Source organism: Odocoileus virginianus, chromosome 13, assembly GCF_023699985.2.
Source record: "Odocoileus virginianus isolate 20LAN1187 ecotype Illinois chromosome 13, Ovbor_1.2, whole genome shotgun sequence".
Taxonomy (NCBI): Eukaryota; Metazoa; Chordata; class Mammalia; order Artiodactyla; family Cervidae; genus Odocoileus; species Odocoileus virginianus.
In genome coordinates this window covers 40,009,407-40,081,495 of record NC_069686.1, presented here as the reverse complement: position 1 = coordinate 40,081,495, position 72,089 = coordinate 40,009,407, and the positions used below count along the sequence as shown (strand labels likewise).

General features: G+C 37.0%; 1 long non-coding RNA gene across 1 annotated transcript; it reads right to left on the bottom strand.

The window, feature by feature from the left end:
• Positions 1-12,492: 12,492 nt before the first annotated feature.
• On the bottom strand, positions 12,493-69,888 carry LOC139038003 (uncharacterized). Its single transcript, XR_011490903.1, has 3 exons — positions 69,736-69,888; positions 13,332-13,370; positions 12,493-12,587 (listed from the first exon to the last, which is right to left on the bottom strand). It is a non-coding gene; the product is annotated as an uncharacterized lncRNA (long non-coding RNA).
• Positions 69,889-72,089: the final 2,201 nt, after the last annotated feature.

The window sequence follows — 72,089 nt, the reverse complement described above, 5'->3', positions numbered from 1 at the left end:
ATAGACATGTGATCTGAATAAGAGAACCAATTTTAAATAGAGTATAATTACCTATGGAACAAAGTCAAAACAGTCTGACATTGTAAGCAGTTCAAGTTCTCAAAAAAATAAGAAAGAAAATGACAGAAAAATTCTTGAAGAAATAAAGGTGCAATACTCTCCAAACTTGGTAAGAAAGCAAAAGTTATAAATTCCAAATTCAAACTCAATAAATTTGAAGTAAGTCTCCCTGCTGCTGCTGCCGCCGTCGCTTCAGTCGTGTCCGACTCTGTGCGACCCCACAGACCGCAGCCCACCAGGCTCCTTCATCCATGGGATTTTCCAGGCTAGAGTACTGGAGTGGGGTGCCATTGCCTTCTCCAAAGTCTCCCTAGGCACATAATAATATAATTTCTGAAATCTAACAATAAATGAATGAGTTAATATAAGTATTATACATATGTGTATATTTTAAAGCTGCCAGATAGAAATGACTTATTGTGTACAGAAGAACAATGATTAAACTTCCCAAAAGAGTTGGACTATAATTAAGGCAAGAGCTAGAAAGTACCCTTTGAAACTGGTAACATGAGATTCAAGAGAGGCCTCATTGAAAAAAATTTCATGTCACAGTAGCACTAAGAAGTTAGAGTATAGTTAATTAAACATTGCCTTGTTTCTTAAAAGACATACATACAGTAATTGAAAACAGAATTATGTGAACACCATAATTTGAAACTTGAAAGAAACTGAAGAAAGGCTCCTATTCAAAGCCTTTCAACATTTTCAACACTTATTCACTTTAAACACTCTTCTATCTCTTCCATGTAAACAATTATATTACTGAAATTCAATAGCCACAACTACCACATAAATGTGACTTCATTACCTAGACTCTAACAAAGATAAAACTACTAATCTTACTTGTCAGTTGCTAAAAAGTGACCACTTGGACTAAGTAATTCAGTGTGATGTATTACCCCAAAACTACATTAGAAAAAGCAGATAAAGTACTTCTGGTATGGTGAGAGAACGTGAAGAAATCAGCAGTGAAGAGGAAACTCTCATCCCTTATTATTGTTGAAATGGCTTTAGATTTTTCCTATCCAACAATTGTCAATGAATTCACACTTATTTACCTAACCTTTATATTAATGAAAATGTTTTATAGGAGGGTGATAAAGGGAGATCAAATAGCTAGAGATCTAAGTTTTATATTTCTTTAGCTGGCATTTTCACTTGTGCTGTAATGGAAATCCTATTTGGAGGTTTAAACAGAAGTAGAGATCCGCCATTTCCTTTTTATTGTTTTATACCAAAAGATTAAATATTAAATTAATTACGCATTAAATATATTTTGAGAGAACAAAGATTTACTAAAAAAAAAACCTTATTACACAAGATTAAGCTAATTATTTAGCTATAGAATGTAATACTATGGAAGATAGTGATAGGCATAGGATAGTTAATATTTCAATAAATGTGTAGCATATATTATGTGTATTGTGTTTAATCATCTTTAATGATGAAACAATTAAAATAAATGCCAATACCAAAGATATATTGAAGATGTTAAATTGTCAAAACTTCCATTGGCTCAGTTACTTCATTGTGTACATCAGTTATAAAGTTGTAAGTTTTAGAAGAGCTGATTGTTTTGTTACTATTTATAGCATCTCAGATATACTACTATTTACTGCTTTCCTTGGCCATTTAAAGATTTTTCACTTCCAAATATTCTTCATAGGATGACCATATATTTTTAAGCTAACAAACTATTGTTTATGTTTCAAAATGAGAAAAACTGAAATATAACAAAGTTGAAGAAATTATTCTTCATCAGAAAGAAAATACACAAACAAATAGCAAAGATGAAATAGAAAGCAAATTTAAAAGTGATAAAATGTAGCCACCATATTATAGAACTACATATTGGTAAACTAAAGTCACTTTATTAAAAGCATGAATTGAGCATGGATATTAGTTTTTTTTTGCTTTTTAGAAAAGTAGGATGGGGAATAGTATTTCATATTTTTAATTAGAGCTCTTTCATGACATTTTATTTACTAAACAACTCATACTTTTGGGATCACATAAAACAAAATCAAATTTTAATCCATAAAACCATTTTCTAAATGTTAATGGCAATTTGTGCTTGTGGATAAACATCAACCCATAAAATTACAAAAGATATGTTCGTTGATTGGTCCTAATGCATTCAAATTAGGTCTGTTTAGCAATAGAAAAATAATCTTAATAAGTATGATACTTTTTAAAATATAGATGGCCATATTGAAATAGTATCCAAATTAGTTCTCAATTATTTTAATAGTCATTAGTAATTTTTTAAATTTTTGTTATTTTTTAATAGAATTTTTGTTTTATATTGGGGCATAGTTGATTTACAATGTTGTACTAGTTTGAGGAGTACAGAAAAGTGATTCAATGTGTACTCTCCAAGAGTCGAGTCTCTTATTTCCCCTAGTCCTGTTCAGTTCAGTTCAGTTCAGTGGCTGAGTCATGTCCAACTCTTTGTGACCCCATGAACCGCAGCACGCCAGGCCTCTCTGTCCATCACCAACTCCTGGAGTTTACCCAAACTCATCCATAGAGTCAGTGATGCCATCCAACCATCTCATCTCTGTCATCCCCTTCTCCTGCCCTCAATCTTTCCCAGCATAAGGGTCTTTTCAAGTGAGTCAGCTTTTCGCATCAGGTGGCCAAAGTATAGGAGTTTCAGCTTCAACATCAGTTCTTCCAATGAATACCCAGGACTAATCCCCCCCTAGGATGGACTGGTTGGATCTCCTTGCAGTCCAAGGGACTCTCAAGAGTCTTCTCCAACACCACAGTTCAAAAGCATCAATTCTTCAGCGCTCAGCTTTCTTTATAATCCAACTCTCACATCCATACATGACTACTGGAAAAACCATAGCATTGACTAGATGAACCTTTGTGCACAAACTAATGTCTCTGCTTTTTAATATGCTGTTTGGGTTGCACATAACTTTCCTTCCAAGGAGTAAGTGTCTTTTAATTTCATGGCTGCAATCACCATCTGCAGTTAGTTTGGAGACCCCAACAATAAAGTCAGCCACTGTTTCCACTGTTTCCCCATCTATTTGCCATGAAGTGATGGGACCAGATGCCATGATCTTAGTTTTCTGAATGTTGAGCTTTAAGCCAACTTTCTCAATCTTCTCTTTCACTTTCATCAAGATGCTCTTTAGTGTTTCACTTTCTGCCATAAGGGTGGTATCTGCATATCTGAGGTTACTGATATTTCTCCCAGCAATCCTGATTACAGCTTGTGCTTCATCCAGCCAGCCCAGCGTTTCTCATGATATACTCTGCATGTAAGTTAAATAAGCAGGGTGACAATATACAACCTTGACGTACTCCTTTTCCTATTTGGAACCAATCTGTTGTTCCATGTCCAGTTCTAACTGTTGCTTCCTGACCTGCATACAGGTTTCTTGGGAGGCAGGTCAGGTGGTCTGGTATTCCCATCTCTTGAAGAATTTTCCACAGTTTATTGTGATCCACACAGTCAAAAGCTTTGGCATAGTAAATAAAGCAGATATAGATATTTCTCTGGAACTCTCTTGCTTTTTTAGTGATCCAGCGGATGTTGTCAATTTGATCTCTGATTCCTCTGCCTTTTCCAAATCCAGCTTGAACATCTGGAAGTTCATGGTTCATGTATTGCTGAAGCCTGGCTTGGAGAATTTTGAGCATTACTTTACTAGCATGTGAGATGAGTGCAATTGTGTGATAGTTTGAGCATTATTTGGCATTGCCTTTCTTTGGGATTGGAATGAAAACAGACCTTTACCAGTCCTCTGGCCACTGCTGAGTTTTCCAAATTTGCTGACATATTGAGTGCAGCACTTTCATAGCAGTGAAAGTTGGGCTCCTGTAATCAAACCTGTCTGACCTTCAAAGTCAAATGCTCTGGGGTGCCTCCACCCAGTGCCAGGCTCCCAGGCTTGGGAGCCTGACTTGGAGCTCAGAACTCTTAATTTTGTGGGAGAACCTCTGCAATATAACTATTTTCTAGCTTGTGGGTCATCCGCCCAGTGGATATGGGATTTGACTTATGTTGTGAGAGTGCCCTCCTATCCCCTAGTTATGCCCTCTTTGTCACTGGGTGTAGGATATATTTATTGGTAGGTTTCCGTCTTTTTTGTCAATGATAGTTCAGCAGTTAGCTGTGATTCTAGTGTTTTCATGTCAAGTCTTTCTATTCTTCCATCTTTTCCCTTCCAAGTATATTTAAATTACCTTTTAACAGAGATGTAACTGATCATAAATTCATGTGCCTGATGCACAGCAAGGCCAACAATTTCAAAACATCTGTGTTTGGAGCAGAGAAATAGATTATCAGCAAATTAAAAAATACTTAAATTTGTTGGGATTCTTATTTATATTTACCTATCCTTGTAAGATTTCAGAAGGCCTATTGATACCCAATAATGGTTTAAATCAGAGATAAGGCAAAGTAAAAAGTTTATTATACCTGATCCAATGCCACTACCCTTAGTCCTAGGGCTGAGCTAGAATGACCAAGTGGCTCCTGTCTGAGTGACTCCATGTCTGCCTGACTAGAGATGAGGTCAAGACCTTTCTGGAATGGGCATGGTTGGGGCCTTGCTGGTGGATCTTGCAGGAAACCTGCCATCTAAATGGGAGAGGAAGTCATCCTCAGGGTGGTACTGTGTTTCAGAACTCAATGTGAAGTTACGTAAGAGTTAATCAGTGAAGGGACAACTTTATTAACAACGCTGTGATGATTTAAATGACAAAAGAAAATAAATGTGAATGTCAGTAAGCACAATTAAAAGTGTGCTATATTTACTAAGCATTAGTGTGACTGGCATGTCTACCATGTAGTAATTGACCTAATTCATCATCTCATTTTTACTTGACACTCAGGTTCTAACCTCTGCAAATTTTCACTCTAAGCAGGAGAGGCAGAACCAGACTGGTGAAGAGTGATGTCAGAGTTCACTCTCTAAGGCCTCTTAGCCTTGTTCAATCAGTGTTTACCCATGGATCCAGCCTGACACCTCTCAAATCATCTTATAAGGTTATATTCCATCAGTGCCCCCATAATTCCAGGGCAAGAGAGGCCCCTATTAAAATTAGGGACAAATGCTTGGTGTATTTGAGCTAACAAGGTACTGACTTTTAGCCTATGACAATTGACCATCGTAATGTACCTATTGGAATGCCCTGAGCACAACATTTTAGAGGAAGCCAGGGTAAATTGGATTCTTAATGGTGCATTTAACAAAAGTCGGTCAATAGAGGTTAACATAATTCTGTGTGCACTTTTAAATTGCAAACAGTTTTAGAGTGACCATTTCTATAACAGACTGGACTGACATGCCACAAAATGAGCTTTTGGCCTTCCTAGCAGATGGGCCTCCTTTGGTTTTGATCCTGAATACAGCATTAGTTGAAAATGCATTCAGTACAGAATAGAATGGCAGTTTTTTTTTTTTTTTTTTTTTGTGGAAGAGTTGGCTTATTGTTTGATTCAAACAAAGAAGCTTTTATCTGGTGAGTGACTTGTCATCTTATGTCGATGTAAGCTATGTAAAGAATGACTTTTCATTAAAGCAAGTTTAGCATATTTGCAATTGTCTTGGTCAGATGGGAAAGTTTCTGGCTGAAATAGTGGAATTATATCCTGCGGTTTATGCAATCCACAAATTGATTCTATGTGGGAAAGCAAAAATAATAATAATAACAAAAGGAGCTTTTTTTCCACTTGGCTCCACAGAAAAACCGCCAAGCAGCAATTTTTGAGCACACCGAAGAAAATCCATTCCCTGTACAAGTGGCAGAATTTGCCAAGTTATATGGAAACTGTATACATATATAGTCTCAAATTCCTGAATCTGGCTCACTCTGGATTAAAAATATAATTGTTAAGTCATCCAGCCTTTTGTACTTTCTTATATAGTATTATATATATATAATCCTCATTAAATCTTCCAGTGCTGCTTCCATCACCCCACCCTGAAGTTACTCCTTGCAAAGAAACTTTACACCATTTTCCCAAGCTCCAAACCATCTTGTATGGTCAGTTGGTATGGTGCCTAACTCTCCTGTTCATGTGCAAGTGTGTTCAGTCACTCAGTCATGTCTGACTCTTTGTGACCCTATAGACTATAGCTCACCACACCAAGCTCCTCTGTCCATGGAATTCTCCAGGGGAAGAATACTGGAATGGGTTGCCATTTCCTACACCAACTCTCCTGCTTATCACTAACAATATGTCCTTCTTCTGGCCAAGAACTTCTAAGCTGAACAAATAAATTGGAGAAGGTCTGACACAGCAGTAATACCCTTCCTTGATCATCTGAAAACTCTACAAAATTCTCAGTGTTTCTTGTCCTGTATGTACTTCTTCACCATCAATGACAGTGAGGAATGAGGGAAGCTGTTACAAAGATCACTCCAACTTGACCCGTGTTACCATTTTGTATTGTTCTAACTTGCCAAACAGTTCTCCTAAGGGCCATGGGGACACGGAGAGGACCCATCAGAACCATCCAAAAACCATGCATCTCCTTTATTGTTAGCCTCTGGGAACTAAGGGCCCAGAGATGACCTGATTCTTGCCTGGGACCTCAAGAACCTCCATCCTCTCAAGCAGCTCAATCAGGCAAGATATATGTCTATTGGGTGCTACACATTTCACTTAGGCTTGATTTTGAACAGCAGAACACCAGAAGTCATGAGGTGAAAAACAGAAAGATGGTTGGAGGAATATGGTCAGCTATGATGTGGTTTTTCCATGAATTTATCTTCAAGATCTGAGCCTCTCTTAGCAAATATATACTTTTTACACTGTTATAGAACACCAGAATGTTGTACCCATTATATAATTTTTTTCTTTTATATTTCCTATTTTATATTATTTCAGTTCCTATTTTTTCCTTCCTCAGATCTTTAACACTATATTTGGAATTTATGATGAGAGACACATATTTTCATTTCCCTGATGCCAGGAAAGATCAAGGGCAGGAGAAGAGGGCGTCAGAGGATGGAATGTCTGGATGGAATCACTGATGCAATGAGCATGAACTCCGGCAAACTGGGAGATGGTGAGGGACAGGGAGGCCTGGTGCACTGCAGTCCATGGGATCACAAAGAATCCGACATGACTGGGCAACTAAACAACAACGTATTATACAACAAATTATACAACATATTACACAACAAATTATACAAGAACAACAAATTATAATATGGGATGATCACATTTACCTTGCATCTTTCTTTTCCTTGGGTTAAGCTACTAGCCTGAATAGATGTCTTGTCCCAGAAATAGAAAGATTCTCTGAAGGAGACAAGTTCTAGACATTTTCCTCTACTCCTTTTAAAATTTATCTGTAATCATGTCTCATTCTCACATTGTGATCATAAACTCAGTATACTAGTTCATTCCCTCAAACATATTTTTCTCACCTAAAGTGCTTTAATGTAATTAAAACATACTTAGATTCATAATATTCCTCAAAGAAGTAGATCTTTGAGGTGAACATCAACAGCTGTTAACAGTTGGAAACTGAGGAGAGTTGAAGTAAAGAGAGTTTTTTTAGACTTAAAACACTGGATTATACAACATACTACAAATCTACTAACACCTGCACTGCTGCATAACTAATGCACATTCATTTTTATCTTTCATAAATGACTTCCACCTCTATGGTAAGAATATCTTTTTCTTGGATAGATCCACAAAAATCAGACGAAGTCCTTTAACCAGGGCAGAGTGAATCACTACACATATTTTAAACTCTGTTTCTTCTAGTTCAATGGTTCTCATATTTAGGATTCATCAGAATCACTAAGACAGCTTGTTAAAACACAGATTTCTGGATTCTATTCCTAGAGTTTCTAATTAAGTAGATCTGGGATAGAACCTCAGAATTTACAGTTCTAACTAGTTCCCAGATGATGATCATGCTGGTTTAAGGTTCAAAATTTGAAAACTACTCATCTTGTATGTAAGCCAAAAACAAAAGGGATGACAAGCAAACATTTAATGATATTACATTTGGTATGTCCAAATTCTAATGACTGTGATAAAATTTTTCATAGTTTAGTGATTTGTGTCCTTGAATGACAAACAAACATAACCACATAGTAGATTCAAATTTCATTGTTAACTAAAATCATAAATTGTCCTGGGTAGTCTTAGATCTCTGCACACAATTTCCCAGGAAAATCATCAGAGATTTCTCCATATTTTTCTTCAGAGTACTCTTTATAAGGTGATTATTTTATTAAATATTTTCTAATGCCTCGTGTTTTGTTTGAATTTGCCAACATAAGCCTTTTTTATTAGAAAGAATCCTGGTTACATGAGTGATTGTGAAATCATTTGTAAATGATGACCTGTTTTTATGCTAGCTGTCAGCTATAATACTCTTAAGATAACACAGGCCTCTAAAAGGGAAAGAGATTGGAGGCAACTGGGCAATCAGTTACTCATCCCTGCACACCCTCGTCCCACTCTGAAATTGTACATCTGAGACATGTTCCTCTCACACAGATCTCAAATGGCAGGTCTCTTACTTATCAATTCAATGCCTTCTTGAGGTTTTATAAAATTCTTATCCCAATCTTTGTAATCATGCCTCCCAAATGTGAGCCTTAGAACTCATAAGGTAATTGCTACAGAGTTCCCCCTTGTTCAATCAAAGGAGAGTAGAATTAAAGGTTTCAAATATTTTACTCTTTTGTGAGAGCAGTCTCAAAATTTGCAAGGGGAAATTTCAACCAGAATGATTTTCATTCTACTATAAAATTGAGGAAAAATAAATCTCATCCCATTTTCCAATTACTAATTATAATACTTTTAAAATCTATCATTGATCAAATAACATGCCACATTAGGATCATATTAAAACATTTTAAAAAGCATGACATAATACATATGATTATGTCAGATGAATAGGTAAAGTTATCACATATCTTATAGTGAGGAACTGCTAATATCTGCTTTTGTGCAAGTGAATGTAAAATATACAGCACTCATGTTAATTAATCTTTATTTGGGGGATATTTAAAGATATTTATTTGAGGAAAACTTGAAAAATGTAGAAAAGCATAGGGAGGAAAAACAAATTGTCCACCAGTTCCTTTTAGAGTTGAATATGCACTTTTTACAAAGATATAAAAAGAACTAGGTTAAAGAGTCCAGAAGAGAATATTTTATTGGAGAAAGTTGCTGAGTTCTATGTTAGCTTCCTCATAAAGGAAAGGAAAAGAGGTGCCCCTTCTATCACAGTAAGTGAGAGGGCTTTGAAAGGACCTTGGAGCATTTGATACATATTTCCTGAAATGTGAATGAGCACAGGGACTGTTGTTTGAACCTCACCTAAGAAGAATAAATGCAGAAGTTTGTGTCCAGCGGTAAAAAAGTAACAGTGGGAGGAACAACATTCTACACGCTATGGTAAGGATACACGATGGCCCTTCTGCAGGAAGGAACTGGGCTAGAGATCTCTTGGAATCTCCACAATAAGAAGCTATGAGCGGTACCATTGGGGTAGGAGCTGGGAGGATACTACTGTGAACATATCTGAGAACTACACTACCCAGGGATCCCCAGGGTCAACATCCAATGAACATCAAACAAGTTACAAGAGAGAGACTGCTTTGAACATCAACTAATCTCAAAGTATGTCAATGCCAAATCATAAAAATACATATTGAGTAAATTCTGCTCCTTACTTCTCTATTCCCCACATCCTGGATGGATTTGAGAAGTCTTAGCTTAGGAGAAGGCGGGGGAATGTTGAAGAAGACGAGAGCAGACCACACTGTTTCCCACCAGAAATCTCTAGAGTCAGCATGTCAGAAGAGAAGCATCTTTAAATGTAGTTCAGAGTTTTGACTGTGGAAATGGTTATTTCAATTATTAAAATTAGATTGCATCTAAAAAGTGAATAAATGATATTTTATTATCAGAATGTGACCATAAAAGTTATGAACTACTCCTGGATTTCATCCAAGGGATAGGGGAAAACTAGCTTACATAGAGAAAAAGGAAAATGTTGCTTTCTCTTAATCCCTTTGGAGTCTTGCTCTTTTAGTATAATGATAACATACTATATTCCAGTATACAGTTGTACAAAAATATACTTAACTAATCTCCTAATTTGTTTCTATTGCATCATCCTTTCTTGAAAATTACTATAACTTAGACCCTATTTCCTTTCTCTTTTAATTTCAATGTCTTATCACATTGATAGCCAATAAATTCTTTCTTGTTTAAAAAAAAGACTAAAAATCTTATTCAAATAGTGCCTGAAACATAAATGTAATAGATAATCAGTAAAGATATATGTGAGTAAATGAATGGACAAGAGCCCATTTCTTCATGCTTTCTCATCATAGGATAAAACTAACAAAGAGAAACAAAATCTTTTCATTATTACCTACTTTTAAAATTATCACTCAGTTATTCTTCTTCATTTTAGAACCCTTTCACTCAAATATATTAAAAAATTAAAGCATGAGCTATTTTCTAGGGATTCTAGAAGTATAATCAGTATTCTGCCATAGCTATGTGATGAGATAGCACAGGAAGAAGCTTTCATTACTAAAAGAAAACTTTAAAAAATCTAAAACAGGAGTGGAGTAGGGGGGTTAAACTTAAAAAAAGTAAGCACAGGTTAACAGTACTAGTTTCTAGACTAAAACAGATGAGGGGTCATGGCCACAGTGAGACACTTAGGTTGCTGCCATGAAAAGGCACAGCTGAACAAAGAAAGTACTTAAAGTCTTAGGTTATCCTAGAATCAAAGAGCCAATAAGTACGAAGGGAGGGATGAAGCACGGGAACTAGAGTGAATACGAGTTATGTTCAGGTGTATGTGTGTGGATGCAGTCATGTCTGACTCTTCGCGACCCCCTGGACTGTAGCCCGCCAGACTCCTCTGTTGTGGGACTTTTCAGGCAAGAATACTGTTATGGGGTGGGTTGCTACTTCCTCCTCCAGGAGGTCTTCCTAGCCCAGGGACCAAACCCAACTCTCTTGGGTCTCTCGCACTGGCAGGCAGACTCTTTAGCACTGCCGCACCTGGGAAGCCCATGACTAGGGGCATCATGAATCAATTCTCTTTGAGGATCCAGGACTGTACTCTCACGACAGTGACATTGGCAATCTCAAATTTTAGAAGAATGGTTGTCTGACACCCCAGCCTTTTCTGAGGATGCCAAGAAGCAAGCACATAAGTTATGTGGGGATTCGGTCCTCCCTTTGTCACTATGCATTTGCAAAATGTGTTTAAAAATAAGTTCAGCCATAGACAGCAAGTAGGGACTGAAGTAGAGGGAGATGACAGCCCCAAGTGTGAAAGGGTAATGGCAAGAGCAGGGAGGAGATAAATAGTCACGCACCAAGAACAAACTGCCTTGGCAGACCTTTTCCTTATCCTTCCAGGCCAGAACACCCTTATGTCCCACCACTCTTCTACACACAGAGCCAGATATTCCCAAACTGAAGAATTTGCCTAATTTTCCAGTCCAGGTGATCAATTTACATTCCCTAAGGGAAAACTGTTGCTACCAAATCATGCCAATCTGGAAAGAGTCACTGATAACCCTTTAGGATGTTTGAATAGAAAGTTATTGCAGCCAAATCTGAATCATTTCCAACAGTTTGACTTTGTTTCTTGAATTACAAAGGGAATTTTATGATACTGGCAGGCACAGAGCTTTCTCTAGCATTCTAAGCATCTTCCTGTCTGTCTTGTTCCCACACGTTAAATCAGCAGTGCATGACTTACAATTTGACTTGCTTCCTTTTTTGCAAAGTCGTCAGAACTTGACTCCATTCATCAGTGACCTTTCTCCTTCCTCTCAGATGCTGATTTGAGCAACATTCAGATCAGTTTTTTTTCATCTTGAGAGATAAAAATTTGGTTGCCTCAGGAGTGGGAGAATTTAATGACTATTTCAGTAAAGCATTTACCAAATCAGTATTCAAAGTCATCTGAAATAGTTGGCACAGTTTAAAAATGAGTGGCATTACTTTAATAAATTGGGAGAGAATAAGACTTTCCCATTGTGCCTAGCAACTGTTCAACATTATATTCTCTTAGACTCTAACAATATAATGTTTGTTTTATTCAGCATTATGTATTGTTTCTTAAAAACAGATCTTGAGTTGAATTGTATGAGTAAATTGAGAACATCTCTATATATATATTTATGAACACACACTTACATATAAATTTACATGAAAAATTATATTTAAAAAATAGATGCTGCTTTTTAGATTTAATCAGCAGGCCAACCTGCAAATAGATAACCATGCCTCAAAACAATCAGGTTTCATATGTCTGAGAGGGCTTTCCTGGTGGTTCAGTTGATGAAGAATTTGCCTGCAATGCAGGAAATTCTAGAGATGTGGGTTCAGTCCCTGATTCAGGAAGATCCCCTGGAGAAGGAAATGGCAACCCACTCCAGTATTCTTACCTGGAGAATCCCGTGGAGAGAGGAGCCTGGTGGACTACAGTCCAGAGTGTCACAAGAGTCAAACACAATTTAGCGACTAAACCACCACTACCATCATATATCTGTGATGAGTATACAAAACAATAGAAGAAAATTTTTTAAAAAATTGACTCAGAAGAAACAGGATAGTAGATTGTTAAGAATTTAGTTTTGGGTTCAAAGGAAACTCTGCCTCATACAAATAAGTTTCTAACTTCTCTAATTTTCAGACGTAAAATGTATCCTCTATATGTAAAGTCAAAATGATAATAGCAGGGTTAACCAGTGTGAAAATTAAGTGAAGCCTTCCAAAATGTTTAGCAAATAACTGGCAATTAGTGAATACTTAGTAAATGTTAGTTTTCACTAACTAACTGATGGACTGATCAAGGTTATATCTCTACTTAGATCTAGACTTTGAAAAGTTAAATTAGGCCATTCATTAGAGTTCCAAACATAGGCTACTACTCAACTATTTATCCAGTATAGGTCAGTCTTTATTTGATCTATAGTTTCTAAGTTACTCATTTTTCTTCTTGGTTATCTTTATTGGACATCAGTATTTAACGAGCTTCTGCAATTCAGATAGGATGCTATCTTTGACATACACAAGTCACATTGCATAAAAGAGGAACAGTATTATATTATACAGAAAGCATTGTCTTTGTCATGTGAGTATGTATGTGTACACATCTGCACACACATGCAAGCACACGATAAAGACAGGGAAGGCCCATAAAGAGTGATACTCATTGCTAGAATGTGATTTGTCACTACAATCCTGAAACGTGTTTTACAGTTAACAATGGCTTAAAGGACTAACATACCTGATGCCATAATGTATACCAGTTATTTGGTTCCTTGTACTGAAAGAAAATACAAAATAGTTTAGGGGATAGTGATCAGCCAAGAGAAGTAAGAAGAGTGAGGAGCTGTTCTCCTCTGAACATCTCTCTCCTTTGGAAGCTTGTCAACAGTGGGGTAAATTTTCTTGAATATTTTGTTTGTGTGATACAGATTTTAAGGTCATCACACTCTCAAGAACCCACATCAGTGTCTATGCTTATATGTTACATCAGAATTTTCAAAGACTTTTAGTTGTCCTGAAGAACAGGTAACATAGATCAAGATTATCCCTTAAACCCACTAGCATGATAAGACAAACAGTAGGTAAATCACAGGGAACTACCACTTCCATTTTATCCATGGAGGTCTGGGCATTGCCTGCTTGTCTACTTGCATCTATCACCAGCCCCTGCTCCAAAAAGAAAGACCTGATAATCTGGTTGGTAGACACCTGAGGCACTGGTTGGACTGCATTTTACTAATATGTAAGATTACTCTGCCTTAGAGGCAATAATTCATGTTCCTGCTGTCTTTGGATTCCTATGTCCAGTGCAGTATGCATGAACATATGGGTGGTTGCAGGGGCAGAAATACTGTTTTTTTCCTTCTTGTTCATCTTTAAGCTGGTGAGTAAATAGACTCAGGTGTGTCCAACCATAGGTCTCTCTTTTTCTACAGACAGTCTTGAATATAAGAATCCCCAAATTGAGAACAAGAAAGAGTCTCTATTAAGGTTTTTGAACACAAGCTACATTCTGTTAAAGTTAGCAGAAAGCCTTGCCTTGGACAAGATGAAGGGGGAGGTAGAGTGGGGATAAAGAGAGTGTGTAACACACTCCCTTAGTCATTGCAGAAACAGTAATTGCTTTCAATGCAACTATTGTCCTTTAATTATGCAGTTTCCTTTATAAAATTTTAAAAAGAGACAGGATGAATAGTAGGGTTAGAATAAATTTTACCTTGGTCCTTTAACATGGGTAAAGATATCCAGAAAGTTCTCTAAAAATGTCAACATACAGACTGAAGCTGAACTTCATAATTAATATAATGCATAAATAATAATGTGCAAAAATATATAAACACACATACACATATACATATAAAATGCTACAAATATATATTAATATACACATGTATGCAAATACATATAGTGTTCTGTGTATATATGCATATAAATGAATATTATTTATTATTGAAATTAACTATAGATCAATGAAAGTAATGATACATATAGAAATTAAGGACAATAGAGTTAAAATCCTTGCAATACTGATGGTTATTTTGTGATCTTCTATTGATTTTAGACATTGTGTGTAACTTGTAACCATCATTTGCATTTTAGAAATTCTCAACAATACATTGTGAAAAAATAAGCAGTATGGAGGTTCCCAAATATTTATTCAGTTCTCATCCATGGTTCTAGCTTCAAGTGGATATAGTCATTGAATTATTAGGCTTTCCTTCAAGAACCATTTTTTATATTTATTCATACTTTGCATTATTCCAAAAAGGATGTGAAGCAACAGAATACCATGACTAGAATACCTTCCAAGAGGAAGTTGCTGGTCCTGAGAGTGATTAATTTGCCTTTCTCTAAAATAAATGTATTTTAGAAGATTAGAGATTTAAAAATATGTCCATCTGCTAAAATTATAAGAAAATGGAATTGAGCACTGATACTTTCATTTAATCACTTAATAGTCATTCAATGAACTTTTATTTAATTCTGACCATGTAGATACATGGCATTATAAAAGTATTACTTACCTTGATGTGATATCTAAAATATTTCATTTAATGTCTCACTTGGTCCTCCAAACTTGGAGTGTATTATCTGAAGAAAATGATCACTCTCCCCCATTTGATATTAGCAAAACTCCAAACTTCAAAAATACTGACTAAATTGTGAAATCACAGACTCTTGTTCAGCAGATTTTCTCCAATCTCCATCTCATATTCTCTCAAAAGCGTAGGAACTGTCCCCACTATGTTCTCTCTCCCATATGAGATCTATTTATAAACAATTTTTTTCCTATCATACTTGATCAACAGTGGAAAATAATTTACTTTGCAAAAATTTGTTTAATTTTCTATCACCTAAACCCCTAGGTTGCTAGGGCGATGGCCTCTTCCAAGAAACTTTTCACAAATTTCACATGACTCTCTGCCTTTTTCAAGGTGTCTTAGTTCAACTATCATCAAATTTGGTAAAATGGAAAGACCTTCAGCAAGTGAAATAGCTCAATGGCACCCCACTCCAGTTCTCTTGCCTGGAAAATCCCATGGACGGAGGAGCCTGGTAGGCTGCAGTCCATGGGGTCTCAGAGTTGGACATGACTGAGAGGCTTCACTCTCACTTCTCACTTTCATGCATTGGAGAAGGAAATGGTAGCTCACTCCAGGGTTCTTGCCTGGAGAATCCCAGGGACGGGGATGTCTGGTGAGCTGCCGTCTATGGGGTCGCACAGAGTCGGACACAACTGAAACGACTTAGGAGCAGCAGCAGCATTTAATTATTGCAACCTTCGGTGCTTTTTGCCTATTTCAGCCTTAAGCCTTTCTTGGAAGGTAAGATTTTTCTCAGTTTGGCAACATGCAAGCCCCTAAAAAGAAAGCAATTGACAGAACTTGTGAAGAAAAGAAACAATGCCTGAGGTTCTTTAAGGATGGGAGCTTGTCTCTCAATTACTCCCTTTCTCTCTCTGAGAAACAGAAATATAAAACCCAATAAAAAAAACTCTACCTCTTCACCAAGCCAAACAGCAGTGAAAAAGAATTGTTTGGGAAAAGTTGAACTAATAGTTAAAACAATTGATAGGTAAAAATAACATTTTTTATCTGAGAATTCTAGAGAACATCTGATTGATAAAAATTGTGAGGTTTGGGAGATCAAAAAATTAAGATTGGCCATACAATGGAGCAGTCACATAAAGCTGCCGAAGAGAGAAAAAAAACTATTTAGAATTAGCCACAGTTAGGGTAATTGCATGCCCCAATTTTCCTGGAACAGTACAAGTTTAAACCTTAAAACTGGCATAATTAATAATTACACCCTGTTTACTCTCAACAATGCCCTTGCTCAGGTAAAATATTATATATGTGGCCACCCTCATCAAACAGGATGAAGCAATTTTATTCCAACGTGTTGCAGAAGAAAAAAAAAAAAAACAGGACAAATAGAGCAAGTGTCTTCAAAGATGAGGGACATGCCATTCTCTTTATAATAGTTCATTACAAAAAGGCACAGGCAATGGCCTCAACCAATGTGTGTTTATTTATAAAATTGAGTAACAACCCACAAAATCGTTTTGAATTACTTAGTGGAAATCAAAATCTTTCATCACAGAAATAAAGAAAAGCAGAGAAGGGGAGATAAAATTGGCAACATCCTCTGAAACTCAAGCTGAAAACCATGTTTCAGCAAAGGAAACACAGAATCCTTAACCAATGCCATGGCACACGAGAGCCTTTCCACATGCCAGACAAACCATTCTAGCAAGAATCCTAGTCCAAACTGGGATTGTGAGTATATTTGTATTTTCTCTACTTTAAGAGAAGACTAGCAGAATTTTTCTTGTAAATGTAGGGATGCATAATCACATGTTGTTTTACATAAACATGTATTCCAATTTACATAAATTTGCATCACATTTTCTCCCCAAACTAGCTCTGAATATGTAAGACAAATTAATCTGTGCTCTCTAATATAATTGTATTCAAATATGAGAACCAGGGGTTACCACAGAAGGTAGGCTTACCAGACATGGCAATGGCATGTCTCCAAAACTCTTTACTGAAAAGAGATGATAGTTATAGGTTAGGTAAAATTTGGATATTTCCAGAAATTAATTAGAAACATTCAACAAACTGTTGATGAAATAATCCCAAGTTGGAACAAGGAGATGGAATATTTGATACGACTTATTAAGGATTAACATTAGTTTGCTTACTTGCCAACTTCTTCATGGCCCTGTTCAATTCCAGTTCTTCAAGTTTGTTGTTCAAGAATAAGAGGTTTTAAAATAAAAGAAAGAATTGTTTTCAATTTGTATTTTAACAAAAGGATACAGAAAATAATAAAGAAGTGGCATTGTTTAATTTCTGACTACCAATAAAATATTTCAGGACTGGTTCTTTCTCCTTCTTATTAAATGTAAATAACAGAAGGAGAGAGAATAATCTTCTCCTTCCTGTCTTTCATAAACTAAACTGCTATTTGGTAAATAATTATTTCTCTGCTTAAGATAGTCCAAGAGTGTGGCTTGTTTTCTAAGTGTGTTTTAAAAATAGGATTTCTTTTCATGAACATGAGACGCACAGTGAAGATTTCTGTAACCCTCAACTAAAAACCTTTCATGTACCACACAGGGGCGGGCTTCCTAGTTCCTTAGATTAGATGCATAGTCGGAAACAAAGATATTTTAATGCATAAAAGAAACTTTCTTCAGGAGAGAGAAAAGTGAGAAAATGACAAAGCTGAAGTTTAAGCTGAACTCCAAAGGGAGCAGAGTTTAAAGTATCTCATTAACATATAAATCATCTTGTCTAGTCAACAGCTTCTAATAGTTCCTCATTACCTCAAAACAAAACCCAAATTATTCGGACCTACAAGATCCTGCACAATCTGGCCTCTAGTTTCAGCCCTGGTCTCATTGCTGTCTTCCTATCTTTTACTCCACTTCCTCACCTTCAGCCTTCTTGCTGGGCTTTAAACTTTCCAAGCAGGTTTCTTTGCGCCTCAGGACCTTTGCTTTGGTTTTCAATGCTACCACGCATTTGGGACGAGCAAGATTGGATAGTTCAAGGTAAAACATTAAGCTCTCTCTATTCTTACCAAGGTTTAGCCATTTTCCTTGAATGAATCATTCTGACTGCCTTTGGTTAATTTCTAGAGTTCTGAGACAGTTGATTTGACAATTTGTTTCAGTTTTCTTGTTGCTCTATGGAAAAATAATTATTGGGTGTTTTTTTTGGGAAATCCTTACTTTGCCGTTTTGGAAATGCTCTTCTGGATATTCTTCTTTAGAATTCATTAAAAATTAGTAAGTACCAAAGTGTGGCCATGTCTAACTCTTTGCAGCCCCATGTCCTGTAACCCTCCAGGCTCCTCTGTCCATAGGACTCTCCAGGCAAGAAAACTGGAGTGGGTTACCATTCCCGTGTCCAGGGGATCTTCTCAACCCAGACATCGAACCTGGGTCTACTTCATTGCAGGCAGACTCCTCACCATCTGAGCCACCAGGCAAGTCCAATAAATGATAGGCTGTTAACAATTAGTTGGATGTGATTTCTGAAGCTGTGGTAGTAGAGTTTTTGTACTTTATTTAATACTAAACAATAAAATTTAAGTTTCTCTATATAGATTAGGTTAAATTTATTTACTTGACAAATACATATTGACTCACTGTCGTGTATAAGTCACATTCTAGGCACTGGAGGTCTGGCAGGAAAAAGGGAGTGACATTTGCCAAGAGGTCCTAGTGGCATGGGCAGTAAACTCACATGAGAAAAGATAATTCCAGACTGTCTATGACAGACACGTTTTAGATTTTGATAACACAAATAGGTTGACAATAGAAAGATAGGAAATTGTGTACTATGTCAACAGTATCCAAAAGACAGTTGTGGTGGTTATACTAACCTGAGATTAATTAGACTTTAAGGCAAAAAATCAGAGACAAAGGACTTTTTGTTCCTGATAAAAGGGTCAATCTATCAGGAATACTTAACATTTTAGAAGATATGTATATGTACATATCTTATATATAGGTGTGTGTATGTATATACACATACCTAACAACAGAGCTCCAAAATATATGAAGCAAATCTCAAACAACTGAAGGGAGAAATAGACCATTCAAAAATGATACTTGGAGGCTTCACTATCTTACTTTTAATAATGGGTAGAAACATTAGGGAGAAAATCAACAAAATGTCAGAAATCTTGAATGACGCTATAAACCAACAGGACCTAATGGACATTGATAGTACAGATATTCCCACCCACCAACGACAGAATATGTATTCTTTGAAGTCATGGAATATTCCCCAGGATAGGACATATAATAGGCCAAAAAATAAGCCTCAAAAATTTAATAGTATTAGAATAGTACAATTTATAACAGAAGAAAATCTGGAGAATTACTGTTTAGAAAAATAGTATTTTTTTTGTTTCAGAATACTCAATATAATATGTTATTTACATTAACAGGTAATAGATTTGTTATTGTTAGTTTAAAATGAATTAATAAGTATACATTTTAAATTATTCTATTTTAATTTATAATATAGTGACTATTGATAGATTTTAAAGAGGTTTTTGCTATCACAAAGTTTGATAAGCCTTGGTTTAGACTAATAATTTGATAGATATGTTCAGGATCCACCACAATAATCCCTACAGGTTTAGACTAATAATTTGATAGATATGTTCAGGATCCACCACAATAATCCCTACGCTACGACATTCAAGCAACTAATTGCAGAGGCTACCTTGGAGGGAAGAGAGAGGGTCCTGGCAGAAAGGGCTTCATCATTCTCTATGCTCCTACTCCTCTACAATTGCAGAAGTAAGAGATAACCACTTATGTTATGGAGTAAAAAGGAGTACATTGCCTTGGAACATAGAGAAGGTGTGTGATGGGGAGAAGGAAAATAAGGAAAAGGATGTATGCTGAAAGCATCTGTCTTTCAGGAAAGATAGGACATATTCAAAAATCTATAATAGGAGGGAATAATAAGTGCATAAAAAAGTTGTCAACTAACTGCTATTCAGAGAGAGAGAGATCACTTTATTGTCAGCTGGAAGTCAAACTCATTACAACATTCCCTCTTGAGATGCACAACTGATCCCACTGAAATATTATTAACAATTTCAGCAGTTTCAAAATATGTACCCTCTCATGTAATCTGTGGATATTATTCAGCTCTTTCAAAATGAAAACTCTAAGGCTGAAGGTATTTTTAGTCTCGGCAAGTGAACAGAATTTATGAATGTGCAGTTCTATACCCAGAAAGCAATTGCCATGAGTTAGAAAAGGAAAAAATTTTTACTTCAAATAAAGCAATGCATTTCCCCTCACTCCCATCTCCAACTCTTTGGGTTTAGGAATACCTAACCCTTACCATTTTCTAATCTTCAGCAGGGATCTCATACCTAACAGCTGCTATTTAGGTAACCCCTTATGCTATGAAATTCAAACCCTCATTTTATCTCCTTTCCCTACAGCAAAAATTGCAATATCTCACACCCAAGCTCCAGCTGTCAGATTCAAACACCATTTCTATTTCAATGGCTAGAATAATCCCTTGCTCCCTTGTTTTCATTGAACAAGAATGTGCCAGCTTCAAAAAAAAGGAACAGGGAAAAGGCATTTGTCTAAACTCAAATACTCAAAGGGACAAAACAGCTTGAAGAAATATGATGCTTTGTAACAGGCATTTTGCATTTGAAGCACACTTTTTCTTTTCTTTCTTTTTAAAGTACATATATACACTCACAAATGTATAAATACAGAGAGAAGGACATGAGACTCTGTAGACTTTTCTTTTTCAGAAAGCACTATATAAGTCAGAGAAGATATACACACATATCAATGCCAAGAAACTAGACAATGTGAGCATATCTATGGCAACTATTCTTAAGTAAAATTTTTTTTTTTAAATGAGAGAGGAAAAAAAATGGTAAGTTCTCAGTCTTTCTTAACTTTTATGATACTGGCAACCTATAGCACGGTAGTTGTTTAATATTTACAGTTAGAAACCCAAATTCCAAAGCAGCCTTGAAACCAAGGTGCTCGTAGTGTTAGTTAAAATAAGCAACCCCTGAAGGCATCATTTCAAAATGGACACACAGATGCAGTCTCAGCTGTCCCTAGCCTGAATGAGCAGAGTCAAATGATCTTTGTTGGTAGAACAGAAACTCTGAAAGAGTTTGAAGTCTGATTCTGCATGAAGGAATACACGCAGAGAAAGGTATGTGTTTCCTAAGATCTGTGGTCCTGATACAAACCATCTGAAATCAACGATGACCTTCTAGTAGTGACAAAGCACAGAAAGCTGAAGGGAAAAATTAAGAATTCTCAGACTTAAAAAGGATTTAAAAATTAACCATAAGCAAACAACATGAAAACCAGAGTTACCTAATAAGGTCTTCTCTCAAGATGACTTCTATCAACTTCATTTCTCAATTCCTACTGTCTCCAGCCTTACTAATTCCTGCTCATGGAACCATTTCCTTCTGGCTCTCTAACTGGCCTGACTTAAATGTCCCAGTCCACTGAACAACCTTTGTTTTCTCTTCCCACCACTTCTTTGTTCTAAAAGCTTCCCCTGGCTTCCTGTTATTTCAATCCAATCGTTAGTCTTTCATAACTGAGTTGTTTTAGCTAAACCAAACTCAGGTCTTAAAAGCTCTCAAAAGACTGAGGCTGTCTCCTCACCCACCATTCTTCCCCAAGGCATCCTCTCACTGTGATCCCAACACACCAAGCTCATCCTCAGCTGAGCATGTTAAGAACTCTAGTCAATACTCTACGCATGTGTGTCTATGTGTATGCCCTCAGTTGTGTCTGACATCCATGCACTGTAGCTCACCGGGCTCCTCTGTCCATGGAATTTTCCAGGCAAGAGTACTACAGTGGGTTGCCATTGCCTACCCTAGGGGATCTTCCCAACCCAGGGATTAAATCCGCATCTCTTGAGTCTCCTGCATTGGCAGGCAAAACTCAGTCCTCTCTGGTGACCTAAATGGGAAGGAAATCCAAAAAAGAGGGGATATAGTATGTGTAAAGGTGATTCGCTTGGTATAGCAGAAACACAACATCATAAAGCAGTTATACTGGAATAAAATTTTTTAAAAATAAATAAAATAAAATGAAACAAAAAAGAAGCTAGTGTCATTTTCCCTTCACTAAATTCTGCTCTCTTTCCATTAAGCCAAATCATGCCCAGCTTCCAGGTTCTACTCAATGGCCGTGAGGCACATCCTGACAGCATCAATCCTCATTTATTTCCCTGACATCTGGAGGGATATTTCATTATCTTATAGATGACAACAAATGAGCTTCAGTACCAAATAATTAGGTTAATAATAAGGGACTGTTTTCTAAATGTAATATCTTAGATATTGAATTAAGACCTGAGGGAATCTGAAATCATTCAAAAAGCATTTATCACATTATTCTTAAAAACAAAGTTGTAACAAACACAGGAACAAATGTATCTAAAAGATAATAATATCATCTCTGCCATTCCAAGTACCTAACAAACATTACATTATTGCTCCTTCCCCTGAAAAATGTTGTTCTCTTACAATAAATATTTACTAACTAGAAACTTTTTCAAAAAATGAGGAAGGAACTATATTAGGCTATATAATTCCCTTTACAATGGAAAACTTTACCTTCATTAGAACACAGAATGAATCTTAACTTCTAAAACTTAAAACTTTAAGCTAAATGAAAAACAGCTAATGTTTTTGCTCTAAGGTAGCTTGCCAACTTTAGAAAAATATCTTCAATTCTTCAAACAGATGGCAAAGCCACCTTTAAAATATATTAAGCATGCTAAAATAGATACAAACTGATAGCTCTACTCCTGATAAACGCTGCTGTGGACAACAGAATGCCTCCCTTTCTGTTTTAGTAATAAATCACTTTCCTGACTTGAGTTAGTAATGAGATTTTTAATCATGTGGATTGAACATATCCTCCAGTTAATAAAAAACGTATCACCTCCTTTTTATCTTTAATAAAAGATTTGTACACTGCTCAAATGATTGGTATTACATTTTTAAAGAACCTGAGATTGATGTTTTTCAATTCTCCTTTCCATTTTTCTGGGCTTTTATAATTCAAAGGTAATATGCTCTGCAATTAATAATTCATAAGGTAATTTTAAGGCTTTTATTCAGAAATCTCTTTCCTATTGACTTTAGAATGTGTCATAAAAATGCAGGTATTAATATCTTGGCAATTCTCAGCTCTAAACAGATGAGGTCCTTGAATTTAAACAACTCAAGATTGCTGCTTCAAAAATCAGGAGATGTAATTTTGAACCTTAAAGTACAGAAAAGACAAATATCTTTTTAAAGTGCTATTTACACCATTATATTTCTCACAACTGACAATTAACCATGACACATTTGTCTTATTCAGATAATTGTCAGGATTTATTTATTTATTTTTAGCATGAGGATTATTTTGAGGAATAAATCAAGGGCAAACAGTTTTGTTTCAAATGCTTTTTTTCTAGCTACAGCTTTAAATGTGCATTTAAGCATCTGGGATCTCTAAAAGGTTCATTCAAAGACACTTTTACCTGAAGGTAAAGCTTTGTCTCTCTCATTATTTTTCAGCCAGAACAAAGTAATATGTATGAAGAAAGAAACACAGGAAAACAGTCTAATTTTTTTTTCCTTTTCTAAACATTTCCCTGCATACTGTACTGGAAATTTATTTGGTGAGGGGGTATAAGGGTGTCACTTATCCCAGATTAGGAAGTGATTCTTACAAGGACACACACGAGAGTCTGCCAGCATTTACCAGCCAGTAAATTTCAGTCTATTCTCCTAAAACTGCCAGGCATCAAATAAGGATGATTATGCATGGCAAAGTGCATTGTATATATAAAGCACCACAGAAATGTGGGGTTATCATCATCTGCCAAATACCTCACATTAGCCTCATGGAAGCTTGGTTGGGTAACAGATGGAAAATTATGAACCTATCACTACTGATTAAAGAACAATTCAATGTACAACAGGACACTGAATAAGCAATGACCCAATTGTTTTAAAAAAAATCACAGCCACAAATAAGTAACACATTACTATCTCTTCACTAGTTTGTTAACAAGATCAGTTGTGAATTCACCCCTGTGTTTCTTGAGCAATACACAAGACTTGGAATACATAAGGCTCGATTGGTGTTTGTTTAAAAAAATAGTATCTGAGATAGAGAAAGCAAGAGCTGACCCACTAGAACATGCTAAGAAAGTACTAGGAGTTTGTTCATACAAAAGAAAACAGGCCCTATCCCCTCCTAATCCAGATACAGTGAAAATAGTTTAGATAAAACCCATAAATCTGAGTCAGTCCTCTACTGTTAACAAAATATGGTTAGTAATCATTTTCTTTACTTAATTATAAACAAAGCTTGAAATCAGTGTAAATCAAAATTTATATGCAAGGAGGAAACTGAGGAGCTGAAAAAGTCTTTTTCTGCCCCAAAATGAAGATTTAAGATGTATGATATCTAAGGATCAAGGAACTTAATTAGAGATTTAACTGTTTAAGGTACATGACTAATCTTATCCAGCTAAAGGAGGCACCATTCTTTACTTTTGATTTAGACTTGGTATGATAGGACAAACAAATAAAAATAATGTGCTACAGCAAATTATAGGATATTTAAAAATTCATGTCACAAAACTTTCAGCTACATTTCTTGAAGAGTCATTTTTATTCTCATTCATTCATTCAAGATGGCATAGACTGTGATCCAATTTCCCATACAGGGCGAAATAAGCTCTATGTCCCCAGGAGGTTTGTAGACACATTCAAGTGAGACACACAGGTGAAGACATATGTTTCCTATGGGGTAACACATGATAGAAACATATAATAAAGGGGAACCAAGAAAGGAAGTCCCTTCTTGGGGAAGTGGGATGCTATGGTGGGGTGTTCAGGAAATTTTATAGTAATGTGAGCACTGAACGATGAGTAGGCATTTGTTGAGTGGCTATGAACATGAAGAAAGCCATTTTAGACATATGGAGGAGCAAGAAAAAAGGCAACAGAGTGAAAAGTATGGTTGAGTGATGCTGAAGTGTAGGGAGTTGGCAGGTTGGTGGAGGTTCTCTAAAGAGGAAACGTTCTGGAGAGGACACCAGATCATGAATTAAAGCTAACATTTTCATAAAACTTGAATTTTGTTTGTGAGCAATTTTGAGTCATTAAGGCATTCAGCAGGGAAGTTTCATGACTGGTTTTCCATTTTAGAAAGATTGCCCTGGAAACAGCATGTAGTTGACTGGGGAGGCAGATTCTCGGAAACAATGAGAAGATTCTGGAAATAGTCAAAGTGGTGGTTAACAAGGCTAACCTAAAGCATAAGCAATAGTGAAGAATGCATAAGCAATAGCGAAGAATACATAAGGAAGTAATACCTAAAACAAGACTAGACTTGTGGTGGAATTAAGGAAAAGGTGTGATCGTAGGATAAATTTCTAATTCATTCTTTTGTAACTAGAGGTTACCAAATGATGCTGTTCACAGAAAAGGGAATACAGGAAGAAGTGTAGGTTTGGATTTTAGAGGTAATTTCAATTTTGTTTTTCACTGTAGATGGTGACTGCAGCCATGAAATTAAAAGAAGCTTACTCCTTGGAAGGAAAGTTATGACCAACCTAGACAGCACATTAAAAAGCAGAGACATTACTTTGCCAAAAAAAGTCTGTCTAGTCAAGAATATGGTTTTTCCAGTAGTCATGTATGGATGTGAGAGCTAAACTATAAAGAAAGCTGAGTGCCGAAGAATTGATGCTTTTGAACTGTGGTGTTGGAGAAGGCTCTTGAGAGTCCCTTGGACTGCAAGGAGATCCAACCAGTCCATCCTAGGAGAGATCAGCCCTGTGCATTCATTGGAAGGAATGATGTTGAAGCTGAAACTCCAATACTTTGGCCACCTGATGTGAAGAGCTGAATCATTTGAAAAGACACTGATACTGGGAAACATTGAGGGCAGGAGGAGAAGGGGAAACAGAGGATGAGATGGTTGGATAGCATCACCAACTCGATGGACATGAGTTTCGGTAAACTCTGGGAGTTGGTGATGGACAGGGAGGCCTGATGTGCTGAGGTTCATGGGTTCACAAAGAGTCAGACATGACTGAGCAACTGAACTGAACTGAAGACAGCATATTAAAAAGCAGAGGCATTACTTTGCCAACAAAGGTCCATCTAGTCAAAGCTATGATTTTTCCAGTAGTCATGTATGGATGTGAGAGTTGGACTATAAAGAAACCTGAGCACTGAAGAACTGATGCTTTTGAACTGCGATATTGGAGAAGACTCTTGAGAGTCCTTTGGACTGCAAGGAGATCCAACCAGTCCATCCTAAAGGAAATCATTCCTTAATATTCATTGGAAGGACTGATGCTGAAGCTGAAACTCCAATACTTTGGCCACTTGATGCGAAGAACTGACTCACTTAAGCCTCTGATGCTTGGAAAGATTGAAGGTGGGAGGAGAAGGGGATAACAAAGGATGAGATCATTGGATGGCATCACTGACTCAATGGACATGAGTTTGAGTAAACTTCAGGAGTTTGTGATGAACAGGGAGGCCTGGCATGCTACAGTCCATGGGGTTGCAAAGAGTCAGACACGACTGAGCAACTGAACTGAACTGAACTGAACTGATAGATTTCTAGGGTTTTTCTCAAATTTACTAGATCAGAATCTTGGGTTTGGGTCCTCAACTCTGTACTGCAACAAAATTTTCAGGATATTCTCTTGATTAATGAAAGTTGAAAGTGGAGACTTTGCTTCTTTTCTTTTGTTCACTGCTGAATCTCCAATTCCTTGAAAGAATGCCTGATCCACAGCAGTTTCTCATAAATACTTGCTGAGTGAAAGAAAAAGAAAAGAACTAAGAACATTTCAAAGACTTCTTATTTCCTACTTATTTCTTAAATAAATAATTTATCTTTTGCATTGTAGAGATACATTTCTAAAGGCTTAGGAATTTTGTTCCATGTATCATATTCACTAAAAAATTTAAGTATTTTTTTTTCACCTTTCTTTAATATTATATGTGGAAATTGGAATGGTGGAAAACCCCTTCATTGAGCCATTTAAAGTTAATACACTATTTTTACTTCTTAATGGCTTAATACTTGAAGATACAAAAATGATCATGAAATCTTAAAATTCTCTTTAAGTTTATAGTTATAATTTGCATAATTTTTTCCATTCTGTATCTTATATTCACTCCTCATCCTCTATGTGTGTGCACATGTGCTCATCGCTCAGTCGTGTTTGACTCTTTGTGACCCCATGCCTGTAACATACCAGGTTCCCCTGTCCATGGAATTCTCCAGGCAAGAATACTGGAGTGGGTTGCCATTTTCTTCTTCAGGGGGTCTTCCCAACTCAAGGATTGAACCTGTGTCTCTTTCATCTCCTGCATTGACAGATGGATTTTTTTATTTTTTTTAACCACTGCTCCACCTGGAGAGGCCCACATCCTCTATGTCCTATATAAAAAAAAAAAAAATCACCTACATTATTTCTTAAAACTTCAGTTGCTAACCTCATTGCCCCTAACTGCAGTCTCCAAATTTCCACTCCATTTTTTCTCTTCTTATAACACTGCTTTTCATCTGATTCCTTTTCTCTGGCTGATTTTTTTTTTCTTCTCATTTCAAATGCCCACCTGCTTTCTCTGCTCTTGAACTCAAATGGGTTGTTAGCAAAGAGATGAGAGACCTTTGTAGCTGCTGGAGGAGAGTTCTGAAGCGGTGTGGATTGTCTGGCTTCAGTCTACAGGTCACCTCAGACCAGCAGGAGAAGAAATTAGACCTTCTATCTCGTGCATAGAGGCATTTTGTCTGCAAGCCAGCACCCCAGCGATAGCATAGACACAGACGAGGGACATGCTGAAAACTCTCAACGTTCCTACTTCATGTGCAGTGGACACAAAGAGAAAAGAGACTCGTTTTTGAAAGATAACATAACCTTCTGGAAAAGTAAATCAAACTCAGAATCCTCCCAGGCCCCAGGTAACTCATTTTCCGAGCATCATCCTGGCCAGGCTGCTTGACCCTACTTATCTGGTGGGAGTCCTTGGGGCATCTCCTCTGATTGCCTCCAGCTGCAGTATAATGGCCAGCTGTCTTCTCAGCCTCTGATGAGGACCTTCCAAAGGTCTAGTCAGAAACTCCTGGTGAGTGGTATATGGTATCAGAGGCCTGAGTGTGCTTCAATTTGTCACAGTACTGATTAAGTGGATACATAACAGATGGCGTCTTGTTTTAAATGGAGTGAGTAGGTGAGAAATTGTCTGGCTACACTGAATTTTTTTATTAAAAAAAAAAGAATGGGAAAAATAATCTGCAGCTGGTATGTAATTTTTACCCTACAAGCAAAGTTCTTCCATTCAGTCATAAAATTCAAAAGAAGCAACCTCAAACTCTCAGTTTGGGGCAGAATGCGATTTTCTGTTACATGAAGTCAGGGTTAGCAAATTATTCTTTTAAAAGATTGTTTTAACTCATGCTGTTTATTTTTCCTTTTTTTATTTGAGACTGGCAACAGCAGAATAAGGGATTATTTATGAAGGACTTCCCAAAGTGAGGTCCCCAGACCAGCATCATCATTATTACTTGAGAAACTATTAGAGTTGCAACATTTCAGGCTCCCACCAGACCCACTGATTTTAAAACTCTGGGGTGGGGAGGGAGATGAGGTTCAGTAATAAGTACTTTATTAAGGATTCCAGGTGATTCTAATGCAAAGTTCAGTTCAGTTCAGTTCAGCACCCCCATCATGTCCGACGTTTTGCAACCCCATGGACTGCAGCACTACAGGCTTCCCTGTCCATCACCAACTCCCGGAGTTTACTCAAACTCATGTCCATTGAGTCGGTGATGCCATCCAACCATCTCATCCTCTGTCATCCACTTCTCCTGCTTTCAATCTTTCCCAGCATCAGGGTCTTTTCTAATGAGTTAGTTCTTCGCATCAGATGACCAAAGTATCAGAGTTTCAGCTTCAGCATCAGTCCTTCCAATGAATATTCAGGACTGATTTCCTTTAGGATGGACTGGTTGGATCTCCTTGCAGTCCAAGGGACTCTCAAGAGTCTTCTCCAACATCACAGTTCAAAGCATCAATTCTTCAGCACTCAGCTTTCTTCACAGTCCAAGTGTCACATACATGACTACTGGAAAAACCATAGCTTTGACTAGACAGACCTTTGTTGGCAAAGTAATGTCTCTGCTTTTTAATATGCTGTCTAGGTTGGTCAAAGCTTTTCTTCCAAGAAGCAAGCATCTTTTCATTTCACGGTTGGTCATAGCTTTTCTTCCAAGAAGCAAGCATCTTTTCATTTCATGGCTGCAGTCACCACCTGTAGTGATTTTGGAGCCCAGAAAAATAAAGTCTGTCACTGTTTCCAGTGTTTCCCCATCTATTTGCCATGAAGTGATGGAACCAGATGTCGTGATCTTAGTTTTCTGAATGTTGAGTTTTAAGCCAAATTTTTCACTCTCCTCTTTCACTTTCATCAAGAGGCTCTTTAGTTCCTCTTTGCTTTCTTCCACAGGGTAGTGTCATTGGTGTTTCTGAGGTAATTGGTATTTCTCCCAGCAATCTTGATTCCAGCTTGTGCTTCATCCAGTCCGGCATTCCACATGATGTACTCTGTATATAAGTTAAATAAGCAGGGTGACAATATAGCCTGACTTGGAACCAGTCTGTTGTTCCATGTCCAGTTTTAACTGTTGCTTCCTAACCTGCATATAGTTTTCTTAAGAGGCAGGTAAGGTGGTCTGGTATTCCCATCTCTTTAAGAATTTTCCACAGCTTGTTGTGATCCACACAATCAAAGGCTTTGGTGTAGTCAATAAAGCAGAAGTAGATATTTTTCTGGAACTCTCTTGCTTTCTCAATGATCCAGCAGATGTTGGCAATCTGATCTCTGGTTTCTCTGCCTTTTCTAAATCCAGCTTGAACATCTGGAAGTTCACAGTTCAAGTACTGTTGAATCCCGGCTTGGAGAATTTTGAGCATTACTTTGCTAGCATGTGAGATGAATGTAAGTGTGCAGTAGTCTGATTCTAGCGCACATTAAAGTTTAAAAACCTCTGTCTTTGAATACTGAAAACTAGCGTGTGTGTGTGTGCGCGCGTGTGTATGTGTGTATGCTCAGTTGCATCTGACTCTTTGCAACCTTGTGGACTGTAATCTGCCAGGCTCCTCTGTCCACAAAGTTTTCCAGGCAAGAATACTGGAGCAGGTTGCTGTTTCCTACCCTGGCAGATGCAGATCTTCCTGACCCAGGGATCGAACCCAGGTCTCCTGTGTCTCCAGCAATAGCAGGTGGATTCTTTACCCCTGCATCACTTAGAAAGCCCTGAAAAATAACTTACTGTACTGATAAAAGAGCTGTTACTTAAAAACGAACACATTCAGCATCACTTCCCATATCAGTAACATTTTTTTAACATTTATCAAAGATTTATACAGCATGAGGAAACAAAAGCAGAGAGGCAAAGGAACTTTTCTGAGCTTACACAGCTAGCAAGTTGCAAAGTTGGGATTTAGACCCAGAAAGCTGAGTTCCAGAGTTCATATCTACAAGCACTGCTTTAGGCTGATTAGTTTTCCCAAGTGGTGCTCAGGAAGCTGACTCCATATCCAGATTTAGAAGTGAGATATTTGGCTTATATACAAGTTTGCCCTCTCCAAAATTTCCATACCAACCACCCTTTCCGAAATGTCAATACCTCTATGCCAATAAAATAAAATCAAGCAAAAAGCAGTGTCTATCCATCATAGCATACCTCTATCATTTTCTAAAGATATTATCCATTGGCAATGATTGCCCAGATTCATTAATTTGTCAGGGAAAATAGTGATATTCTAATTTTATCATTACTTCTTCATTTAATAGAATAGTGTTATAAACAAATTTTCATCAACTCTTCGGTTTCTTTTAAGTATTCAGTTCTTACAGAAAACGCAGGATAATGACTATTTAGGTTTTCAAAATGATGAGTTTGTTCCCTAGTATCCTCAAATATAACCGAGTTTTTCAAGTACCAATATAAACTCCTGATATATATGGAGTTTCCCTGGTGGCTCAGATAGTAAAGAATCTGTCTGAAATAAAGAAGACCCAGGTTCAACTCCTGGTCAGGGAAGATCCCCTAGAGAAGGAATGGCAACCCACTCCAATATTCTTGCCTGGCAGAGAGCCTGGTAGCCTACAATCCATGGGGTCTCAGAGTCAAACATGACTGAGCGACTAACACATTCATACACTTTATGATACACACATACACAAGGTATGTATATATATATATATATATATATATATATATATATATTTTAAGTTGTTCAACCCATTGCAGTTTTATTCAAATTGTTGCACACATTTTTCCATTTTTGTTGAGTGGGAGCTTTTCAAATTAGTTCCTAGTCTTTTTGACATAAATCGACCAGTCTTTGAAAGCAGCTCAGTTTTTTGCAATAGCAAGATATTCCAGGGTCATCTTATAAATTCCCTGCCCAAAACTCTGAAACACCTGTTTCTCCAAAGAGTCTTGATTGCTTTTAGTGAGAAGAGGCATTTAGAAGCCATAATCTGAGTACTAGAGATGCTATTGCTACTGGGTTGGTCATTGGTTTCAGGCCTTTTTGGTGGACAGAGTTAGGGAATATTTTTTTAAAAAAACATATAGCATGAGTTCATATGGATGCTTCAGAATTTTTTAACTTAACCTTACCAAACGTCAGTCTGAATCTCTCTCCAAACAACCCCAAAATTTGAGTTCTTCAGACACCAATGTAATTATTTATTTGATTAATTCATAATATATACCCAACAGACTCAGAATAACACCAATGTTTTTAATTAAAAAGTCATCACTGAAAACAGTTTAGTATTATTTTTAAGTTCTTTTGGCCTAAGGGTATTATCCCACTAGGAATACTCACCAAATTAATGCATTATAAGATAATTTGCTGTACTTTCCCTCTGTGAGAATATTCTGTTTCTGAACTGTTCAGAAATATGGCCATTAGCAAAATGTGGCTATTAAAAGTATAATTTAAATTAATTGGATAAAATCTAAAACTTAGTGAAACTAGGCATATTTCAAGTGTTCAACAGCCATAGGTGGCTAGAGGTTACCATATACAACAATGCAGTTGGTGGGCATTTTCATCACAGAGAAGGTTCTAGAGGTTCTATTGGGGAGCATGGGCTACTAGCTACATGGTTAAAGTCATTTATTATTTTTTAATTTTTAGAAGTCTATTTCATATTTATCTTGATTTTTTTATTAAGTGAACACTTACATAATTCCAAAGACCATTCTACAAACAAGATATGCTCAAGGAAGTCTAGTTTGTCTTCCTTTCCCCTCTAACCTATTCTCTTCCTCTTTCTATGGGTAAACTTAAAAAACAATTTTTTTTTTGGTTTATCTTTCCATTGGCTTTATTTTAATGTAACATATATACATACATATACATATATAATTATAATTCCCCTTTTTGACAAATGGTCACATACTAATTATTAATTATTAATTAAACAGGATTTTTCCCATTATTTGCAATATAAAGTATGCAGAATAATATAACATTTTATTCTTTAAAGTAAATCAATGCTAAATTGCCATAGTAATCTTTTTTTTTTCTTTTTAATCTTCCTGTAGGAGAAAAGAGACCAATGAGACACTAAGTCTCAGGACAACTTAAGAGTTGTGGGGCAATTTTTAACAGAATTATTTAAAGCTCAAGTTTATGATAAAAATAAATTCTGACTATCCAAGTGATGAACTAAAGGGTGCCATGTGTGTTGGAACACAGGGATGACCAGTCCAGCCTGAAATGATGCCAGAGAGTGGTACTAACTTGCTTTCCAATATGAAAAATTTCAAACCCATTGGATTGGTTGCCAGCAAATGGAATTCTTTTTAAAGGGTGGAACATGTTCATATTTCCTTAGTTTTTGTCAACAACTTAACAGCTGTGTTCCAAATGGACTGAAGTTGAGCCAAAATATTGTCTGGCAGCCCTGAAAACAGAATCTGACAATAATTGATTTTCAGAGCATTCACAGTATGAATCCCGACATTCCACAGTCTGGAGAAATTAGAGAGATGAGGGGGAGGTGAACATAGATCTCTATTTTCTTAATACTGTAGATGTTACACGACCAAAGAAAATTTGAACAAGAGATTATCCCCATCATTGTGCTCCATTTATTCAGACAGAGTAAAATATCTATGAGACAAGTAAGAAAAAATAAAATGTCTTTATATCTGGACATTTTCTACTGCTCTAGCAGGTGGCATGGCTACCACTGTGCCACTGCTTTTATGGGTAAACCAAAACAGTATGCACATAAGCATGATTTTCCCCATATGGAAATTTTAAAAGATCAAGTCTTACACCTAATACTGAGGAAGATATGGAATGCAACTCTCACAAGTTCTTGGAAACCTGTGATTATTCCAAGGAGAAAAAATGACACGTAAAGTATTGAAAATACTTTAATAAAAATATTCTTTGAGAGACACTCTCCAGAGATTTTTGAATGACATTGAAAAATTAAAAAGTAGTCAGTGATGTTGTTTAGCAATTCAGTGTGAGGAAGAGGTTATGCAGTTAAGGCAACCTCAGAAAAGTGTTAATCGCTCAGTTGTGTCTGACTTTTTGTGACCCACTAGGCTCCTCTTTCCATGGGATTCTCCAGGCAAGAATACTGGAGTGGGTTGCCATTCCCTTCTCCAGAGGATCTTCCTAACCCAGGGATCAAACCTGTGTCTCCTGCATTGGCAGGCAGATTCTTTACCATCTGAACCACCAGGGAACACTCCCATAAATCCTATCAATGCCCACTTCCCATTCTAAATTTTATTAGAGAGCAAGTCAGTTGACTGAATGTACTTGAATTTCTACTTTAAATATATACCCAGATCTCAATTTAAAAAAAAACAACAGCAAAAATACTTGTCCACTAAAAAAAAAAAAGAATCTCATATCCTTAGTAAATTTGGGACAAAAGTAATTAATCATTGTGGCCTTTGGTTTTAAAATTTTAAATTTTTCCCAAATGTTCAGACACAGCTACATGCAAATATTTTCACTCTGCCTCACTTGCTCACCATAAATATTTACCTTCTTAAAAAAAAATTCCTTATGTAAATGTGAATGAGATTAAAAGTTTTAACCCTATATGCTAACTATTTGAACTCTGTTGACTCACTAGCAAATATTCAATTAACTTGGAAAACTCTAAGTTGAATCTCCTATTCATATATTTAACATTAATGTGGATCAGCCAATGGGGGGGGGATTATGTTTTATTTATTGCTAAAATGATATAAATCTCCAGTGAAAAAATTATGCATTGCAAATGTGCAATCACAAAGACTAACAAACTGACTAATTATAGTCTAATAGACTAGCTGATAAAAAAAATTAAAAGAAACTTCAAAGGTCATCTTGTTCAATCTTCTCCCTCAGAAACGGCGACTGAGGCTCTGAGAGTTTATATGTCTCAGAAATAACTTTCTAGCACATTTTTGGCAAAATCTAACTGGAAATGTGGGTTCCTACATACCTGCCAGAGCTATTCTCTCTCATAACTTCAGGTGCATTGTCATCAATGATTAGGTACCAGGCTTCTTCAAGTTCAAAATAAGCTCCATAAATGATCATCCTAATGACGGTGTTCTCTGCCAGGATCACATCCTCTTTCTGGTTCACATTTCCTGACCTGGCAAGCACCGACTCTCACTACTGGCATCTCTTAGATCTGGGACAGTTTAGATGACCTGGGCTGGAGGTGGCAGGGTCACAGAGCTTTGGCTCCATGGACCTGTTGAAGGGCTTAGATCTCAGGCATATAACTTTGCTTGCTGTAGCCAAAATATGTGCTTTTGTCCAATCAACATTCAGGAAAAGTTTGCCTTTGATTTACGTTTTTCCTCTGAACCTTTTGTTCACCCACTCCACATTTAACCATTATTTAACTTTCATTTAACACTTTCTGTAGTAATCTAACTGAGAAAATTGAAAAATAACAGATAAATGTGGATGTATAACTGAATCACTTTGCTGTATGCCTGAAATTAATACAACCTTGCTAATCAGTTATACTCTAATATAAACTATTTTTTTTTAAGTTTATGTAGTCAAAATATGGAGAAAATTCAGTCTTAAGCACTTAACTTGCTAAGACATATATTGTCTGTAAATCATGGCAAATTTTGTATATATGCTCAAAATTTCAGAGAAATAATTACTTTTTCCTTTCACCATTAAAAAATTATCACAAAAACAAACAGACAAAAAAATAATTTCAATGTTTCACCTTACCACATACCACTCATATTTCACAGAATATGATTTCACTTAAATATTTAGAAACAACAGCAATAAGCCCAGTAGCAACCATAATACTTGAGCACTTATTTCATATTAGACAACTCACATATTTGTCATTTAATCCTTAGAACATCTCTTAAAGACACCCTGTAAGGCAGGTATTGCTAAAACTGATTTTATAGATGAAGAAACAATCTCGGAGAGTGTTAGCAATTTTTCCAAGGGAAATGGAAGAGGCAGGACTCTCTGACTCCAAAGCACTACCCCTAATCACTACTCTACACTGGCTCCAGATTTGGAAATACCATATTACCATTTCACGTCCTACAGCTGGATCCCAGTTTACTAGCCAAGAAATGAGAAAGTAAGGCTATAATAGAGCATCTTTAAAAAGGAAACAAGTTAATAATTACTACAATAACTATACATAACATTTTAAAGGAATCTCACCCTCTTTGGATAACTTAGGATCTTTTAGCTATTTTTAAACAGAAAACATAAAGCTATTATATCCATATTCTATGTACTGCCTCCCCCTCCATTTAATTCCCCTAACTCCCCATTCAGTACCTCATACCTTTTCTCTCTTCCAGCAGTATCTCCCACAACGTGGTCTTTACCAAACTACCTTAACATAATTTCTTGACCTTCTTTCATGTTTCAGGTTCCTTAAGTTTACTTCCCTTAAGCATGTCTTCTAATATTAGAAATCTAAATTCCTGGTCACTGTTGACAGAAACTTTCAGATAATGTGTTTCTTCTACAAAAAAAACAAAACAAAACAAAACCAGAGAAAAGTTATAAATGTAAAAAGCAGTTGGAAGAGCTTTATGGAAATAGAAAATTGTAAACCAGCATCTTACTGTTTACTCAGATATTTCCCTTCTTTCTAGCTTTCCTTTCCTGTGTCTACTTTCCCCCCCAAAGAAGGCAAAAATTCAAATAACACACAGCTTATTCATAATTGAACAAATAATAAATGTCTCCCAGAAATTTTAACTACCCTCAAACTGTCATTAAAGGATAATGAAATGCTCTTTGTTCTATTGTTGCTTTGAAAAGTGAAAGTGAAGTCGCTCAGTTGTGTCTGACTCTTGGTTATCCCATGGACTGTAGCCTGCCAGGCTGGGCTGTCCATGGGGATTCTCCACTCAAGAATACTGGAGTAGGTTGCCATTTCCTTCACAGGATCTTCCCTACCCAGGGATCGAACCTGGGTCTCCCGTATTGTAGGCAGACTCATTACCCTCTGAACCCCATCAAGAAGAGGTAGATTCTAATCAACCTCTTGAAGTAACATATCTTAGAATTTTGAAATCTTACCTCAGATCACCTCTATTTTGAATTTTTCTTCAGGAAGCTGGACTGTAATGTGCTATTATTCTCAGGAATGAGTAATCCTCACTTCTTGGTATTTTCAGTCAAAACTATCTCAGGCTTTGTGGTTTTTTTGGTCTTTTTGTTTTATTTTTGATAGGTTATTTTATCATCTCTATACAAAGTTTTATATCACTATTAATATCATGCCTTCCCTTCCAAAGCCCTGAACTCTAGCAACGGCTACACAGACATCAATTCTTACAGTACCTTGAGGTACACAAGACCAGAATAAATAGGAAAATAGAGAGACTCTTGAGGTCACCTGTAAAAATTGGTCAACTAGAGACCAAACCTATTAGATTGGTGCAAAAGTAATTGTGGTTTCGGATTGTGAATTTTACATCACTGTAACTAGTTCAAACACATCTTCATTAATCAAAAGAGGAACCATTACAATCAACACATTTTTGCCCACAAAAAATATTTGTTTATTCTTGTAGTATAAAAATCCATGCTTTGGGATTTGAGAAACTCTTGGAAAGGATTTTCTGCCTCCTGCCCATTGTGGAAGCATTTTCTCTGAAAAAAGTTGTCAAGACGATTGAAGAAGTGGTAGTTGGTTGGTAAGAGGTCAGGCAAATACGGCAGATGAGGCAAAACTTCATAGCCCAATTTGTTCAACTTTTGAAGCGCTGGTTGTGCAACATACAGTTGGAGGTTGTCATGAAGAAGAATTGAGCCCTTTCTGTTGACCATTGCTGGCTGCAAGGTGTTAGAGGTTTTGGTACATTTCATAGATTTGCTGAGCATACTTCTCAGATGTAATGGTTTCACTGGGATTCAGAAAGCTGTAATAGATCAGACTGGCAGCAGACCACCAAATAGTGACAGTGACTTTTCTTTTTTTTTTTTTTTGGTGCAAATTTGGCTTTGAGAAGTGCTTTCAAGCTTCTTCTCAGTCCAACCACTGAGCTAGTCATTGCCAATTGTCATATAAAATTCACTTTTCATCACACATCACAATCTGATTTGAGAAAGGGTTCATTGTTGTTATATAGAATAAGAGAAAATGACACTTTGAAACAACTTTTTGAAAAATTTTTGTCAGCTCATAAGGCAAAATTATATATAAGGCACCACTTATCAAGCTTTTTCTTCTTTCCAATTTGCTCCAAATGCAGAATGACCGTAGGATGGTAGACCCTGAGTTCTTCAGCAACTTGTGGTTTAGTTGTAAGAGGACCAGCTTCAGTGATATCTCTCAGTTGGTTGTTGTCAACTTTCAATAACTGGCTACTGTGCTCCTCATCTTCAAGGCTCTCATCTTGAACCACCACTGTACTGTACGTTCATTAGCAGTTCCTGGGACAAATGAGTTGTTGATGTTGCAAATTGTCTTTGCTGCTTTATGACCCATTTTGAACTTGCATAAGAAAATCAAATCACTTGAATTTTCTGTCTAACATCATTTCCATAGTGCAAAAGAAATATAAAATAAGCAGCAAGTAATAAGTCACAACAAAAAAACAAAGTGAGCAATATGCATTAAAATGGTGTATAACAAAACATTTTAGAATATATTCCAATATCAAATGACAAATATCAACAATGCAAAAACCAGAATTATGTTTGCACCAATCTAATACATTCTGAGTCACATGCAGTTTTCTCAAAGAGACAACACAATTCTCAGGAAAAAAAGAAAAAAAAAAAAAAGAAGAAAGCCTCAGAAAAGGCCAACAAACTCTTAAATCCACTGACACAAAATTATAAACAAATGAAACTGAGTGTGATCGCCAAGTATAAGTCATCATTTCAAGAGTACCAAATCCCCTTGATTCTAAACAAATGAATGCGATCATGCTAAGAGATATGGTGGGGGCAAAATCAGCTAAGCCAAATGAATGAGAACAGTGCCAGGAGCCTTTAAGAAATCAGAAAAAAGAGTTCAAGAATCAATCCTGGCAACATAACAGAGAGAGGACGTAAAGACTGCAAATGTGAGAAATATGCTCTGACCACCTGTAAGAACACATGCTGCAGTGTTCTGGGAGGAAACGTGGGATTTTGTCATTCTATGGCAAACAGAGGCCTCGAAAGACAGTATCTTCAAAGTAGAGGGTTGGGTCCTCAAAACACGGAGAAAGCATGAATCCAGGTGCCTGATTTGCATGAGGCTGAAGGAAAAGGAAAGAATGTATGTCTTGTTCAAGTAGGTACTAATACCAACATTGCCTTGGGCTCCTTTTACTGGCCTGTTACATTAACTGTCCTTCATTGTAGGGGTGATAGCCTAAGATGAAAGAACAATGCAGTTCAAGTTCATTTACGCAGCCCCCTTTGTCTGCAGACGGCAGAAAGCAATATGTATCTTGAAAATGAACAAATGGGATTGAGTCAGATTGTTGAATTGCCAGGAAAGCAAGAGAAAAAGCTAAAATCTATTGTTTTATTTCATGGAATGGCAGGCTTACAGATTTTTTTTAAAAAATATTTTAATTTTAATTTAAAAATAACTCTTGAAATCCTTTAGATTATCATTTATGATAAAAATTAAGAAGAGAGGAATCAGATTATTATGAGAAATATTTAAAGGAACAGTGTAGGTAGTTTGCCTTACTTTATCTAGACATCAAGAATTAAAAATTTTATGAAACTCCTCATGTTTATAAATAAATTAATAGAAAGTTAGATGAATAGGTGATGGAAAATAGATATAAAATTTACAGAATGATCTGTCTGAAGTGAATCATGAAAGGATTTTAAGATCCCATCTCTGCCATTAACAAAACATGCTGACCGCTTTCCAGAAATATAAACAGAGCTCTTAGAACCAGGGAGGAAAATTTAAAATTTTCAGGAAAAGACACTTTGGAGTCAGTCCTGGCCATGTTTGTAGATACTCAAATCCACCTATTCCAGTTAATATCATGGGTCAGGGAGGAATCATATATTTAACCTTTTTCAAAGTTGAGATGAGTAAAACCTGATGTGCTCAGCTGTTGAAATAGGAGCAAAGGTGCCTGCTTCGCAGGAAGCTGTAACCTAACAGAGAGTCCAGAACCCACCTGTCCTATCTGAGCGCTCTCAGCATGTGAGTCTTGGCACCTCCCTCCAAAGCAAGTGTTTGGCTTTTGTTTGTTAAACAAATCTATCCAGGGGTGGCTGCTGCTGCTGCTGATAAGCTGCTTCAGTCGTGTCTGACTCTGTGCGACCCCATAGACAGCAGCCTAGCAGGCTCCCCCGTCCCTGGGATTCTCCAGGCAAGAACACTGGAGTGGGTTGCTATTTCCTTCTCCAATGAATGAAAGTGAAAAGTGAAAGTGAAGTCACTCAGTCGTGTCCGACTCTTCACTGACCCCATGGACTGCAGCCTACCAGGCTCCTCCGACCGTGGGATTTTCCAGGCAAGAGTACTGGAGTTGGTTGCCATTGCCTTCTCATCAAGGAATGGATTTTAGCCCAATCAAGGCATGGCAATTAGGAGATAAAGCCAAAGCTTGGTTACTATATAACCGGAAAGGAAAAGAAAATAAGGTAACATAGTGTAATACATAGATCCTAATCTTTGGAATTTGTAAATGTTACCTTATGTGCAAAAGGGACTTTGGAAACATCATTAAGTTAAAAATCTTGAGACATGATTATTCTGGATTTATCCAGATGGGCTTTAAATGTAATCTGAAGTATCCTAAATGAGGGAAACAGAAGGTGGCACTATGACAAGGAAGCAAGTTGCACCCCTGGCTTTGGGGACAGAGGAAGGGGTCCTGAGTAGAGGATGCAGACAGTCTCCAGAAACTGGATGAGGCCAGTCTCCAGAAACTGGATGAGGCCAGGAATGCATTCTGTCTTAAAGCCTCCTGAAGCAACCAGCTCTGCCTCCAGTTTGACTTGAACCCACTGAAACTGAATTTGTATTTCTGTCCTCCAAAACCATAGGAGAATATATTATTGCTATTGAAGCCACTAAATCCGTGATCGTGTGTTACAACAGCGCCAGGGGAAAAACGCACATTGTGATCAAGCACATTGTCTCCAGTGGCAAGGATATCTAAAACAGGAAACTCTCTGACTTGTTGACCTTGGGACTGGATTTAATTTCCAGAAGCTTCAACTTCCTCATGTTCCAAGCAATTAATGAGATGATTCATGGCAGTTTAAGCACAGATTATGACACAGAATGTACACAAATAGGAGCTAATATTATTAGGAAGGAAAGGAACTGAATATTGTTGAATCCAACTAAGTCCCAAGCACTTTTTATTCCTATCTCATTTAAATCTCATGACAATCCTGGAAGCAAGTCTATGTGTTCTACATATTTTACAGGTTAGCAACTGAGATTTAGGTTCAGATTGAATCATTTAACTGTCAGTCTATTTTTATCCCCCAAGATTCACTTTCTCTCTACTGATACTCTGATAATAAAACCCTTCACACAAGATTTTTCTTCACACTAAAGCAAGTTCAAGATGAATGTACCGAAATGTAGCTTATGAGCAGAGGGCCCATCAGTAATCTGGCATATCCAGGTCCTTATCCCCTCCTCTGTGACAAATTAGTCTGACTTCTCTGTGCCTCAGTTTCTTCATAGGTAAAAATAAATTACTTGAAAGATTAATTATGAAATAAGCATCTGACTTTTTGTACTTTTTAAACAGATATAATAGTAGAATTTTTAATCAACTATTTTTTCCCTCAAAATTTTTAGATTCATCAGCACTTATTTGCCAACTTGATATTGCAGAATAAAAAAGACTATCAACTCCAATTGAATTGTAACATTTTGATTGAAATGCAACTATATTATTTCAATAAGATAACATCCATCCTAATCTTAAAATCAGTAACAGTCTTTTTTCTTTTAAAAACATACATTAATAAAGGGCTGGGGAAATTAAAAGAATGGTATTCCCTGGTACTTTCAGTAAACAAAGTAAAAGTCTCTGTGATGGTCACAAAGACATTTTAGAGGATAACAAGTTAATTGTATAAAAGTGTACAACTGTATAAAAGTTTATTCAATTAAGGCTTCCCTGTGGCTCAGCAGTAAGGAATCCACGTGACAGTGCAAGAGATACCAGTCCAACCCCTGATCCAGGAAGATCCCACGTGCCTTGGATCTACTAAACCCATGAACCACACTATTAACCCTGTGCTCTAGAGCTGGGAACCTCAACTACAGAGCCTAGTGCCCTGCAACAAGAGAAGCCACTACAGTGAGAAGCAGTGCCCCACTGCTAAAGAGCAGCCTTACACAGCATTGAAGACCCAGGAGAGCCAAAAATAAACATAGGTAAATAAATCCAATTATTAAAAAAACCACTGTATTCAATTAAACTCATAGACTTACCAGAACCATGTCTGTTTCTATGGGGGCGCAGAAATACTTGTAGAATATGAATCCTGGTTTGTTCATAATTAGACCCTGAGCATAGACACATTTCATATGCTAGAATATCCCCTGCCATGGCAACAGAGACTATTCAGACTCTCCCTACTTTCTAAGGATGCTGAAGGGTTTAAGCTCTACTAACAGCAAAGTTGCCTAAGATCAGAGGACAGATTTGGCAGCCTGGATCTAAACATGACTAGAATTCACTTCTAATTTCAAACTGCTTTGTTTTCAGTGTCTTCCTTCTCAATTTGTTTTATGCTCCATTGGCAGGGTGTTAGTGAATACATGACATTACAGAAATCTGTTTTAAAGATGAAAAACTGAAGAGAGGCGAGATGACTTCTCTCACCTCAGCTGGCCACCTGCAGAACAAATATTAGAACTTAGGAAATCCAAATCTTAGGCCCACTCTTTTCTTTCCACACCATCTGCAAACTACAGCAACCTTTATACAAAGGCAGAAAAGTACAGGTGTTTGGATAATATGCTGCCTGTAACCTAAAATTTCATGCTTATGAAAACTGTCATGGCTGGTTACACAGAGGAAGCAGTACTTGCTTTTCCATTTTATTAAAGAGGTTAGTCCAGTTTCTTTTTAATATAGAAGAAAGTAAATGATCCTCAAAACTATTTCATAACTTGTAGGTCTTGAAAGGAATCATGGATCAATGAAGGGGCACTGATCTACAAATCAATCCTGATTCTGTGATTACTAAGTTGAGCAACTTTTTCTAGATACTTCTCTGAACTGTAGTCTCATTTATAAAATAAAATCTACTCTACAGGGTTGTTTTTAAAGTCAAATAAAAATGAAAACACTAGTTAATAACACCTTTTTTATTATGTTGGGTTAGGCATTCTGCTGTTAATGAATTTCATTTTCACAATTACCCTAAAAGGTAGATTCTATTACCATTCTTATTTTATTCATTAAAAATTAACCTTGAGTGCTTCAGTCATCTGCCTAAGGTCACACAGATAATTTCAAGTCCTCTTCACCAGTATATGAGAGCACTTTTAAAAACATGTAGCACTATAAAATATAAAAAAAACCCACATTCTTCTGGATTATCCCTAAGACAGCTACAGAGGATAAACTGATACACATGTCTATTGCTGGAGCTACCTCTGGGATAGCGAATTGGAGCAAGTGCTGGCTTTCCCTTCCTTCCTGTTCCTATGCTGTCAGCAGCTTAGGGATGAATGAAGACAGCTGATGAGAAAGTCAATGTGTTAGCTAGTAGGAGATGGTAAGCTCTTGAGGGAGGGACTGTGATGTATCTCTGTTATATTCTCTGCTCAGTTTTGCATACTGAGTGCCTCACCAATGCACTGCTCAGAACTAACTATGAATATATGCCTAGCAGTACAGATTTGAGGTTTTTCTATAGGCAACCTACCCTTAATACTATGAACTATCACTCAGACAATATGTAGCCAACAGAATGTGTATGTCAAACTCTGCCTCCATTTCCTCCAGGGTACAAGAAGGCCAAACTTTCCAACTTCCCCTGCAGTTATGTGGGGGCCTGAGACTTGGATCTGACCAGTAACAGGAACAAAAGGGAGCTACACTGTCTTCAGGCCTGGCTGCCCAAACTTCACAAGCAACTCTCTGTCTCTTTTCCTGCCAGGTAGGGGCAAAGAGTCGAGTGGTGAAATCCAAAAACCTAAGATATGGAGGCATCCTAGATGGAAGGATTGTGGGTCCATAAAACAGGATACCTCCCCACTACCACCGTCACCAATTCACATTGATCCAGCCTGTGCAACAAACTTTATTTAGTCACTGAGATTTCTGCCCAGCTTTACTGAGATATGATTAACAAATAAAAATTGTATATATTTAAGATATACAATGTGATGTTTTGATATATGTACACATTATGAAATGATTTCTACAATCAAGTTAATTAACATATATATCACTTCATATAATTACCTTTGTGTATGTGTGTGGTGAGAAAATTAAAGATCTATTCTCCTAGTAAATTTCAAGTATACACAGTATTGTTAACTACAGTCACTACACTGTACATTAGATCCCCAGAACTTATTCATGTTACAACTGAAAGTTTATACCCATTTTCCCCTCTCTATATCCTCTAGCAACCATCATTCTACCCTCTGCTTTTATGAGTTCAACTTGTTTAGATTCCACATATAAGTGAGATCATGTGGTATTTTTCTTTCTGTATCTGGCTTATTTCACTTAGCACAATGTCCTCCAGGTTCATCCCATATTGTCATATATCACATAATTTCCTTTTTAAAGACTGAATTATCCATTCATTTCTTTATCCATTCATTCATCAACAGACATGTAGATTGCTTCCATATCTTGGCTATTGAATAGCACTGAACCTGAGAGTACTGATTTCTCTTCAAGATATTAAATTCATTTCCTTCAGATAGATAGCCAGGAGTAGGATTGCTGGATCATATGGTCCCTCCATACTGTTTTCCATAGTGGCTGTGTAACCTTCCCAGGCTTCCTGGGATAAGCCTTCCCCCATAGGCTCTACTTTAGCTCCTCTATGAAGTACACAGATAATAATATTTGATGCAAATTTCTTGAGTTGTTTTGCAGATGTGAAAACCCCTAGCAAATGGAAGAGCTACTTGATGACCATAAGCACAAAGCCCCAGGCCTCCTGGAGCCTAAGGACTGCTGCCTCACTATCAGCCAATCAGAATTGTGCACAAATTGATCATGTACCCTGCGACCCCCCTCACCTGCCCTTTTTTTATTGGCATATAGTTGCTTTACAATTTTGTGTTAGTTTCTACTGTATAGAAAAATGAATACATCATATACATGTACATGTATACATATACGTGTACATGTATCCCCTCTTTTTTCAGATTTTCTTCCCATTTAAGTCACCACAGAGCGCTGAGCAGAGTTCCATGTGCTCTGCAGTAGGTTCTCACTAGTGACCTACTTTACATACAGTATCAATAGTGTATTTACGTCAATCCCAGTCTCCCAATTTATGCCATCTCCACCTTCCCCCCCTTGGTATCCATGTATTTGTTCTCTACATCTCTGTCTCTATTTATGCTTTGCAAATAAGATCATCTATACCATTTTTTGCGGAATTCACATATATGCATTAATATGCAGTATTTGTTTTTCTTTTTCTGACTTAGTTCACTCTGTATGACACTCTCTAGGTCAGTCCATCCACGTCTCTACAAATGAACCAATTTTGTTTCTTTTTATGGCTGAGTAATATTTCATTGTATATCACCTACCCTTTAAAAATGCTTTGCTGAAACCCTTTGGGGAGCTCAAGGCTTTTCAGGGCATGAGCCATCTCATCTCTGCATTGCCTTGTAATAAACCTTTCTCTGCTCCAAACTCCATTTCAGTTTCTTTGGCCTCACTGTGCATTGGGCACATGAACTTGCATTAAATGCTGCACCAATTTATATTCCTACCCATGGTATATAAGGTTTCCCTTTTCTTCACAGCCTTGCCAACACTTGTTATCTTTGACCTTTTGATAAGGGCCATCCTAACAAGAGGACTTCCCTTGTGGCTCAGATAGTTAAGCGTCTGCCTACAATGTGGGAGACCTGGGTTCAATTCCTGGGTCAGGAAGATCTGGAGAAGAAATTGGCACCCCACTCCAGTACTCTTGCCTGGAAAATCCCATTGACAGAGGAGCCTGGCAGGCTACAGTCCATGGGGCCACAAAGAGTGGGACACGACTGAATGACTTCACTTTCTTTTCTTTCTTTCTTTATCCTAACAAGTGAAGGGTGCTGCGTTTCATTATTTATTGGTCACTTGTATATTTTCTTTGGGAAAATGTCTATTCAGGTCTGATGCCCATTTTTAAAATTGGGTTACTTAATTTTTTGCTATTAGGTTGTATGAGTTCCTTCTATATGTTTGGTATTAATCCCTTAACAGATACACAGTTTGTAAATATTTCTCTCATTCCCTAGACTGCTTTTTAAATTTTTTTATTGTTTCCTTTGCTGTGCAGAAACTTTTTAGTTTGATACGGTCCTATTAAATTTATTTTGACTTTTTTTGCCTGTGTTTTTGGCATCACGTCTAAACACTGCCACTGAGAATTTTGGAGTCATTGTTACAGCAATTTGCCTACCCGTCTCTTTTTCATACACTCCCAGACTGCATTCATGTGTCTTACTGTCCCCATTCATTTCCTATTGTTATTGTTTATCTTAATACAATTCCACGTGTATAAAAGTATTTAGAACAGGGAGGAGAGCAAAGAGAACATCCTAGGCCTCAGAAATTCCAACATGGGAGCTCGTGAAGCAAGTGCTACTTGTTATGATTTCTGATGTTCTTTTACACGATAGCTCAGGTGACAGCACTTGGAAACTTCTTGGTCTAGAAATATTTACATGTTTATAAAGAGAGAATACAAAGTTGAAACTTCCACCTAGGCACCAAATATTGAGGAGATATACAAAATCAAACTTAAATATCAGTATTAAAATTCATCTTTTTTTTTTTTTTTTTTTGCATATAAAAAGACTTGGCCTGCCAGAGCCTGTGGTTCCTTTGGGCAGGACTTTAGTTAAAAAGATAACCTGGATTTAAACCTGATAGTTTGGGAAAGGATGTGACAAGATCTTTTAAATATTTTAAGCAACTTTACATAAATCCCTGGCACAGGGAAGACTATATTTCTTTCTATCCCCTATGATGTTTTATGTTTGCTCTTCCAATAATTTCTGTGATATTTCCCAGTTGTCAAATGTCCCTGATTGCCAGTGATTAAGACTAAATGAGAAGATCACACTCCTCCCCCAGGTGGTTGTTAGGAAACATCTGAATCATAGTGATTTGTTTGGTGAACTCTCCCTAGCAATCTTGGGTTTACATAAATAAACATTCAATACACACCACAGTAATACATTTATTTGCACTGTGGGTTTCTGATCGAAAGCATCCACTTTCTTTATGGTTTAGTGAATCATAAGCATGTTTGGAAACGCAAGAGCTTGGATTTCAAGATTCACAGTTTTACACATATTAAATAAACCAAATCTGAGCTACTGGAGAATGTGGGCATTTGAACTGCATGTATGTGAGGACAACATAATTCTTAATGATGACATCAATCACATTTGAATGACTAGGGAGATATTCAGATGAGTCGTATTTTTTGATCTTATTAAAACATAAAGACAAAACCAGAGAAAGTATTTCATGAAGTGACTAAGACGCAGCCTCCATGAGGGGAAATAAACAGGTCACAGTGTAAGGCTGTCTTTCTCACTGTACCTGGCATAAAGGAGGGGGCCATACAATGATCTACTTAGTTAAGTAACGACACTGAAATCAAAATTGTAGCAAAATATGTAACTAAAACTTTCTGGGATCTTTGAGGTAGATTAAAATAATGTTTTTACTATTTTTCAGATAATAGTATTAATAAAAACATACAATACTCTGCCATGCCTATATATCTCTGCATTATGTTTTTCCCTCTTTCTGTAATGTCAACTTCCTTTATTTTTTAGGTAAGTCATTTCTCAATCCGCAGGTCTTGCTTTAGCAATCACCTCCCTGCTGTCCTGGCATAGACTCCTCTGACCCTTACAGTTGGAACCAAATGTCCTTTGTCTGTCTCCCAAGTACACTCTATTAAATCTAATATATTTACTTAATGACTTTTAAAAAGCCAGAGTTCCTTGAGAGCAGCTATTTGGCATTGTCCACCTTTGCATCCTCAGAAGCTATAAAGAAGTTTTATACTTACTATGTACTCAATAAAGTTCCGATATCTCCATGAAATGTTTCTCAGAAAATAATTTGTGGACACCGGGGAGTTTCATAGTCCTTTCAGAGGGTCTATGAGCTCAAAAATATTTTTACATTAATACTAAGGAGTCATTTCCCTTTCTCACTGTGTCGACTTTTGCACTGATAGAGCAAAAATAATGATGGGCAAAATGATTGGGGTCAGAGTATAAATAAAGTCAATGGCAACAAACACTATTACTAGTCATTATATTCTTCGCTGCTAAACACTTGCAGTAAATATAGTGCCAGTTCTACTTAGGAATGTCCCTGAGGAAGCAGTAAAAAAATATTAATTTTATTAAATTTTGACCTTCAAGACACATCTATATATGATGAAATGGCACAGATAGATCAAACATACTTCTGCTGCATTCTTCAGTCCAATGATTTTCTCAAGGAAAAACTCTCGATTGGCTGAGTTGTAAGTTGAACTAGTTACTTTTTCCCTAGAAAGAACTACTGATAGGTAAACTATAGTTATTCAGATTGGGAATTTGCCAGAAATTTTCACATAATTGAATAGAGTAAGCCTGCTACTTTACATAAAACAACTGAGTATATGTTGCAAGAGATAAAATTCAAAATTTCAAGTAAATATTAGAATTTTCAAAAACTCCTATTTCTCATTTTGTATTTGACAGTTCTTCAGTGCTTAAGCTTTCTGATGAGACTGGGGTGATATTTACAAATGTGAGTTTAGATGGTCTATTATAAAATACATCAACATTTAGATACTTGCTTATTAGTTCTAGCTTCCTCAAAAGCAGGTGCTAAAATGATATTAGATGTTCAAAGTTACTGAAAATACCTCTGAAGGATAACGAGAGAGAGAGCCAAAGAAGGAACAGAAAGCCTTCAGACTACAATGCAGGTCTGACACTTCTGAAGGGGAGAGGAAAGAACATGGATGGGATAGGGAGAGCTTCAGACTACAGTGCATCCCAGGAATGTTCCTGCCAAGCCATGAGCAAGAGATGGAGCCAAAGCCAGCAGTTTAAGGATGTCTATAATCTGCAGGGATGGAACCACTTTAGTAATTCTGTTACGCTCATTCCTTAGCTGAGACTAGCAATCAGAAGCATGACTTTTGTACAAATGTTGTTGTAGACATCCAGAAGGGCAGCAGCAGATGCTGTTAGTCACTTATATTTCCTGCAGTAGAAGATCTCAGCTGTACATTTTCATGCTCATGAAAATCTGCATAGGAAGTAACTGGACATTTTCCAAACGACCAATGAATATTTTTACACAATCATGCATGGATAATATATTCACCAACACTGAGTACAAAAGAATCACTGATGTGAACTATGGTTTTGGATTCCATGCTGCAACAAATTTAAGTAATAGTATTTTAAAAAACACCATTTGTCTGGGTTTGATATAGTATCAAAGAATAGCCATAATCATCTGGCTATTACTCAAAATCAAAAGACTATTAATTATTTTATTGTCCAACCACATTTAGGTGGCCAGATTTTCTTCATATACTGTACTTCAATTAAAAAAACATTTCTCAACAGACTGGATGAGAAGCAGATATGAGAATACTGATATTGTATATTAAGTGAGATATTAATGAGATCTGCAAAAATGTAAGACAATGCCACTTTCTCACTAATTATTTTCCTGGAACATACTTTTTATTAAAGTGCATTATTTAGGTTAGCCTGTGATGGATTCATTATTATTATTGTTTAAATAAGTTAATCAACATTTTGAAAGTTTCTCAGTTTTTATTTCTAATACAACAAATGTAATTGGATATTACTCACATTATTAAAAGCTCTTTGAGGTCCTCAGTAACTTATGAGTATAAAGTAGACCTGAGAGAAAATGTTTGAGGACCACAGCATTAAGGAGCCATTACATTCAGATGTGAGTGGTGAAATAAAGTCAGCATACCGTGAAAGAAGGCAAAGAACACAGTGATCAAGAGAGTGGCTCTAGAGTCAGAAAACTGGAATTTGGATTTTAGCTTCAATATTTACTAAAGAATGTCTTGGGATAAGTGAATTAAGCTCTTGAGCCTCTATATCTTCATATATGAGCAGATAGTAATATCTACTTCATAGCACTGTTACAAAGATTAAATCAGATAAAATACACTCATTTTAATGGAGGTAAATCAGCGAAAGCTTGAGAAAATGTAGTCTCTTTTAGTTATTATTGATGTTTTTCCACCGCTAGTAATTTTCTCCATTAGAATGCAAAATAAACACTTCTTTAGCTTTCCTCCTCAGCAGTATATATTAAACAATCCTAGAATGTTCCACATCAGAAACATCTAAAGTGTTTATTTAAAATGGAGAAACTAAAGTATCGGGTTAATTCAAGTCTTTTTTATCAAATTTTTCTGGAAGAACTAAATATCTGTATCTGTATGTAAAATAAATGAATCTCAGCCTCCTATCTTATCACACACACACACATGCATACCACACACAAATTCAAATTTATCAGAGTCCTGAACTATAAATCTCTTAGAAATAATATAAATATCTTTGCAATTTCATCAATGAAAGGTTTCTTGAAACAATCTTCCAAAAGTACTAACTATAAAAGTGTTAACAAATTAAACTCAAAACTAAAAAGCAGCTTTTTAAAATGATAAGCTACAGTTTGGGAAAAACATTTATAACACATATATTTCATAAAAACACAAAATATATTAAAGGATTAAAAAATCAACAATGGAAAGTCAAGAAACCTCATTAAAATGTTTAAGTGATCTGAACAGACAACTCAGTGGAGAAGAAATTACAAATAAATGATCGCTAAACATATAAATGTCATGCTTGATATTTTTAAATTAATTATTTTACAATATAACAACACAGAATGTTGGTGAGGATATGGAGCAACTGGAACTCTCCTGCATAACTGTTGAGAGTTAAAAATGATGCACCCATTTTGGAGAAGAGTCTATTGGTGTCTTATAAATTTAAACCTACATCTATCCTATGAGAAAATTCCCCTCTTTTGAGTAACCAAGAGAAACAAAAACTTATATTCACAAAAAGAAAATTTTAAGAATATTTATAGTAGACTTATTCACAGCAGCCAAAAAGAAAACAAATGTCTATCAAAACAAAAATAATAAAAAAATGTGGTTTATTCAAATAGTGGAATATTAGGTAGCAAATTTATTTTATTTATATTTGATTATTTATTTTTAATTTTAAAAATTGAAGTATAGTTGATTTATAATTTTGTGTTGAGTTCTGGTGTATGACAAAGTGATTCAGTGGTTTGTTTCCAAGGCAAACCATTCAACATTACAGTAATCCAAGTCTATGCCCCAATCTCGAATGTCAAAGAAGCTGAAGTTGACTGGTTCTATGAAGACCAACAACACTGTCTAGAACTACCACCAAAAACGATGCTGGTGTTAGTTCTTCTGTCAGAGGGAAGGACCAGGCAGAGAGGGGTCAGGAGCCAGCCGTCAGCTTCAGCCTCAGAGCGAGCTGCCAGGATCACTTAGGTTGAACATCTAGAGGGCAGCCCTAGCCCAAACAAATGTGAGGTGATGCTGAACTTTTCTAAACAAGTCCAGAAAGCAAGGAGCTTCATAGAGCAAACTGGACCACTGTTCCCAGAATGCCTGGCTCTATGCCCAGACTCAGCCCTTCACTCAAGCAAATGGGTGTAATTCCATTTTCACAAAACCTCTTCCCCCAAATCTAACACAAGGGCCCCTTGACACCAGGTGTTAAATCAGATTAAGTGAAGGGTTCCACAGCCCCTAGTCAGATCTCTGCAAAGAAAGACACGTTATTGGCAGATAGTGAAAACAAAGACAGCCTATAAAATCTGAACATGTTTTTGTCACATTTCCTATTGAAAGGCAATTGTGCAGTCTCCAAATATTAAGATCCAAGATTCTGTACAGCTTCAATTAAGAGCTGAGTCACTTGTTCCATTGCTCACATGTTCTAAATGGCAAAGCTCCACTGAGAATAACAAAACTGTATTTTACCCATGGGTAGCAGAGTCAATAGTCATCAAAAAGTTTTGGGTGCCTATTCTATGTCAGGTACCTATGATGCAACGTATGTGAATGATCACACCTAATGTTTGTAGCAAACCAATAATGAGGCAGAACTATGCAATTACCATTTTACAGATGTGAAAACTGAGGCTAAGAAAACTTAAGTAATAGATTCGATGTAATCAAGGTAAGAAATAGCCAAGCCATATTAAAACCCAAGTGGCTTTACCCAATTAGTCTTTCATCCCTTCAACAAATTTATCCATTGAATAAATGTTTATTAGACACCTGTTATATTTCAAATCACTCCAGGCACTGGAAATATAACAATAACTCAGACAAATCCCCTACTCTCATAGTGTTCACAAACCAGTGCAGAAGACAGAAAACTAATGAATAAAAATATTTCTAATATAATAAACAATGTTAATGGATCAAAGTGCTAATGTGTTTTGGGTGCAGCTTAGCTTAGATAAAATAGTCTCATAAAGCCTCATTTCAGAGGCATCTTTGTGATGAGACCAGATCAAGGTGGGAGGGTACCAGATGCACATTTGCAAGGAAATCATCCCCAGGTGATGAAATGCTTACAGTGAAGTCTTGTCGCATTAAAGAAATAGGAAGAAGGCAAATGGGACTAAAGAAGTAAGCTAAGAGAGGACTGGTGGGAAATGTAGATAAAAAGGTTCACAAGGGCATATTTTGTAAAGCCCTGTGGCACATTTTACTCTGAGGTTGATCAGGAGCCTTGGAAGATTTTGAGCAGGGGAGGAGATGGTCAGGCCTGCTGTGAGGAGAATAGATTTCGGAGAGGACTCAGTGAGAAAGGGAGGGGGGAGATCAGTCAGCAGACCCCTGAAAGAGCTCAAACTAGAATGTGATGGTAACAGAGGTGATGAGAAGTGATCAAATTCAGGATATGCTTTGGAGACAGAGCCCAGGGACTTACTTGATCAAAGGTTTCATTTTGATGTGAGTCAAGAACGACAGTGATGTTTTTTAACTATTATAGTGTACCCTCTCCATGAACTCACCAAAAGGGCATGAATAGGCTTATTTCCACCTTCCAGGAAATGGGAGTGAGAATCAAGAGACAGACCCTCCCTAGAGATGAGCAACCTGTTTCTCTAGTAAAGCCAATAAATTAATAGCTTTCCTAGCAGTTGTGTCTTCGCAAGGTGACAGGAAAACTTAAGATTGTGATAGTACAAGGAAAGTTATACCATGTGTTGGGAGAACTAGGCTCCAGATCTGACTCAACCACTTAAGGAGGGTGTGACCCCAGCCAGATGCCTGATTTCATTTACTGTAACTATGAAATGGGCATAAAACTACTGTCCTAAATTCTGAGGTCTTTATGAAGAACGAATGAAATAAAGTAGATGAAAGTACCCTAAAAACTCTAAAGTGTAGAATACTGAACTACATAAGAATTCTTCCTTTCCAGATTTAGCAGTTCTCTGCATTGTTGGTAGTAAAGTTAACTTTTATTCCATATACAATGTATCTGAAATTGAGACTTGTCTGAGAGCTGAAAGACTGGCCTATCAGCTACAGGAAGAAACCCTCCACACTAAAGTTTATCCATGCATATGTAACTTTATCTTCATTTCCAAGCCAGGTCAATTGCTCTGTGCTCTTGGTAGCATGCAGCTATTTTGCTTATATGAAAAATATGATTGGAAAATTAAAAATAAATAATAGAAATTGTTGTGAAAAGGAAGATAGAATAAATGAAATTTAAGATGTTTGAGCTTTAAAAGCAAAGTCAGAAGTTTTAGATCAATTTGAGGAATTACAGCCTCCACAGTAAAACAAAACAAAACAAAACATTGGGGCTAGAAAATTTCACAGTGAGAACACATTAGCCAGTTCAGGGGAATGCCCACTCAATCAGGAATCTGAGTGTTTCCTGAGTATGAAGCCAAACTCAGAACCTAAGCCCATTATGATATCAGATATGACCCTTTCCACTTCACAAGTAACAAACATTCATAGCAAGTCCCATTAAGTCCGCACCAGAACATAAGCAAAGCCAAGGGGAGTGACTTCCTTCTCCATAATTCTCAGTGGTGTGCCCTTCATCTTAGAACTGCACTATATAAACAGTTGTCTACAAATTTGGAGTTTGTTAGTATAGTTATCTTAAAATTCAAAGGACTGGACATAACCATCTTGGTCCCTGCACTTTTAGATTTACTGTTTGTATCTGAAAAAATTGTGTGAAGAAGTTAACTGGCAGAGAAAAAAAGGAGTGATTTTACTAGCTGCTATTGAATCAAACAGAAGAGGACCAAAGAGAAAGAGTCTCTGAATTAGGAAACACAGCACGAAAACAGCCTTCCATGCCTCCTACTTCTGTGTGTGCTGCTAAGTTCTTCTCTGCTACACTAGCCCACTAGTGCTCGCCTCCTCACCGCCTTCCTGCTCAGGTCACTGCCATTAAACTGCACTATGCATTTTCCAGACTAAAACACACACACACACACACACACACACACACACACACGGTATAGGTGTCGCTGTATCAAGAAGTGAGGGAAGTAGCTTTGGATTTTCAAATGTTTTGGTTTCAGGAAGGAAAGAAAAAGATGAGCAGCTTACTCTAAGGACAAAGACCCACAGGTGAGTGCGGCAGAGCGGGCTAACAGCCACCCTGGTCACATGTTCCTCCACGTTCCCGACTCCCCTGCACTCAGATTGGACAAGGTAAGGGAGAGTGGCCGGGCGAAATGAGCAGAGAACCTGTGCGCCATGTGTCTTGTCTGCCTCTGGAACAGCCAGCTCAGTCTGGAACGGAAGGACGGACCTGACGGAGCCACCTGCTTCTCCTCTTGGAGAAGAGCTGCCCAGCTTTCTCAGGACTTTGTGTGAACAGAAATAAACTTTTATCATGTAACTCCATCAAGATTTGGGACCTCTTTGTTTCAGTCCATACTGTTAATTACTCCTAAACCCAAGGCTTTTAATGGCAAATTTTATGGTGTCTTGAGGTGTCAGAACCAGAACCAATAGCTGAAGCACATGAATCTGTACCGCAAACACAAATAAAAAGCCAAGAAGCAATACACAGATTGAGTTACATGGTAGGGATTACAAGTTAGCCAGCTTCTATGATGCTTTCCGTGGCCCCACAAATCAAGAATTCCTTCAACTGCTCTAACTGCATCATTTCATCTGAATTTATATATGTTGGTCAACAAGACTCTTGGGAAAAAAAAAAAAACACTTGCAGAGAAATCATTAGTTTTCCATGCCTCGGTGTGATTGAGTTGGTTCTGATTGATTTGTTCTTAGCACCTATCTGAAAGTAAATATACTGAGAAAAATGGAAACAGAGGGAAGGAAGGAAGTACATCATTCAAAACAGCATGAAAATGGTGGATGAGGTGCCTCAATTCAAGCGTCTTAGGGCAGGTTAAGGGTGTTCTAGGACTGCCAGGTATTCCTGAGTGGAGGGAAGGACAGCAGAGAGGACTTGTAGAAGGAAGGGCAGGGTAAATCTCACAGGTTTCAAATTTTTGCTTAGGGCCATCCTTAGGAAACAGGAAAAGCCATTCTTCTTCCATCTAAATGTCAAGCTTCCTTATTCCTATTCCCAGGTGGTTGAACAATGCATCTTGCAGTTCGTGCCCATAGCATGAATTGACTAAACCCGTGGGTTGACCTGACACCATTATCCCTAATCAACACACGATTTCTATGACAGATGTTTTCCAAATTTCAAACAAACAGTTCTGGAATATAACCTGTTTGTAAAATCTGAGATTGTTCATGTATGATATCAATCCATATACTTCCTTAACACCATCAAGACTAAATGATCTGCCTTCATTGCAAATCTCTTTGGATGTCCTTTTGAAAGTTTATAATTTTTTTCCTTTTCGGGTTGTCTTTAGAATGTTTTTTAACCTGATTTTGTGATTGTGCTTTAAAACTTAAGTTCTAGAAAGAGGCATGATAGAAGAAATGGCCTGTGCCATGGGTCAGAGAGTTACACAGGTTAGCAAAGAAATCAAATAATAATACCTAGAAGATACCTAATGGAGGAGGAAAAGCTAATCCTTGACAAGAGGAACAGTCATCAGGCAGAATCTAGTGTTAAAGTTCTTTGGGAGGATCCGGGAGAAGTCAAGAAATTTTCACACCCTGAGGCAGCATACAGATGACTGGGACTTGAGAAGCAAGAAGACTGAACATGAAAACACCTGGGAAACACTTTATCTTCTGTGGCTGCTCCACCAGAATCACCAGGAAGAGCTGCTTTCTGTGACTAAAGTCAAATTCAGACAAAATATAAAGGAATGTTGTAGGAGATGGCAGGGTTGACACAGGGACCCCCGTTTTCAAAACTTTCAAACCCATCACACACTGCTACACTCATGCTGCAACCACAGGAAGAACTTCATCTCCTTATGGGCAGGAATCCAAGTCTTTAAATGAACAATGCACACCTTTGAGAGAGCTCCTAAAAGCTACAGCCCATTGTGTTTCTAAGCTCCAGGCTTCTATGAATAAAAGCAGGACTGGCCCTGAGCAAAGTCAGAAGATTCTGCTTTCCCAACACATCTTTCTAACACCACTTTTGACCCTGACACAGAACACCAACGACTTCTTTAATTTAACTGTGAGAGATCATTAAATGTCTCTAGTCATCCAAGGTTTCCACTGAAACAACTGACTATATTTGGGTAAAATTTGCCACATATAGTCTAACATGGTCTATGCACTGAAAGAGCCATCCAAAGAAGATTATCAAGCCAAGTTTTACAATTGCCCTGTGAGTGAACTTGTGTTCCCGAAACCTGACACTTGACTGAGTTCTTTATTTACCAGTTTCAACTTCTTCCCTGGATTATAGTTTTAAGAACAATTCAGGAAAGACTTCAGGGCTTTCCTTTGTGTCCAAGACTCTTCAAAAAAAGCCTTCTCTTTCAAGCGTGACACTGATGAGGCAACTATTGATGTCTCTCTGTACTGCTCTTAGAAATAAAACTTTCACATATCTGGTCTCATTTATTCAGAATGTTAGTTTTTGACAAGTTATTGTGGAAATGAGTTACTTTAATATTTGTATTGATTCAGTTGAAATCCATACACCTTCTGAATGTTATTTCAGTTAGATGAAATTAATTAGATAGGCATTAACTGCTTGCAATATATAAAGAACTGATTTGGGAGAGTGGGTAATATAAAGAAAATATTAGCTCATCTATGCCCTAAATTGACAGACTTTATTTTGGGGGGGCTCCAAAACCACTGCAGATGGTGACTGCAGCCATGAAATTAAAAGATACTTGTTCCTTGAAAGAAAAGTTATGACCAACCTAGACAGCATATTAAAAAGCAGAGACATTACTTTGCCAACAAAGGTCCATCTAGTCAAAGCTATGCTTTTTCTAGTAGTCATGTAGGAATGTGAAAGTTGGACTATAAAGAAAGCTGAGCATTGAAGAATTGATGCTTTTGAACTGTGGTGTTGGAGAAGACTCTTGAGAGTCCCTTGGACTGCAAGGAGATCAACCAGTCCATCCTAAAGGAAATCAGTCCTGAATATTCACTGGAGGGACTGATGCTGAAGCTGAAACTCCAATACTTTGGCCACCTGATGAAAAGAGCTGACTCATTTGAAAAGACTCTGTTGTTGGGAAAGATTGAAGGTGGGAGGAGAAGGGAACGACAGACAATGAGATGGATGGATGACGGTACCAACTCAATGCACATGAGTTTGAGTAATGTCCAGGAGTTGGTGATGGACAGGGAGGCCTGGTGTGCTGCAGCCCATGGGGTCGCGAAGAGTCAGACATGACTGAGTGACTGAACTGAACTGATGCCCTAAAGTAATTTACATTTGGGGTAAGCAGACTAAGCAAATAGTTTACCAACATAGAGCAGCCTGCATTGGCCAACATACTCCAAAAAATATCTGTTGAATGAGTGAATGAAGAACAAATAACTGTTTGAATGAGCAACCCAAATAACAGGGAGAGCAGAGAAGTATCTAAGATCTTGCTATTACAGACTGAGAAAATCAAGTTATCTAGAATTGTGAAAGTGCATTCCCCTTTCAGAGCACCCCCTTTTTAGCCAAAGAAGTAACTGGCTATGTCTATATGTAGAGATTTGAAATTTAATGTAGGCAAGTCATGTTTCCCCTTCTTTATCTCCAGTTCTCCATCCTGGATCTATGCCATCTGCTGAACAAGGCCTTCGGAACCTCACTATCTCAGATTACTTTCGGGTCCAGAGAAATCTCTTTGTAGTGCATCAGAAAACTGTGACTATAACTTGAAAACTAAAGAAAATACTTGAGTCCCCTACTTACTTACAATGGTTCAATTTAGGATTGTTTGACTTTACAGTGGTGCAAAACTGATACAGATTCAGCAGAAATCATACTCCAAATTTTGACTTTTGATCTTTTCCTGGGCTAGCAATATGTCTTAGGGAAACAAAACTTGCTACCCCAAAATGTGTATTTGGCATGTTAATTATTTTGAGAAAAAGAGTCAAGGTGCAAAAGACTCATTCCAACAAGGTTTTCACGTATGCATCCTCTAATTTCTTCATGCTATTTTGTCACTGAAATGCCTTGCATTATTCTTTCCCTGAGTGTTTAATTTATGATTTTTTGTTGTTGTTGTACAGCTTTTGAGCCTGATTAACTGTTTCCTTCAAACAAGTTAAGAGGTCTTATTCTCAAAAAAAAAAAAAAAAAAAAAAAAGAGGTCTTATTCTCCACTGACTTTCTGATACTTCTTCCAAAATTCATTAGCACTATTTCTAAATCAGTCATCACAATCAATGAATAGTTTTTGGAGTCTAACCCAAAGTCTTGGAACCAAGATATCTACAACATAATTGGACTGATCATCAAATGTCTGTTGACGAATCACCATGATGATTTAATGGTTCCGTGAGAAGTTTCTACAGCTCTTCTCTTCTAGATTTTCTCATGTGCTCTGAGATCCTTAAGAAAATCAATTTAACACACTTAAAACATATCAAGCTAAGCCTGCCCATATGATTTGAAATTTCCATAAACCAGAAAATAGCTTTTAGACTCTAGAGCTATGCAGATTAGAACTTCACACATTTTGAGCTGTAAAAGATTAAGTGGTCACATGACTTCTTGGAGTCTTCAACAAGTGAGGAATGTTGATTCAAACTGTGCCCTTAGGGAAAGAGAATTAGATTGGATGTGGCAATGGCCACCCTGGGCAAAGCTACTAAGAAACGTCCAATGAATTCAACATGTTCATAGCCCTGTGGCCTCTCTCTCTGGGAGCCTTAAACATTGAGCATTGGGAGAATATTTGGCATCAGAGAGTATACTTCACCAGACCAATTCTTGTGTGGACAAGTTAATTAATGACTTATCTGCTTAAATCTTCACCCACCTCTAGGAAAAAAAACAAAAGCAGTGAGGATGAGGGAGTTTAAGATACTTTTATCATTCACTTACTTTCCCAATCTGTGGACTAAGAGGTGATGAAACAAGGCCCAGAAACAATTTGAGTGTGTAGAATTGTAGGAAGTACCTGATTTCTCAAATTTACAAGGGATACCATGCTTACCCAAGAAGGAAAGTAATATTATATAAGAAAACATCAGACTCTATTTAAACATAAATACATCCATACAAAAGATAAGACATCATCAATTTTGTGAATGCTATTATGATGACAATAAATCTGTTTTAAGATATTTTTAATAGAATGGATGGATAAGAGTAATTGAAGATCTTTACTGAATATCTCCTTTGATCCAGAGTCTCAGAGGGAGAGAGAGCGAACTGACTTTGGGGAAGAAGAAGGGAGAAATAAAAAATTCATTTGGGTGTATATAGAGACAAGTCAATAAAAGCCACCAGTTTGAGAAGTGGGGTTGTAACACATAGGTAAGAAAGAATTTTTGTTTTTAAGTTTAAAATAGCAAATTAGCACTGCTTGGTTCTTGGTAGGAAGTAAGGTAGGAGAACAGAGATATTACCTGTGTTCATAAACCTGGTTTATGACATACAGCTAAAAACTGAGTTTATCAATTGGAATCATTCTGACAGTGCTGGAAATGGATACTATTATACTTATGTGCTGTCTCAAAAATTTGCGAAAAAATTCTACCAACTTAAGCAACACATTGCAGAAAATGTGACAAAACAAACAATATGATGTGCTTTCTTTGTATTCATACTATACTGGCTACCTTATTCTGTTTCCTACTGTTTATCATTTAAATAAAATTTGTAGTTTGATTCAGCTGAGAGAAATCAAATGAAAAAGTAGCATGCTTTTTAAAGCTCATAGTCTTATTTTATGGACTAGCATTTGTTTATTAGGGACATTTCATTTTTTTAAAAAAGGTTATTCTTGGGGGGGGGGGGGGGTGTAGAAATAATAATTATGAGAGAAAATATTTTTTGCAAGGAGTATGAAACTTAAAATCTTCAGAGCTAGATCTGTAAGACAACAGAACTTAGAATGGGAAAAAAATAAAATTTTGTTGATTCAATAGGAAATCTTACAGGAAACATCTCTAGAGAAGCAAAATGGGGGTAAGAGATAAAGATCAAACTCCACCCTGGTGAGGGCACAAGGTCCTCCTAGCATTGCATTCTGCACACTCACACACATGCACAGGCACTGTCAAATTCAGTTAGTAGTAAAGACTCCACCATTCTAATTTAAAAAATCCAGACTTCCAGTGGTAAAATTCTGAGTTATTTTTCCATGGTTGTTGTTACAAAAAGACTAGCAATATATAAAAGAAGCAAAAAATTTGACCACGCCTAACTTATCCAGTTGCCTAACTTATCCAGCTGCCTCAAAAGTGTATTTCTTTGGGACAGAAACAACTGGGTGACAAAGTACAGCACGAACTTCAACATAAAAATAGATCAATTTAAGTGGTATCCTGTCAGTCACCAATCAATTTGACCCACATTTAAAGTTAGTGGATTAGATATTTTTGGTCAATATGGAGATGACTACAAATGCTTTTTCCTAACAAAGGTATTGTCATGTTTTCTATATGATCCCTGCTAAATTGCTATATTGTTAAAGAATAGAGAAGGAAATGGCAGCCCACTCCAGTATTCTTGCCTGGGAAATCCCACTGACAGAGGAGCCCGGTGGGCTATAGTTCCATTGGGGCACAAAAGAACTGACCACAACTTAGTGACTAAAGGGCAACAACAATTGTTAAAGAAAGAGGTACTAAGGCAAGGACCTGCGATATTTCTACAAAGAATCGTGGAGTAAACTATTAAGTGTCTGAGAGACAATCAATCAGACCTATATAGAAATATGTAGCATAGAAATAAATGTGGGAATTAAGACTGAAACAAAGAACCAGTTTATCCCCCTACAATTCCCTAATCTAGTGGAAAATGAATAACTGAACTTTTGTTTCAAAACCAGGACATCTTGGTATTATGTTATCAAAATATTATTTTAGAGTATGGCAAAATTTGTGGTTTCATTCTTATTTTAATTTTCCCCCCTTTGGCTAAAAACTTTAAAAACAGAGCTAGTTATGTCTGTGAGATTGAGGAAATGTTACAGTCACATGTACACTCATTGATTGGAACTTCTGTAATCAGAATAAAAAGATGGCCAAACTAGCAAGCTGTTGGTAATGTAAAGTTAAAACAGACAAGAGAAGGCCAGTCTTTAGTTTAACTATAAAGGTTCACATATATTAAAAAGAAAACAGTGGGCAATATCATTGCTGTGGTTTCTAGTAATCTTAAATATAGAACATGAAAAAGAGCAATGGAGATTTGAGAAAATATGTGTTTCTTTGGATTCAATAATTACACTTACTAATTTACACACTTTAAGAAAATATTATATTAACAAGTCAACTATACTTCAATTTTTAAAACGGGAGAGAGTAACATGGAAACTTACACTACCATACATAAAATAGATAGCCAATGGGAATTTGCTGTATGGCTCAGGAAACTCAAACAGGGGCTCTGGATCAACCTAGGGGGTGGGATGGGGAGGGAGATGGGAGGGAGGTTCAAAAGGGAGGGGGCATATGTACACCTATGGCTGATTCATGTTGAATGAATCAAAAGCAAAAAACAAAAGTCTGTAAAGCAATTATACTTCAATTAAAAAATAAATAAATGAAAATTAAAAGGGAAAGAAAAAGTAAGTCTCTAGCTAAAAATGTATACTTATTAAATTCAAGTATTTTAAGTGAATGAACAATCACTTTAGAAATATCTTTGATAATCTCTGACATAGAGGCTCTTAGGTTGTGGGGGTGCTTATTGAAACAAAGGGCCACATATATAAATACTTACACAGATCTGATAAGTAGAAATATAAAAATATATAAGATATAGGGCTCTGTAATTAACAAACAGTATGACTTTGGGAAACTTATTTAAACATTCAGTGACTCAGTTCCTAGTCTGTAAGATGGGGGAACTTTTGCTTTACAAGTTTCTTATGAGGATCAAATGAGTTTATATCTAGTGATTAGAATAGAGTCTCATACACTGTAGGCTCTATATAGGGTGGGTTTATTTTTGTTACGATGACAACATGGAGAAGAGAGTTTATATATCCTAGAGGTTTGATTAGACAGAGCTGAGTCAATTCAACATGGGCTAAAAGGAGAGGAAGAAAGTGGACAGTGAGGAGTCAGAAAGGATTTTATAGGCACTGAGAACAGCTTTTGTCAGATGCAAAAGTGAAAGGTATAAAGCCCTGGTAAGTTTTATTTGCAGAGCTAAAATGAGGGGAAAGTGAAGCTCTGATATGAGATTATGCAAAAAAGCTTAGGGCTAGATCATGAAAGGCCATGCAAGCCAACTAAGGCACTTATATGACATCTTGCATGGATGATGGAGAGACACTAAATATGTCTAATCAGGGAAATGACGTGATCAAAATGGATTTATTTCTGGAAATGAAAAGATTGATTTTAGAACATCTTAACTGGAAGATATTGAAAGACCATATGTCTATGACTATTTCTGAAGTTAAATGACTATTAAAGGTTAATGTATAAATAAAAAATTAATTCACCAAGTTAGCTTCTTATCAATAAATAATAATTTAATGCCTTTATCTAAGTGCTTTCTATAGCAAGAATCTATGGTGAATGATCCCAGGAACCACTGTGACCACAGTTTTGTTCAAATCTAATGAAAAGATTTAGTAAAATAGAAACTATATGAAAAATAGCAATGTGGACCAAATACTGAGCAGAGTGCTCAATGGCTCAATAAAATTTATAGGCCATCCACCAAATGTATATCTAAACTTTTTTTGGGGGAAGTAAACCACAGCTGTGTCATCTCACATTGACATAATAATGTATAAGCTACTTTCCATGCCACTCCTTTTCTTATTAGTGTTAAAATTTCCATCTTATTGGAGAGACTGGACATGTTATTCACTGAGAAAACACTTTTAACTTGCTTGCTATATGCAGACACTATTCTAATTGCTTTATAAATTTTTGCTCTTTTAATCCTCAAAACAACCATGTGAGATAGATGCTGTTTTTAACTCCATTGTATATACTAGGAAACTGAGCCATAGGCATGTTACCAAATTCACAATACAGAGCCAAAATGTGAACCCAGGTAAGCTGGCTTCCAAGTCTGTGTTCTTAATTGCTGCATTTACTCTCACATATGGAAATGTTTTATTCTGAAGGGAATCTAGATAACTTTGACTATTCAACAAACACAACATTTCACACCTATTCTAGCACTATTCTAGCACTGCTAATGATGTTATAAGATGAAAATCATTCAAACTGTTTATAGATTTCAAAGCTGAGTGAGGTTGTTTCTAAGCTGTCTCTTCCATTTGCTTCTTTATAAGCAAAGAGACTACTCACTGACTTGAGATGAACACTCTTCACCCTTCCTTCTTTATGTCCTGGCCCCTTCTCTGCTCTGCAGTAGGACAATCCTACTCTGCTGAAGAGACAACTCTCCCTCTCCTTGGGTAAGTAAGATGTAATTAATGGGAAGCCTGTTTTTAGTGGTCATTGTGGACCTTGCTTTCTTATGAGTCCACTGCTCTCCCTGTGTTGATATCTAAAGGACTCACAGGTTTAATCCTCTTTGGATGAAATGCCCACCTCCAAACAGAAGATATGGAGATAGTACTTCATAAACAAACCACAAGCCAACCCAGGCTCCCTGTGCAGAAAAGAGCTACATAGACAAAGGAAAGAATGAAATAAAAAAAAGAAGGAAGGAAGAAGGGAAGAACAGAGAAAGATAGGATGATGGAGAGGGATAATATATGCCCCTGCTTGCAGAGATTGTGTAAAAATGACTGACTATGCAGCCATGAGTTTGAGAAAGCTCTGGGAGTTGGTGCTGGACAAGGAAGCCTGGTGTGCTGTAGTCCATGGGGTAGCAAAGAGTCAGACATGACTGAGCAACTAAACTGAACTAATACAGCCCTGAGACGAAAACTCCAATCTGTTTCTAGAGCCAGTCTCATGACTGCTAGAGAGCCTGAACAGGATCCTTACATAGAGAGTTCTCACTGAGAGATAATCCTGCTTCTTGGCCACATTCAAGTAGAAAGCAAAAGACCAGAGCCAGATACTGCTGCCTTAGAAGGGCCCTATGGGAAAATCAGTTCTCTAAGGGCCTCAGACATAAATGGCTACGGATATTACAAGAAAATGATTTTCCACTGGCCTACTGGCAGCCAGCACAGATGGCAAATGATGAGCTTTGATAATTGTCTTACCCACTGTAGGGGTCCTAGTTTGCCCTTCGAGTAAATTTTAAGGGAACCCTAATTAAACTATGCAAACTGCCTAAAGGTGGCAATTCTCAATGGCCTGGGAGGAGTCCATGTAAATGAGACAAGACCAGAGTTTGTAAATATTCTTACAAACATCATAAACAATAAGTTGAGAGCAGAGCTGAGACTTGCCATCATTAGCACCCTTTTTCCTTTACAAACTTTTAGGTGCAAAGATTGCACAAAAGAGGCCCATAAAAGTCTCCTCAATAGGCCCCAGGTATATTGCATATCACTAACAATAATTACTGTAACTGCTGTAATCTGAGCTCACAGAAGTGGCAGGAGCCTTGTTTAATTACTTTATTAATGGTTTCAGAGAATTTATTCCAGTGCAGAAACCCCAAATTCAATAGAGAGGAAGCTTCCATGTTAGCTATGTCTGCAAAATACAGCAACATCTGATGCAGTAGTCCAAAATTATTCTCCTGTGCAGCCATGTTTAATCAGGGGAAATGTAGCCGGAATAGATGACATCATTGCTTATCAGGCTAATAACTGTGACTTCACCCAATTTAAACACACTGAAGATGCTAGTTGCAGAGGAGAGGTATTTTGTAGTACATCTAATTGGCTATTGACAGTTGAAGAGCTTGAAGTCCTAGTTCTAATATGCCCTTAAATAAAGCAGTTAGTGAGAGCAGTTCTTCTCACATTATTGTAATCCTGAAGGGTTCTGAACCTATCTAATACTTTCTTTAGGAGAAGCACAAAGTCTGCTTCCATTAGTATCCAGTTAACTGATATGATGACCTTCTCTACAGAGCAGAGAGATTGTTGGGTTTATCATGTGAAAGATGGAAATATAGACAGCTCTCTTATTGAGTGGTATGTTATGTTTGCTGAGAGAGGTCATGTTTTTCTAGTATGTTTCATGGTGAAGTTCTTAGTGTCTACATTTACACTTCAAAGGGGAGGAGTATGAGGGGAAGAGGGGAAGGGCAGAGAGAAAGAGGGAGGGAGAGAGAGGAACTATATTTAACGTGCATGAAGACAGAGCGCTGAGCAGTCAAAAAGAAGAGTGTGCATGTGTGTGTGTGTTTATTGGGACGATCTAATTCTGCTTAAGTATCTAATTGATTTCATCTAAAATTTTTGTCTGAACACTTCTGAAATTATTTTTATACCTATACAATCAGAGTAAAAAGGAGAAATTACCTAAGACCCCAATGTACTCAATATCTATAATTAAATTTTACACATAGCTTTTATAACATTCTAACCTTATCATCCTCATCATTCTCTATCATGACGCGGTAGAGAACAAACAAAAAATTACATGGAATTCAAACACTAAAGATAAATTTCAGCTACATTCAGAAAATGTCTAAGAGAGGGTGGAAGAGAAAAAGAAAAGGAAATAGCACAAATAGCATTTTAAAAGGAATTTATAAAGCTATTTCTTTTTGGAGACTATTTTATATGATACCAGAATAAAAACAGAAAGCACAAATTCCTTTTTTAATGTTTTGCCCTGAAGAGAATATCACAAAGTCTTTTCTCACCAATGTTTGTAGGATGTTTGAGAGTATTAGAGACCTGAAATATAATATCATTTTTTGATCTTTGATCTCAGTTTCTTGCGCTTCGTCAGGCTATATCTCTCAGGGATTAAAAAAAAAAAAAAAAAAAAAAAGCCCTGGATCTCCTTGGGCAGAAATACTTTTGAACAGGAAATAATATACCAGAAAGCAATGCATTCAGAAACACTAGACATAATGTAAGAAGTCTCTTTGCTATATTCTTTCTTGCAAGGTCACATCCACTTAACGTTCAGAGAAGGAAGAGCTTGCACTTGAGCATTCATAGATCATAGTGCATTTTAAACTTCCTGAATTAGAACCAAGAATAGTCAGGCAAACAATTTATTCCATTTCTGATTAAGCAATTACTTTCTAAATATGGTAAGAAGAACTCTCTGCGTTGGTCATCCATAGAGCAAAAAGTGGAAAGAAAGTTGATTTAAAAAATGCATTTTCTTCAAGAGAATGAAAAGACAGCCACAAACTGGTAGAAAAGATTTGCAAACGATACATCTCATAAAGAACTATTATTCAGAATATATAAAGAATTCTTAAAAATCAACAATAAGAAACCAAACAACCCAAGTAAAAGTGAGCAAAGTATCTTAACAGACACCTTACTGAAGAAGGTATACAGATTGCAAGTAAGCACGTGCAACTATATTCAACATCATGTCATTAGCAAATTGCAAATTAACAGTGAAATACCACTACACATCTATCAGAAGGACTAACATACTGATGGTGTCAAATGTTGGCAAGGACATATAGAAACAGGAACTCTCATTCACTGCTGGTGAGAATGCAAAATTGTACAGCCACTTTGGAAGACAAAAACAAGCATGCTCGTAGCATACAATCCTGCAATCATCCCCCTTGATTTACCACCAAAGAGTTGAAAACTTATGTACACACCAACATCTGCCCATAATGGCTTAGAACAACTTTGTTGTAACTGCCAAAACTTAGAAACAATCAGGAAAGACATCCTTCAGTAGATGAGCTGATAAACTGTGGTACATCTAGACAATGGAATAGTATTCAGCACTAAAAATAAATGAGCTATCAAGTCATGAAAAGACATGAAGGAAACTTAAATGCACATTACTCAGTGAAAGAAGCCAATATGAAAAGGCTACATACTGTATGATTCCAACATTCTGGAACAGGAAAAACTGTGGAGGCAGTAAGAGGATTAGTGCTTCTCAAGGGTTGGGGCAGGGGATGACTATGTAGAGCACAAAGGGTTTCTAGGACCATCTCTTCTGTACAATACTAAAAGAGTGGGTACATATCATGATAAATTTATCCAGTTCCATACAATATACAATGCCTAGAGTGAACAGTAATATAAACCAAGGACTCTGGATGATAACCATGTGTTCATGCATTTTAACAAGTATGTGGGATGTTAATAGTGGGCAGGCTGTGCATGTGGGAGGGCAGAGCTCTTTGGGTACCCTCTGTACTTTCAGCTCAATTTTGCCCTAAAGGCAAAACTGCTCTAAAACATAAAGCTTATTAGTTGAAAGAAAAAGCATGTTTATGTTCCCTATTGGTATTTTCTCCTTTAAATGTGAACTGCTGCTGCTGCTGCTGCTAAGTCGCTTCAGTTGTGTCCAACTCTGTGCCACCCCACAGACAGCAGCCCACCAGGCTCCCCCATCCCTGGGATTCTCCAGGCAAGAACACTGGAGTGGGTTGCCATTTCCTTCTCAGTAAATGTGATCAAGTACATGTAAATTAAGTGTTTTGTTCAATCCAACCTTAATTTTGTAACACTTTGTTTCTTATTTTTAACCATTAAGAGAGAAGAGGAGTGGAGAGATCCCTTCTACCTCAAGGCTGACCCCTGTACAGGTGAAACACCTGTCCACAGATTCTCCTTCAGGCTCAGTATTATTATTCCATTAGAGATTGCTAACCTCACCAGCTTCTATAAATTAGACACATTAGCAAGCAGTAGTGTAGCATCAGTGTTGGTGATTTTGAGCAATGCTGCCTTGACTTTGAACCTCTTTGTTGCTCTCTAGCTCACAGAAAAGTGTCTATATGAATTGACTTCACTATGACCAGAGAAGACAAGATAGGCGAATTATTGACAATAAGGGTATCTGGGGTGAAATATTCCTCTAATTACCCTTTATAATAGAATAATTCTTCTATATTTTTTTACTTGTCAAAATCACCTTAACATACATTTGTTTTTGTTTTTGTTTTTAATTTCCTCTTATGTTCTAATTAGTTACAAGGTAATTCAGTCAGGATACAGATACTTTGGAAACATATGGAACAAAAGGGGCTGGAAAGAAATTCAGAGGTTATTGTGACTTAGTTGAAATTGATGGTCAAATAGTTTTGATCATCAAAAAGACAATTTATGATGTGCTCCAGTACTAGGAATTTAGTAGCTGAGAATAACTTAACATTTCATTACCATTTTTATTGCCATTTTGGAAAACACATCATGAACTCAGAACAGCCAGTCAACCACATTTATTGAGCAAGACAGCATAAAGAGCCTAGCATTCGATGGTATGGGGAGAATACAGAAGTGGCTGTTCATATATCCAAAATCTGCCTCACAGATGCTTATCATCTTACAATAATTTGAGACCCCAACAGAGTTGTGAGTATGATCTCCTCTAAAAGGAGGTTATCAGTATTTAAAAGAACCAAAATAGCTAATGTCATCTCACTAAGATGAAGAGCAGGCTATGGAACCATGCATACGGAAACATATAAATAAGATGTATAGGTTACATCATAACGTTAATGGTTGCTATCTGTCACAGTTGAATTACAGGTGATGTTGGCTCTCTATGTGCCTTTCTGAAAGTTTTCAATATTGAGCATGCATACTGTCTTGATAAGAAAAAGACATTTTATGTTTAAAATAAAGGGGGGGAGAGAGTCATTGCTATGAATCAAAACTATATACAAGTTTTAATGATTTGATAAATCTCAGAAAAATTCTTCTCAGTGAAAGAATATTAGAAAAAAATAATAGTTGGAGATAGTTGTAGGAGACAGAAGAGATAAATATCTTTCCTTTCCTCTAAGTAGCAAGAATATGAAACTGCCACAGATTTATCAGATGCCTGGGTTTGACGCTCATTCTTTGGTCAGCAAACCGAAGGGTTAATTATAATCTGAGCCAGAAGGGGGCAGCAAGGAGCTATTCATGGGGGGAAACATATATATATATATACATACATATACACACACATACATAAATATTCTAGAGGTCTTTAGGCTGGAAAGGGGAGGTAGTGATACGATCAGCCAGCGATTATACAGAATAAGGGGCAAAACCAAACATGGCCACGAGAGGGAACTGATGGGGCCAGACGTTACTCCAGCAGCGGAAAGAACTGAAAGCCTTCGGGGCAGCATGGACCAAAGCTGAATTCTGTGGCAGGTTTACTTACCAAGACAGAAACATCTCAAAAGAGGGAAATAAATGTCTAAAACGATTGCTTCATGAGGTGGTATCTAGAGCAGGAACCAAATCATTATTGTTTCAAGTGTCAGGAGCCACTGAGGCCCCATGAAAGCGTCTGATGAACAGAACTCTAAGTGAAGCTTCTAGATCGGCGAACACACAACCCCGACGTGACGCATCTCAGACTGCGTGCCCAGAGAGTCACGTGACACACGGGTGGTGAGTGGAGCATGTAGTTGACGTGTTTGCGAACCGGGACCGAATTTAAAGGCACAGTCCACATCCGGCAATACCAGCTACGGTCACAAAATAAATCCTCCTGATTATCAGCCGTAGAACCTGATTTTGAATCTGGTTTAATTCTAAACCTTTCCCTAATACTCAATATTTTCGTTGGGAGCTAGTAATACGACAAATTTGCATTCGATAGAATATTCATTTTTTACTACCCAACCCTGGAGAGGCATTAGACCTCTTTTTTTCCTTTCCCTGTTCCCTGATGAGATTAGAGAGTGTTGTCCATAGGTTAGGAGCACAGAGCTAGAATTCAAATCACAGTATCTTCAAATGCAAATCCTAACCTTAAAACTGTTGCATAATTTCTCTAAGTCCTGGTGTCCCTACCTTAAAAACAATACAAATGTCAAAAGTTAGTTCAGCTCAGTTGCTCAGCTGTGTCCGACTCTTTGTGACCCCATGGACTGCGGTGGAGAACAAATGATATAATCAATTTATATAAAGCATTTTGTGAGGTGCCCAGAACAGTGTAGGTGTTCAATAAAAGTGGACCATGTTTTTCCATCCTTGGCTGTGTTCCCCAACAAACTAACAAAACCTGAAGTACAGTGTCTTTTCATGAGACTAATTAGAAGACAGGCTGTCAGTCTTCCCACTCCTCTATTTTTCCTAGGACATGTTTTAAGTATTTATAATTGCTATTGAGATTGGTGATAATTTCCATTTCACAAATTGGCTTTTCTTACAACTATGCTCAAAGTCCTCTTTAAATGGTTCTTAAATGTATTAATTATGCAGAATTTCTCACGGAGCATCTAAAAAGGCTAAATTTAAAATGATTTCAGAGTAAAAGGAGGGCCAAGTATTGAATAAAGGGCCTCTCCCAACCGGTGATGATATCAAGATGCTTATTTGAAACTAGGTCATGAACCTGCCCAAAGAAAGGAAGCCCTGAAATGTCTCTGAAGCCAACAGGCAGATGTTTCTTTATGAAAAAGGCAGAATCCACCATGGGGAATTGGGCTAAATGTAGGACTGATAGAATACTCTGAAACTATATTTTCTTGCCTTTAACAAAATTACTGAACTCCTTGAGGTCCTTTGGCTATAAATTTGATGCTACTGACAAGAATATCAAATCTACCTGTAAAAATAGTGTAAGTGCAGAGTAATGGTTTTATAGCACTTTGGAAATAAGTCTAAACACCTTCTAGAATGTTCTTCAGTCAAGAATAAAAATGCATTTTGTAAAAGCTCAAATGAATATTCTGCTGTGAAAATAAAGCCTCTGAGTCAATTTAGTATCACTGACAAAACTACAGCTGCAATATGAGTAGCTGAAAGAACAATTTGGACTTACTCAAATATGTGCCCTTAGAAGGCAATAAATAACTTTATCATTTTGACAGGTAAGTCACCTGAGGTGCTTTAAACAGAAATAGGACACTGTCTTTGTGAGTGAATGCTTTCATCTGAAGACTTTTCTTCCTATAGCTACAATACTACCTTGAATTTCAAGTGACATTTGTTTTCTAAAAATATAAAAGAGCTCCCATTTCCTTGTCTTTGTTTGCACTAATGTCCAAGGAGTTTTTCTTACATGACACCAGCAAGACCTATGTCTCCACAAATTATCATGACTCAGTAACAGGAAAAAGTAAGGGAAATGAACTCTGAATTCAACATCAAGGTCCATCAAAAAACTACAATAATGCATTCAGGACTTTGCTAAGAAACAAGCAGAAACATCTTTCCCCCTCACTCCACATCATCCTCTCTTCTGGGGCCACTGGAGGAAAACTGTGCCATAGGTAACTTGAGGTCAACAGGGACAAGTTCACTGAACACAGAATAGAACTACTGATACCCGGAGACTATCTCACATCCTTTCCAAGCAGTTTCACATGTATTATCACACCCATCAAAAGTTATTTTCTGCTTTTGCAACTGAGGAAACTCAGAGAGAAGTTAAATGTCTAGTGCCCTGTTATACTATCCTGTTTATTCATGTCAACTCATAGAGAGAAGCATCCAGCCAATGGTCACAGACATCATTCAAAAGGCATTTGCAGGTTGGAAATAGGAAATCTGAAAGTAATTGAA